This window comes from Silene latifolia, chromosome X (assembly GCF_048544455.1).
Source record: "Silene latifolia isolate original U9 population chromosome X, ASM4854445v1, whole genome shotgun sequence".
NCBI lineage: Eukaryota > Viridiplantae > Streptophyta > Magnoliopsida > Caryophyllales > Caryophyllaceae > Silene > Silene latifolia.
Window position 1 is genome coordinate 171,448,212 of NC_133537.1, and position 72,089 is coordinate 171,520,300.

Here is a 72,089-nt window from a genome sequence, read left to right on the forward strand (position 1 = left end):
TATTGCCCTTCATTTAATTAAGATCTCAGTTATATATGTTATTAGTGGCCACATATTACACCAACAACAATTTTGCAATTATGTTGTCATATTTTACCAATTTGTATCCATGTTACAAACTCAATTCCATAATGGAAAATTGGTAACATATTTTACCCAAATGTAAACATATTAAGGGCATCTAATGTGGAATGGCATATTATATGTTAGTAGATCATCAAAGATACATACCAGGAATGGAAGTCATGCATTTTATCATGATTTCAGTAATGGACGGATGGTAACATAGTAGAAAAAAAGGTAAACATCTGAACCATCTATTACATAGATCGAACATCAGATATATGTACTAGCATTTGCTTTGTTTGTCACCAAATTATCATCACTCAAACTACTTCATTTAACTGCTAACATAATAAAAAACCCTCAAAACATATTACAAATTCATGGTTACAACAACAGCATAAATAGCCATAGGAAGAGATGTTATAAATTCAAAAAAGGTGGCATGGTCACATAATCCAACAAAAACTAAACAACTAAAGGACATAATACAGAAAAATTTATCTCACAAATTTGTAGTACCATTTCATTTACTTGTGTTTTTAAACAATGCATCACATTATCAATTAAACTGGTCACATACGTGGAATTAAAGCAATTTAATTATCAACTTTATGATGGTTAACAAGTTAAAAACGGTTGACATTTTACCTTCCTTTCCCTTCGCCTTTTTCTGCACCACTTTTGGTGGTGACTCCAATTCTTCACATTCAGAATCTTCAATGTCAGATTCATTGACTTCCTCTTCAATGACCACACCCTTCCTCTTGCCCAGAATATATTTCGGCCTCCCTCTTCTCCGCACACAGTGTTTTTCCTTGTTCTTCACAACATCATCTTCTACAAGACAAAACCAAAATAACCAAACATAAATACAGAGATTGAAATATTCAATCAAATCCGGAGGTTTGCTCCTAATGCATGTACAAATCGGTCCAAAAAATTACCATATTAAAAAATATAACAAAAACCAAAAAATATGGAAACAAATATCCAAATTAATGGTAATAGTTCTCAATCATTTACCCATGTCAATCTCTTCTTCAGGTTCTTCTTCAATAACAACCTTCTTCCTACCGATGGCTCTTGCCCTCACAGGAACATCTTCGACAGTGGTAGTTGACGCATTTTTTGGAGGGGTTCTGGTTGCCATTTTTTTCTTCCCCATTTTTTTTTGGGTTAATTAAATATTTTGCATGAAGACTGAAGACGGAGAGAGAAATTATGGAAGAAATTTCTATGGTGAAGAATTGAAAGTAGGAGAAATGAAAAATATGGAGGGAGAAACGAGGTAAAAAGATGGGAGGGAGAAACGAGGTGTGTCAGTAAGTCTTGAAAAATGACAGATTTTTTTGGATTTTCACTATTCATGCATTAAATGCTAGCAAACCTACCGCCTATCCATTCCCCAGCCCATATTAGCAAATCAGTATCAAACCCACCCGTCTTATAAATAAGACGGATATATATGGTCTTATGAATTGTCATAAATCGTTCCGCGTACCAAACATGCGACCCAATCATCACCGGGTGGCTTGCGGGAGGTGCAAAAATGAGGTATCTACAGAGCCCCCACTTTGACTGAGGCTTGGACAAGGCGAAAGTCAAAGTATAGCCATCAGGTCAATCGAAGATTACAACCTGACGACTATGGCGACGCGAGGCGACTCAAGGGGTCTGAGCCAAGGACCTGTCGTCGGGAACATTTTAGAGTCTGTCGACTATTGGGGAGGGTCGTTTAAAGTCCATTAGACTACGTAAGGAGGCTCACTAGCCATAAGATGAGACCATACCTGAGACTTCCGGGTGAAACGAAACTGAGGGCGCTTCGGCAAAACTCTTTGGTCTGAAGATAACTTGATGTCTGAAGGCAGGAGGGTCATAGGTACTCTGAAGGTTACTGAAGAACTCATCTGAAGTAAAATAGAGAACAACAAGATATCGGTAGAAACTGCTGAGGGGAATCTTCTTGCATCGGTCTCGAGCGAACTCCGGCAAAACTTTGAGGTTGAGGTTGAACTCCATGTCTCGAGAGGAAAAATTGGCTGTCATGAACTCTCGCTGGGGGAACATAATTGAGGCGTGTCGAAACACCTGTTAGAGAAAATTCGCTCGTTGTTGCAAGCAAAGACTTGATAAAGTACTGCGACAATTCACAGTCTACTCGGAAGTACGGGTTCGGACAAGGAATAAATATCAAATGGACCAAATATACGATATATGGTGTTGAGGAAGAGGCGCACCAAAGATGGGCCCACAAATAACGAACTTGCAACGAATTTTTGAAAATCGAATTATAGGGAAGCTGAGGAAGAGGCGCAGCAAGAGCTGCGACTCTTGGAAGAGGCACAACACCTGCTGCGTCCTTTCCTGGGTTCGTCTATGTCCGAGTAAAAACTCGACAGAACCGTGTATTGTTTCATAATAACAAAACACAAATTCGTCAAAAACTCTTTCAAATTCCAACTATTTTCCGTCAAAATTTGATCCAAAGCTTGCATTTGCCATGACTAATCGAGGTATGTGTCTTATTCTTGCGTTAAACATTCGCATTTGCTTAATTTGAGTCGACAAATTTGGGGTTTTCAACGCTAATTGTCGAAAATTTGGGGTTTTTCCACCAAATGAATTTCTCTTGTGAAATTAACTTTAGAAATGGATAATTGGTAGCATAAGGATCATAACCATATGTTCATTTCGAATTTTCATCGAGCATTGAGCATTTGAGTAGAATTGAGATGTTTCACAGCTAAGTCGTAAATTGCTTCGAAAATAGCCTTAGGATTGCCCATTTGTGACGAAACTTGATATTTGGAATTCTTGTGTGATTTTTAAACTTCCCACCATCTCTGATTTTTTATTTGCGACGGCTTTTTCAGGACACTTTTCTAGGGCATAATCGCCGTTATAACGAAATGCTGCCGAAATTTCGACTTAAACCCAGGCTTAGGCTTGAACTTAGACTTGACTTGACCCATATTACCACATGAGCGGTCGGGTTTCGAGAGAAACGGCCAAAAATGGCGAGAAAAGAGCGATTTCAAAGCTTGAAAAGCTTGAAAATACCCTGACTAAGGCTCACCATCACTTGACGCGGCCTAATTCACTCTAATTTTGCAGGTAACGAGGCTTCTATGTCAGGGAGAGCTACCATAGACGTGGATACTGGTTTCGACCCTTCTCTTACGTTTGATGAGGCGTTAGAGGAGGCTTTTGCTGCAGTGGCTGCCGAGGAGGAGGCTGTCGAGGAGGAGGTTGCTGAGGAGGAGGCCCCGAGACGGGCCAACGTTGGACGAGGTGGTCATCAGCTGAGAGGAGCACCCAAGTGGGATGAGAGATGGGATAGCCGATATCTTATCTGGGCTGCGGAGAGTCACCTGTCTTATAGGACGGCGAAGAGCTTGGTAAATCTCGAATTCATCATTCTTTCATCATCTTTCTTTTGTCATTCATTTTTCATTTCCTTTCTCTTTCACTCGAGCTAAAGTTAGCTTTGCATTGAATCAAAATTGGAGGCCGGGAACATGAGGTCCTTTTCTGGCTACACAAGGATGATGGAGGCCTACGAAAGACTGTCGACGGAGGAGCAGGCCATCATCGAGCTTGGAGCTTTTGGAGCCTTGGTACGAGCATGGAGGGAGATCAAGGAGAGGAAGCTTCGGGCTAACCTTAGCCTGATTCAAGCATTTCTTGATCAGTTCTGGGACACGACCTCGACTTTTAACATGCCTTTCGGCGAGGTCGGGGTCACTTTGGAGGACTATGACATTATTTATGGTCTGCCGTGTGGAGCGGAGGCTGTGGTGTGGCCGTCGACGACCATGAGGGTGGACTCGGCCGAGGCCAGGAGGCTGATCGGCTGGAACCTAGCAGCGAGTGCTGCTACGGTTCCCGGGTTAGTGCCGAGCACTTACGTCAAGGATTACTTTGCTGGCCGGATCCCGACGGTAGTGATGATTGACGGGAGGGAGGAGGCTCCTCCTCCTTGCACTGCGGAGCAGAGAGCTCGTCTGTGGCTCTGGTGGTTCTTGTCTTCACTCTATCTTGGAGACAAGGGGGAGAGGCTGTCGACGAAGCTTCTTCTCTTCCTTTCTGACTTGAGTGACCTGAGTCGTTGGGACTGGGTCACTCCTGACTTTGCGGTCCTCACTCGCTACATGAGGGCCATGGTCCATCCCGAGCTACTGGAGAAGGGGACTTCTTCTGCTACTGTTGGCCCTGGACTGCTATTGGAGGTATGAACCTTCATTTTGCATCATGAAAAATCATTTTCTTTCTTCTTGTCGAATCGTGAAAGATCGTCATTGATTATCTTGTTTTGAAGGCGTGGGTGTACTCCTACTTTCCGGGCTTCTCGCCCAAGAGGACGGAGCCGGGGGCGAGAGCTTATCCCGTTGTGAGGGATTGGGTGATGTGTCGTAGGAAGAGCCAGCGCTCTTCTTACGATGTCTGTCGACGGGGTGTGAATCCTCTGAAGTTGAGTGAGGTGAGTACTTCTTGACCATTTTCTTTTAGTTACTTATTCATCACTTTTAAGAAACGATCATAGGAATGACCTCTTGTTTGCTTGTCTCAGTGGGTGCCCAGGCCTTGGGCAGACCATGCTGGCGCTCCTCCTTTCGTGGCTGAGGTCCTTCGACCTAGGAGCTCGAGTCGGTTGCTGCTGAGGACGTCGATGGGTCCAATGTGGTATCTGGGCGAGCGTTTGACTCATCAGTGCTCCCGTGATGTCTTCACGGTTCCCATCGATCCTCCTCGGACGATGTTTAGGGAGCCTTCCGAGGCTGATAGGGAGGCTGACCCGGCAGACGTCGGTGGCGACGTTCTTCTTCTTCCTGGCGAGGATTACTCTGCGTTCACTATCCGGAGGCTAGCGTACTGGCCGGTCTTGGTAAGTGTTTTATTCTTCCTTTACGAGTTGATTTGATAAAATGATGAATGATCATCGACTAAAGAAACCATTTGAATTTTGCAGGAGGTTGAGGAGGCGGGCGTCGAGCCCTCAGCGTACCCTGAGACCCTCGAGTACACCGACGCGGCGGGGATGACGACGATCTCCGAGCTTTGCGACTTTGGCGAGGCGGTGACAGATGCTGGCCTGGATGAGTGGCAGCATTTGATTCGGAGGGTGAGTTCCCAACTCAGTTAGCTTTTGTATAAGAATACATTTGTCCATTTTTGTCCATTTATTGAGAATCCTTGTTTATTGAAAATGCAGGTGGCGCCATCTCGGTTCGTGGCTTTGTGGAGGGTAGCCAACCGGCTTCGGGCTACTGCCATCGAGGCACTTGCTGGTGGTCGAGGACGACAGGTATGAACGTTTCGTTTACTTCTTTTTTTATTTTTCTAACTTTCTTTGTATTTGAAATGATTGACATGAGCCATTTATTTGTCATTCGCAGAGGGAGCGCGACCTAGAGCGTTAGCTAGCACAGTCCCAGGAGGAGACAACTCTCCTGTTCAGGGAGTTGGAGGTCCGAGATGCCGAGATTGCTGCTCTTGAGGCGAGAGTTGCCGAGCTAGGTGGCGACCAGTAGTAGTTGCTTTTGTTTTTTGTTTTTGCTTCTGTTGTCGGCTGTACCATATACATTTTGTACATTTTAGGACTTTCATTTTGGACTTTTGGATTTTGTTTCGGGCAAGAGCCCACCAGTTTGATGTACACATGACCCTTTGATTGTATATATGGCGGCCTGAGTGCCTTTGCTGCTGGGTTGTCTTGTTTGTACCTGCAGGTTAGCTTTGAACAGGTTTGGTAGATGGCGGTTTACGCCGTCATGCTGCCGAAATTTACATAGAAATTGCACATAAAATAAGTATTTGTACACACGGCCTAACTAGCGCAAAACAAAGAAAAGACCTAAAAATTTCGAAAACTTACCCCGAAATGAGAGCAAAAATTGATGAAAATGACCGGACGGTAGGGAGGGCTACCCCCTAAAAAAACGAAAAAAGAAACGTATAAGTTTGAAATGAAATATGAAACGGGAGTGAAATGATTCCACCAAAAATAAAAATAAAAAGAAATGGGTAAGTTAGAAATAAAATGTCATACGGGAGTGAAATGATTCACCCAAAAATAAAAATAAAAAGAAATGGGTAAGTGTGCTTGTTTGACGAAAATGTCGATTTCGCCTCGAAAAGCGTGCCCGTAAGATTAGGAAACACAAAAATATGGTAATTTGACGGAATTACCAAAAATAATAATCTATATGAATAGGAAATTATGTTTAAAGGAATTAGGAAAGATCCAACGCGGAAAAACCACAGAAACCCTCCGAGGAAGAGGCGCAGCACGAGTTGCGACCCTTCGAAGAGGCGCAGCAAGTGCTGCGCCATTTCCCCAGCTTGTCTGTTCTGACATGTTTTAGGAAACAACTTTTAGTATAAATATAAACGTCGATGGAGTTTTCATTCACACAATTCTTCCGTCTTTCTTCCGTCTATTACATAAACTCTCCAATTATATAGAAAAATTTATACATTATGGATGCCTTGGAAAACCGTCTCAAAGAATGGACAAACGAATTTACAAATGTCGAGAAGCATGATATGGGTGCTTTCCATTTGGGGTCAATTTTGAGCTTGAAATTGGTGAAAATTGTGAAATCGTTCTTGGATGCTTGTCTCGAATATTGGGACCCTAATTTCCACGTGTTCGCCTTCCCTGAAGGTGATATCTGTCCTTTTCCTGAGGAAATTGCTGAAATTGGTGGATGGGACCCAGAAAGTATGCCTGCCATACCTTCTAGCTTTCAAGGGTACAAAAACAAGTTTAGAAACTTTGTTGGACTGATTAAAGCTGAGGTTGACCGCCTTGTGACCTCAAAAGAAGTCCGAGTGCTTGATTTCATTGATCGATTTATAAACAGGGCAGACCCTTCGATCTCCTATGTTGCGAGGCGTAGGGCATTCGGGTTTTGCTTATTGCATGGTTATGTCCTCCAAGGGCATGTTGATGAGGAGATGAGAGGTGATCCTCGTTATCTGAGCTTGGTTGAGCAAATGGAGCTGCGCAGGAGCCCAACTTGTCTATGCTTAGGGGAGATCATGTTAGGGTTAGATAACAGGAAAGCTAACCGCGACCTTCTTTACTTAGGAAGTCCTATCATTCTACAGGTAAAAAGTGCAACTTTTTTTCTCTTTTTTTTTTGTTTCGTTTTTTTTCTCTTTTTTTTTCTATTTTTTTTGTTGGATACTAATTCCTGCCTTGGTAGGTTTGGCTCATGGAGCGTCTGCGGTTGATCTAGCCCCCAGTTAATGTTCCTACGTACCATGCTCGGTCGATTGCAATGAGGACCAGACTTTATATGGTGGACTTCACCCGGGTTTGCAACTATTGGGAGAACAAGTTGAAGAATGAGGATGGTCCCTTGATCAGATGGATTGTGCCATGGTGGCATCTCAGATCAGTTACTGGAGTATCTTCTTTGGATCCTACTCGATCGGTGCGTATTCCTGGCTTGGAATTCATGATATGCATCTTCCTGGAGAGACCGATGAGGGTTGGCTTAAAAGCGAGAAGATTCCTAAGCTCGACATCGTTCGCAGATCTGCAGTGGCGCTTACCGCCGAGAGTCGTAGAGAGTGGGCTCTCAAATTGGCTCAGAGAAACATGTGGTTCCTAAACTCTTCGGTTAGTTCATTATGGGTATCGGATTCCTACTTGCGGTGGAGGAAGGCTATTACTCCTGAGGAGCGTGAGAAGTTAAGAAAGCGCGAGCCCATTGATTACAAAATTCGTGATGTAGCAAAGGAGAAGGAGAAATATTTGACCGAGGGAGAGGAAGAAGCCGGATTCCGAGTTGTTCATCCGTCGAAGAAATCGAAGACTTCTCCTGCCGTCGAAATGGTTGTTGATCGAAATGGTAAGGCTAGACCGCGAGAGAGACCGTTGGTGATTAGGTCCGAGATAACACAGGAGCGCCCGACTCGTGGTCGAGATAAGAAATATGATAAAAATGACAAAGGCAAAGGGAAGATGGAAGAATAGCCTAAGTCGTAGTATTATTTATTAGTATTATTATTATTATTTGTAATACATGGTGGGGTTTTTAGAATCCTAGCCTATTTATTTTAGCATTTTTATATTATGTGGCGTACTATTATTATTTATGGAAGGAAATGAATAAAAGATTAATTAGTTAAACCATTGTGATTTTCTTTCATTATTCTTTGGTCGAATTCCAAATGCACATGCAAATGTCCTTCTATTTACATTTAAAATAATGGGTTGTATCCCGTGAAGGATTGCCTACGTATTCATTTTGAAAAGGAAATCAAACCTTTGCGCGTAGCTCGAATAAATGTAAAAGAATAATTGTTCTAAGCAAGAGCTTGTAATGAACTAGAAAATGAGCATGAGCTTTACTTACTCCTAAAGCACAATTCAATTTATTTGATGATATGAGGATGACGAACTGTCATAATGCAAGAGAAAAGTGACATAAGCTTTATTTCAGCGGGGCCGGGGGCCGTTTTTTTATTTCGTGCCGCATGAGCGACACGTAGTGTCACGCGAGGCGCGTTTCTAGGCATAATATCGTTTCAGTTGGTCGAGGTTAGTTGGGTTGGCAAATTCATTCCCATCTAAGTCAGTGATGCTAACCGCACTCCCAGGAGTATGGACTTGACCAAGAATAGTCCGACCCAGTTGGGTTTGAACTTTCCTCATGGATCGACAGGTAAAAGAGCTCTAATTGATTTGAGGACTAAGTCTCCTTCTTTGATGTTTCTAGGCTTAACCCTTTTGTTGAAGGCTCATTTGATACGTGCCTGATACGTTTGCACATTGTGTAATGCACGCAACCTCCATTAATCTAAGAGGATGAGCTCTTCATATCTTCCTCTCTTCTAATCAGCTTCTGGGATTTGACTTTTGAGTAGAATACGCAAGGATGGGATTTCCAGTTCAAGTGGTTGCACGGCTTCCATGTCGTAAGTTAAATAGAAAGGAGTAGCCCCGGTGGGCGTCCTAACGGATGTGCGATATCCCCATAAGGCAAATGGTATCTTACTTGGCCAATCCCGATAATTGTCAATCATTTTCTTGAGGATGGTGACAACGTTCTTGTTGGTTGCCCCTACCGCGCCATTAGTTTGTGGTCTGTATGGCGAGGAATGTTAGTGTTTAATCTTGTACTTGGCTAGCAATTGTTCAGTCTCAGCCTGGAAATATGATCCATTGTCACTGATGATCTCATGTGGGCAACCATATCGATAGATGATATTGGTTTGTATGAACTTTGCCACGTTTTTGGCTGTGAGACTAGTGTAGGACGCTGCTTCTACCCATTTGGTGAAATAATCGATTGCCACCAAAATGAAACAGTGACCTCCTGTTCCGGCTGGGGTGATCTTCCCAATGATGTCGATTCCCCAAGCTGAAAATGGCCAAGGAGTTGTCATGGTGTAGAGTAATGAAGGAGGGACATGTTGCACATTCCCGAAGATTTGACAGTTGTGGCAATGTCTGATCTATTTGATGCAATCGGATTCCATTATGGTCCAGTAATATCCTAAACGCGTGATTTTCTTTGCCATCATTGGTCCACTCATGTAAGGGCCACATTCTCCATCATGGACTTCTTCCATCAATTTCTGTGCCTGTGAACGATCAAGGCAACGCAAGATTACACCAAGAGGTGTTCTTTTATACAATTCTCCTTGCATGAGGACGTATTGTGAGGCTACTAAGCGTATAGCACGTTGTCCTCTTTTATCCATATCTGGTGGATAGGTGCCATTGAGCTTGAAGTTTAGAATTGATTGGAACCAGGGCTCCTCTGGGTTTTCTTCTTCATCTGTTATTTGGTGCACATAAGCTGGTTCTGACCGTCGTTCGATGCATAAAGGCATTTATACCATATCATCTGACATATTAATCAGAGATGCGAGTTTTGCAAGAGCATCTGCATATTGATTCTCTTCTCGAGGTAGGTGTAGAAAAGTCACTTGATCAAAGAATTTGGCAACTTGGTCTATTTTGACCTGATAGGGTGCTAGACTTTCACTTCGAATTTTCCAAGACCCCGTAATGTGGTTGATGATCAAGGATGAATCTCCATGTACTCGAAGATTCTTGATGCCTAAGCCTACTGCCGCTTGTAGCCCAATGAGGCAAGGTTCGTATTCTGCTGCGTTATTTGTCACCTCGAAGTCGAGCTTGACAGAGAGTGGTGTATGCTCACCTTCAGGAGAAATGAGCAACACTCCTATTCCAAATCTTCTTAGGTTCGACGCTCCATCAAAATAAAGGTCCTAGGAGTCTACATCGGTTTGGAGTATGTCCTTATCCGGAAACGACCATGTGTCTATCGTTTGGGTATCGTTGATGGGATTTTCCGCGAAGAATTCGGCGACGGCACGCCCTTTTATAACTTTCAGAGGCACATATTTGAGGTCGAACTCTGAGAGCATCAAGGTCCATCTTGCTAAGCATCCATTGAGGACGGGTTTTACGAAGAGGTACTTGACATGATCCATTTTTGAGTAAACCTTGACTGAATAGCTAAGCATGTAATGTCGTAGCTTGTTCGTTGCCCACACAAGAGCGAGGCATGTCTTTTCGAGTGGTGTGTACTTGCATTCATACTCCAAGAACTTCTTACTTAGGTAGTAGATAGGTCTTTCTTCTTTTCCAAAGGTTTGCGCTAGCATAGCCCCCATGTCTGTTTCGTTCACTGTGAGATATAAACCAAGAGGTTGATCTCGTTGGAGAGGCATGAGCACTGGTGGTTTGGCTAGTATCTCCTTGATTTTGTCAAACGCCTTTTGACAGTCGTCATCCCACATGGTGTGATCTGTTTTCTTTAGCTTTTTGAAGATAGGTTCACAGATCATGGTGAGTTTTGATATGAATCGACTTATATATTGCACCTTACCTAAAAATCCTCTAATCTCCTTCTCTGTCTGAGGTTGTGGCATTTCAATTAGAGCTTTGATTTTGGAAGGGTCGATTTCTATCCCTCGTTGACTGACGACATATCCCAGAAGCTTGCCTGATGTCACTCCAAATGCGCATTTCTGAGGGTTGAGCCTCATGTTGTACTTTCGTAGTCTTAAGAAGAACTTGCGAAGGTTATTAATGTGCCCCTCTCTATCGTTGGACTTGACAATCATATCGTCTACATACACCTCGACTTCTTTATGCATTATGTCATGTAGGAGTGTAGTTGCGGTGCGTTGATATGTAGCTCCAGCATTGATTAAGCCAAACGGCATAATAGTGTAGCAATAGGTGCCCTATTGAGTAATAAAGGCAGTCTTATGCATGTCTTCTATGGCCATTTTGATCTGATTATATCCTGCATATCCGTCCATGAAGGACAACAATTCGTGATCTGCTGTATTGTCTATCAATATGTGGATATGTGGTAGAGGAAAGTCATCTTTGGGACTCGCTTTGTTCAAGTCTCTGAAATCAACACAAACACGGATTCTCCAATCCTTTTTGGGCACGGGTACTATGTTGGCTACCTAGTTTGAATACTCGGAAACTTTGATGAACCCGGCTTTGAATTGTTTATCGACTTCTTCTTTGATTTTAAGATCTCATTCTGTCCTCATTCGAAGAAGCTTCTGTTTTACAGGTTTGAAACCTGGTTTGATTGGAATTCTGTGTTCGGCAATATCCATGTCGATCCCTGGCATGTCTTTGTAGGACCAAGCAAAAACGTCTTTGAACTCGTGTAGGAGGTCTATAAAATTGGCCCTTTCAGTGGGGCTCAAGGTTGTCCCTATCCTGAGTTCTTGGGGTTCTAGTTCGGTTCCTACGTTGATGGATTCAGTGTTCTCTATAACTGGTGCCCCTTCCCCCTCTTGTAGTATTTCTTTAGCTATGTAGGGAGGTAGTTCGATTGAGTCTGGGTTTGGGTCATCCTCATTATCATCGTAAACAGAATTGCATTCAAAATAACACAAAGAGTAAGCAGAATCTGATTTATTCATATTAAAATTTGAAAAGAGTTGAAACAAAGAAGCCATCTGTTCAGTAGTCAGAGGCGGCAAAGGGATAGCTGTCGGAACATTTCCCAAACTACTATTACTATTCGATGCTATGCTAGGAGAAACAAGGGGAGTGGGAATGACGATAGGAGGAGAGTCTCTAGGGACTTCTCTAGACTCCGACTCTGACTCTGACTCGAATTCGTTGTCTTCTGGTTCTCCTTTGAACATCTCGCCTTCTCCAGTAGTGAGCTTGAAGAGTCTTCCTTGGTTGTTGGTCCATTTAATCGACTTTCTCCATCCTTTTTGCTGATTCGAATTGGTTGTGGTGCCTAGCGTGGCAATGATCTCATCTATGATGCTCTCGACTTCTTTGATTAAGGGAAGATCCTGGAGGTAGACGTCTTCCTCGTTATCTGTCCATATCCCGTTGGTTACCTCCTCTTTTGGGGAGATTAGATGTGAGCAATCTAAGGTAGATTCGTCACTTGTAATCATCAGAACTCCAAGAGGATTCTGAGTATTGTTAGGCTTACCTCCAGGCGGTATTGGTAGGCGACCGTCTTCGATCATGTCTTGAAGTACATGTTTTAGATTGTAACATTTTTCTGTATCGTGTCCCTTACCTCTATGATATTCGCAGTTTGAATTTTCGTCCCAGAACTTGGACTTCTTTTCTGGATCAGGTGTAGGCCCTATGGGTTGGAGCTTACCCTGTTTCATCAACCTCTTCGAAGCATTGGAGTATGTATCGCTAATGTTCGTGAATTTCCTTTGTGGTTTATTCATCTTTGACGATTGGAGAAGGTTAACCTCATCAGTCTTGCTAGTAGAGCCGTAGGAACGACTTGCTGAGCCTTGATATCCACGACCTACCGTTTTGGACAAGAGTTCTTTACGGATGTCATCTTCAATTCTTGTCCCTAGCACAGTTAAATACTTGAAGGTCTTAATGTTTTGGTACCTCAAGTGACTTGAATAAATGGGCTTCAAGTTGTCCACGAATTTTTCCACGAGGGTTGCTTCATCTGGACGCTCGACAAGTTGGGTACTAGTATTCCTCCACATACTTAGGAAGTCGGTGAAACCTTCTTGCTCATTTTGGGTAAGAACCTCTAGAGTGCGCATATTGACTTTGATCTCGGCATTATCCACGTATTGTTTAGCGAACTCGATTGCGCCGTCATCCCAGGTGGCGATTTTCTTATGCTCTAGCGAATAGAACCATTGCTTAGGAATGGTGTTGAGAGATGAAGGAAAGATCCTTAAGAACATCTCGGGTTTGATGCCTTTGATAGACATGTAGTCTTTGAAAGCACGAATGTTGTTCAAGGGGTTTTCATGTCCCTTGAATTTCAGGATATCATTCATGTTGAAGTTGGTTGGTAACTTGGCGCTCACTGCCTCATACTTGCGATTGTTCTCTCTATAAATATCATCTCCTTTGAGGTACATCAATTGTTCCTCCAAGAATTGGAGTCGCTTCTCGGCTTCAGTAAGACCTACTGGAGGGTTGGTTTCTGGTTGTCCAACATAAGGTGGAAGGTTGTCATTCACACATTGGCTAAGAATGTCATCTTCTACAGGAGGTAGTCTAGTTTCTACCGCAACAATTCGGTTCTCGATGGCATTAAGGTGTTCATAAGCTTGTTCTTGATTTGTTTGGAGACGAGCGAGCGCAGCTAGGATCAGATCATTACCATTCGGTGGTTGTCCATTGACACTTGCGTGACTAGTTCCGGGCATCTTGGAAACTGAATAGGAGATTGACGACGAATCAAAACACGATCGACCATTCTAGCACACTTACTCAAAGAAAAGACTCGAACTGTGAAATGGACGTGTGCCACTTGTGTAAGTGAGGTTTGAAAAAAGGCAAAGTTTTGAAATGTTGGTTCAACTATAGTGTAGTTGTAGGAGTGGACTCGAAGTGAGGCTTTGAAATGGGCTTTGAGGCCCGCATTTTGCTCGATTTTTGGACAGAGTTTTGACTGGTTTTGCGCTAATTTAGGTCTTTTTCGAAAATATTTACGTTTTAAAAGAGGTTTTTGAGTTTACAAAATTCGTCGTGGTTTTGTTTAGAAAATGGTGATCACATATGATACAAGCATTTAAACAGGCATTATAACGGTATGCTGAGTGCATTTAAAGGATTTTGGCTTAAAGGGTTTTGGCTTAAAGGTTGGGTTGCCATACCGAACAATCAAACACGGGGTCTGTGGAGAGGCTCGTACCAAACAGGAGTAAGGCCGATTCCTAGTCCATTCCCTCGAGTAGTGAAGGCCCTTGATACAAACATGAGTAAGCATCATGGTATGGTTAACGTCAATCGCTATCCATCCTTAGGCCCAAATAAGAATTTGGACCGTCTAGACGGGACGATTGGTATAATGGGTTGGATTGGGCCTAAGAAGGCCGAATAAAACGATCTAAGAAGACCGAGTCATGAAAATCGACAACTGTATCATATAAACTATTCCCTAACCTTGTTCAAGTTTCACCCTTGGCAACACGTAAGTGTATTACTCCCCAGCGGAGTTGCCAAACTGTGGACACGGGGGGCCCACGGGGTTGCTTGGGAAACAAGGGTTTGCATTTGTGGAGTCGCCACCAATTTATTGTGGAAAATTGGAAACCGTTCGAATACTTCGCGTCAATGTCAAGACACAAAGTAGTGACATAGACACCAAGAACTCGTTACCCTTAGCATTCTATGTCTAGAATGACACTCGTGGATGCCATTGAACACGAATGTTCACAGAGATCTGGAGTAAGGGGCGAGGGTACGTATTAGGAAGCTCTTTTGATCGAACACCTAATCCCGTCCGCCTCGATAGCGGCCTCTACTAATGATTAGGGAAAATCATCTATACTTGATATGTTGTCGATTATATGCATGCAATGCAACAAACAATAGATTAATCCTAGCATGTGAAGATTAACTTAGTCGGTGAACACGTAATTTAGCATACAATTGGGTCGAAGTAAGGATTTAAGGTTGATTACATGTGAAAACATATAAACAAACGATAATGAAAAATACAATAAATGTATAATAATTAAAATTACAATAATTACAATGGATTAATTGATTTACGTCAAAAGTACATTTAAAACGGATAATTTGAGAAAAATAGAAGAAAATAAATTAGGTTAGAAAACGAACAGATTAATAGTGATAATACGAATAATAGTCGATTAATACGTAAACTAACGAATTAGGTCAAACCAAGAATGGAAGTTCAGAGACAGAACTCAACCCGGAACAGGCGCAGCGGAGCTGCGTCCCTTGCAAGAGGCGCATTGGTCACTGCGTCTGTTCTTGAGGTGAGTTCTGGCTGTGAAGCCGGAACTGCATATCGTTAATGTTCATTGGTGAATTTAATGATCGGTTATTGATATCCGACTCGAGTAGAAGTAATTTAACAGGTTATTTACATATGAGAGGGTCATAAAAACAATAAAGGACAGACTCAAATTAATTAGAACAAATTAAAGACTAATTAAAAATTATATACGAATTAAGTTTATTAGAACAAATTAATTAGGTTTATTAATACGATTGAATTAGGTTTATTTACAAATTATTACGTGATAAAGAACAGACGAAAATATACAAAGGTGAATTCCAGAGACTTGATATGGATGAATCGAATATCTAAAACCCGGATTTGATTTTAATGACGAAAACCCGCAAATATTAATTATAAGGGATTTAAGTCGGAAATTAAAAGTGATAAATTGTTAATGAACTATGTATTAAAATTAGTATACGAATAAAATAAAGGAAAAATAAAAAAAGACGAAAGAAAGTAGACGAGTTAATAGAGGACGAAGGAAGAAGAAGAAAAGCAGGAACTGTGGCAACCTCAGGAAGAGGCACAACAGATGCTGCGACTCTTCGAAGAGGCGCAGCAGTTGCTGCGTTTCTTCTCGACATCTGTCTCCCATTAATCCGTAAAAGGGTTTGAATAAAAGGTTTTATAAATCGGTTTTAAATATGCTTTTGACGTAAATCTTACAATAATTTGATACAAAAGAAAAATACAATAATAAAAGATGGGATTTACACCCTCAGACTTACATGTTTGATGAAATGAGATTGACTAAGTTAACGATTAGTGATTGCTCGACTCGAATGTACGACAAAAGTGCCCTCGTAAGAGGAATTAAACTAGATTAATTAAGTTGATTGAGTGGAGTTGGTCAAATTGGTCGGTCATTCAAAACGAGGCTGGTACTCAGAGGGATCTGAGCTTACGTGGTCAAAAGTTCAAGCACGTAGATTCCAATAAGCAAAGAGCACGATCTTAGAATGCAAAGGGAGAAGAGAAGGGCGGACACTCGCGTGAGAAATATGAGGAACGAAGGTTCCAATTTATACTAATCACGCGGAGAAATTAGGGTTTCGGTAAAACTTTGGAAACAAATCTCGAAAAGATCTTAAAATACGCAGAAAAGAGTTGGGGAAGAGGCGCAGCAACCAGTGCGGCTCTTGGAAGAGGCGCAGCAGGTGCTGCGTCCTTTCCCCAGGGGTTTCCTCCTGCGGAAGAAAGATTTTCCGCGTTTCTGTTATGGAATTGCGGTAGATCTCAATTTCCTTATTATTCGAAATATAATTTCGGGATATATTTTGCCAAAAGATTAAAAGAGTGAAATATGGAATAGAAATATCAAGAACATTCCAGAATATTCTGAATCGACATTTTAAACGGTTATTAGAAAATGAAGACGGTTTTTGACACGGATTCAAAATGAACTTTAATTACTGTCAAAACGACCGTAACGGCGCGTAGATGACGACCAAGGGGTAGACACAAGTATTTGAGCTATCACTTAACGATAAACTTACGAATTGTCATAAATCATTTCGCGTACCAAACATGCGGCCCAATCATCACCGGGTGGCTTGCGGGAGGTGCAGAAATGAGGTATCTATACATCCACACCAATCCCGTGATGAGGACGCAACCTTTGTAGGGCCTTGTATATTTCCCATGCCTCTTAGAGGGTTTCATCATCGAGTTGAGTGAAGCCTTGGAGCTCACTTTTGATATTTGCCGTTCTTTGAGGTGGGAAGTATGATGTGACCATAATTAGAGCATATTTAGTCCCCGAATTAGCCTTGTTCCCATGCTTTTTAGTGCATATTTGGGTCATTTATTGTCTTTAGTTCTTTGTGTAATACTCCGTATTTATAAGTCTTGGGGTACTCTATCGAGTAGGCCTTACTCTGTCGAGTAAGGGTAAGTTGCGTTTTGGAAAAGTTTCTTACCTGTTGGGTACTCGATCGAGTAGTTGGGGTACTCGATCGAGTAGGGGGGTACTCGATCGAGTAGCCGGTTTTACGGGGAATTTTCTCGGGTTTTGTTAAATATGCGATTAAGGTATATAAGCTTGGTCGTCATTATTCTAAATCACTTTTGCAAAACCTAAATTACTGTTTAAGAGAGAAAGCAAACAAGTTCTTCATCCTAATCGCATAATTAGCAATCCCCGGAGTTTGGAAGGTCAGTTCTTAGCGTTGATTATACCGTTGAGTTCCTTGCGTCGAGGGTAAGATCTATGTACCCTTTTTATTGTCTTTCCTTTGAATTGGTTAAACCCTAATTTAGAGATTTGGGGGTTTATGTGTAGTAAGTGATTTGGTAGCCTTTATGTGTTGTATGATAGGAGGAGGGTTCATAGAGGAGGCTTTTTGATTCAAAGTAGAGAGACCGTCGATTGTGTGCTTACGGGTAGGATTTCCTACTCGGTATTAGTCCCATAATGGGATATTGGTTGATGTATTGTATTTGGTTGTTTGATATAATAATTGTATTGTGATTGTGGTTGTGATCGTTGTTGATGGTTCGCGAGGCGTGGCCTCGGCTGAGTGGGGTCACTTGCGGGAGTGGCTTCACGCCCTAGTTTCGCCTATCGTGGAACCCGACACGAGAAGGGATGTGCACATTAATGGACAGGTTATCGCTCACTATGTGAAGCGGGGATTTGGTGGGGCAGTGCGGTCCCCCAGCTGGCGGCGGGTCCAGTGGATTTGTCGGTGATTGAGATGATTGGATTTGGCGTGATTGCGTGTGTGTGGCGATTAAGTCATCTGCTTGCCTTATTGTTATTATATATTGAATTGTGTGATTAATCTTCGACCGGTGTTGTTTTGTAAACTGCGGTGATCCATTCGGGGATGGTGAGCAGATATTGAGCGAGTAATGAGATGAGTATCTTGGGATAGCCGGGATGGCCACGACATGATGATAGGAGTCTTCACGTAGCTTATTAGTTATTTACATTTCGATTAGAACAGTCGGTTTGAGAACATGTATCGTACTTTGATTTGGTTTTGAGGATTGTACTTCTTCGCTAAGTATTTATAATTAAACGTTGTTTCTTCATTGTTTATTTGATTATCATACCTCGGGCAACCGAGATGGTAATGTCTTCATACCTAAGTGGTCCTGGTAAGGCACTTGGAGTATGGGGGTGTTACAAATGGTATCGAGCAACGATCCGAAACTCGTAACCAATGAACCTAATGAACATAGGGAGTCAATTAAAATAAACCCGGGGTAAAAGTTGTAGGAGCTAGTGCAAAGGCTTGGGAGACGTCCTAAAGTCGAGGGGTCGCCCTACAACTTTGAACCGGTCACATGGGGGAGTGTTTGTTTAGTCGTATGTGTGTTTGGTTAACTTGTGTAAGAATGTGATGAAATGTGTTAATTGTTGGATGTTCGAAGTTGAAGGTTGAGAATGTTAAAGGTTAATGAAATATGTGGAAACTGTTGATGGAATGATAGCATGTTGAATGTTTTACAACGTGGCATTTAATAACATGATGAAATGATCTCGTAGATAGTAGAAAAGATGCGTAGCATGTTTATTATGATATAATGTGGTTTATAAAGTTTAGCATGTTAGCATATGACGTAGCATGCGGGTAGCGTTTCTGAATTAGCATGACTCGATCGAGTGGGACTGACTTGATCGGGTGGGTTTTTGATAATTTTGAGTTCAGAATCGAGTTTTGGGGCACTCGATCGAGTAACTAGGGGTACTCGATCGAGTAGGGGGCTACTCGGTCGAGTATGTTAGAGGTCAGAAGGCCTGTTTAGGGTCTGATGTTTGGGTACTCGATCGAGTATGTCGGGTACTCGATCGAGTAGCCCGTTACTCGATCGAGTATGTTTGGGCACTCGATCGAGTAGGTTCTGGGTGGCGTGTTTTCGTGTTTTAAAGTTTAGTACGTGTGTTCATATCTACCCTTTCTTATATATGTATAGTTTCAAGATGCCGCCCAAAAAGACTGCTTTGTATGCGAGAGCTGAGCATATGACCATGGATGACATCGTTAAGATGTTAGAGCACCAGGATGCTCTTACTGAGACCCTAAAGAAAGTGAATGAGGATAAGAATAAGGATAAGGAGAAGGAGGTTGACCATTCTAAAATCAGCCTCTACATTGCGAGGTTTAACCCGAAAGAGTACAAGGGAGTTGGGGAGCCTAACCTTCTTGATAGTTGGCTGAGAGAGATGGAGAACATATTAGATTTGGTTCACTGTCCGGATGAGATGAGAGTGGAACAGGCTGCGTTCTATCTGAGGGAGGCGGTGGCAAGTGGTGGGATTGGTGAAGGTGAGTGTTAAGGAAATATATACAAACCAAGGGTTACCTGCTATACCTTGGGAGGAGTTTCGTAGGGCTGTGAGGAAGGAGTTTGTACCAGAACATGTGAGGAGTAAGTTGAGGGAAGAGTTTGACAGTTTTAAGATGACCGCTGAGATGTCTGTGGCCGAGTACTACAGGCAATTCAATGAGAAGTCTAGGTATGCTGAGGATATGGGTTTGAGTGAGGAGAACCTGGCGTTGAGGTTTGAGAGGGGGTTGACCCCTAAGATTATGGATAAGTTACCCTTGGGAGTCCCTTGCGATGTTAAGGAAGCCTTATGAGAGAGGGTGGAAGAGCCGAGAGGTTGGTGAAGATGGCTCGGAGAGGTTAGGTGGTGAGAAGAGGAAGTCGAGAGCGAGGATGGTGGCCAATCTAATCACAAGAAAGGCAACCACAATCAGCCTAAGGGGTTTTCTTCGGGTCGGGTTGATCTTTGGGCTTCTTTTGGGCGTGGCCGAGGAAGTGTGAGTAATAGTTGGGGAGTGACCTGCTATAGCTGTGGTGGTGTAGGCCACAAGAGACATGAGTGCACAAGTGCACCGGGATCTTTCCAGAGACCGCACGAGCTTCGCGAGCAAATGACCGGGTGGATCATGGCCAAACCGGGAGGTCGAGTTACAGAGTGGAGGCAACCGCAACGGCGGTAATTCTTATCCGAAACCACCAACGAACAACAACAACAATCAAGGGTCGGGTGCTAAGCCGACCACTTCACCAAGATCTTGTCCAGGAGGTGGGCGGAAGACCGATGGCAAGTTATTCATGATGGAGAAGAAAGCATTTGAGGAAGATGCGCACGTTATCACCCTGTGTACTTTTCTTGTAAATGGTGTTCATACCTTTGTTTTGTTTGATTCGGGGCTTCTCGATCGTTTGTGTCTTGAGTCATGTTAAACGGTTGGGTTTGAGAGTATATGAGTCTGTTAGTGAGCGAGTTTTTATACCTTCGGGTGAGTCTGTATCATGTGGGAGATTGTTTAGATATGTATCTATGATAGTTGGGCAAGTTGATTTCCCCGTAGACTTGCTAGAGTTTCCTTTCGACGGTTTTGAGATGATAGTTGGGATGGATTGGTTGGGAAAGTATAAAGCTAAGATAGACCGTCATCAAAAGAAAGTGTCTTTAAGAGGTCCTAAGGGCGTTAGTGTGTCTTATCGTGGGTTTCTAGTCAAACCCAAAGTTAAGTTGATTCGTTTATTACCTTGAAGTCTTATACGAGGAAGGGTGCCCTTTGATCTGTGCCATGTGAGAGATGACCGGATAGAGAGTCCAACAGTGGATGAGATACCAGTAGTGGGAGAGTTTGCCGATGTTTTTCCAGAGGAGATTCCGGGGTTGCCGCCGGAAAGAGAGATAGATTTCACAGTAGAGTTGAAACCAGGGACGGGGCCAATCTCTAAGGCACCGTACCGCATGGGTCCTAAGGAGATGGAGGAGCTTAGAAAGCAGTTGGATGATTTGATAGAGAAGGGATACATTAGACCAAGTGTATCGCCGTGGGGGAGCACCGATTCTTTTCGTGAAGAAGAAAGATGGGAGTTTGAGGTTATGTATAGATTACAGGGAGCTGAACCGAGTGACGATAAAGAACAAGTATCCTTTGCCAAGGATAGATGGCCTGTTTGATCAGTTGAGTGGTGCATAAGTCTTTTCTAAGATTGATTTGAGGTCGGGGTACCATCAGGTGAAGATTAGAGAAGTGGACATACCAAAGACAGCTTTCACGTCGAGGTATGGCCATTATGAGTATGTGGTGATGCCGTTTGGGTTGTCTAATGCACCGGCAGTGTTTATGGATTTGATGAATAGAATCTTCAGACAGTTCTTGGACCAGTTTGTAGTGGTATTTATCGATGATATCTTAGTCTACTCTAAGACTAAGGAGGAGCATGAGCAGCATCTGAGGATCGTGTTGCAAACTTTGAGGGACCATGAGTTGTATGCTAAGCTATCTAAGTGTGAGTTCTGGTTAGAGAAATTTGCTTTTCTGGGGCATGTAATCTCTAAAGATGGGGTAGCTGTGGATCCGGCGAAGATAGAGGCAGTGACAAAGTGGGAAGCACCGAAGAATGTTGCCGAGGTTAGGAGTTTCTTGGGTTTAGCTGGATACTAGAGACGGTTCGTGAAAGATTTCTCCAAGATAGCTAGACCTATGACAGCGTTGATGAGGAAAGAGAACAGGTTTCGTTGGGATGAGAGTTGTGAGACGGCGTTCCAAACATTAAAGGAGCGTTTGACCACAGCTCTAGTCTTAGCATTACTGAAGGGACCGAGAACTTTGAGGTGTATACGGATGCCTCAAAGAATGGGTTGGGATGTGTGTTGATGCGGAATGGTAAAGTGATTGCCTCTTCTTGTAGGCAATTGAAGCCTTATGAGGAGAACTACCCTACTCATGATCCGGAGTTGGGTCTTTGTGGTGTTTGCTCTCAAGATTTGGAGACATTACCTTTATGGAGCAATCTTTAAGGTATTTTTCTGATCACAAGAGTCTCAAGTACATCTTCACACGAAGGAGTTGAACATGAGACAGAGGAGGTGGATGGAGGCGATTGGCGATTACGACATGGAAATCATCTACCATGAAAGGAAGGCCAATGTTGTTGTTGATGCTTTGAGTAGGAAGAGTGTACATTCTCTGTGTACAGCTGTCCTTGATGAGGCCGAGAGGATGAGGTAGCGAGCTTTGGGATACATATGATGCGAAAGGAGATGCCATGGGTGATATGACAAGACTGACTTGAGTTTTATGATGATATTCGAGGTAAGCAGGCTTTGGATCCTAAGATAGTTGAGTGGAGAGTTGGAGTAGAGAAAGGGACGGTGTCCCGCTTTTCTATTCATACAGATGGTAGCTTGCGGTTTGATGGTAGGTGGTGTGTTCCTAATGATGAGGAGTTGAAAAAGACTATCATGGCAGAGGCACATTGTACACCATATTCGGTTCATCCGGTGGAGACAAGCTATACAAGGATTTGAAGAAAACGTTTTGGTGGCTGGGATGAAGAAAGAGACAGCTGAGTTTGTGTCCCGTTGTTTGACATGCCAGAGAGTTAAAGGGGAACAGCGACGACCACAAGGTAAGATTCAGTCTTTAGAGGTACCTGAGTGGAAGTGGGAATCCATTTCCATGGATTTCATTGTGGGTTTGCCAAAGAGTCAACAAGGTAACAACATGATTTGGGTAATAATGGATCGATCGACCAAGTCACTCACTTTGTTCCAATGAAAGATACATGGACTAAGGCACAATGGGCTATGGCCTATCGAAAGAACGTGCTGAAGTTACATGGAGTCCCTAAGGACATAGTGTCTGGCAGAGATGCGAGGTTTATATCGAGGTTTTGGAAGGAGTTGCAGGAATCGTTGGGAACAACTTTGAAGATGAGTACAAAGACATTTCATCCTCGCGACAGACGGGCATGCGAGAGAACAATCAAGACTCTTGAGGATATGTTGCGAGCTTGTGTGATGGATTTTGGTGGTAGCTGGGAGCAGAGGTTGGATTTGATAGAATTTTCTTACAATAATGACTATCACACTAGTATTGGTATGGCACCGTTTGAGGCTTTGTATGGGAGGAGATGTAGGAGTCCAATCTGTTGGGACGATAGTCCGAGGCAAAGTGGTTTTAGGACCAGAGATGGTGCATGAGATGGTGGAACAGATTAAGATGATCAGGGAACGGATGAGAGCAGCTCAGGATAGGCAAAAGAGTTATGCAGATCTACATCGCAGAGACATAGAGTTTCAAGTGGGGGACAAAGTTCTTTTGAAAGTGTCTCCTATGCGTGGGGTTATGAGATTTGGGAAGAAAGGCAAGCTAAGTCGAAGTTTATAGGACCTTATGAGATCTTAGAGCGAGTTGGGGAAGTTGCTTATCGTCTGGCTTTACCAGCTGCGTTAGAGAGAGTGCATAATGTGTTTCATGTATCGCAGCTGCGGAAGTATGTGAGTGACCCGTCACATGTGTTAGAGGCCGAGAACTTAGAGATTGATGAGTCCTTATCATATCTTGAGGTGCCTAAACAGATTCTAGACCGAAAGGTTAGAAAGACTAGGAATGGTGAGACAGATTACGCTCAAGAGCCTTTGGTCTAACCACGAGACCGAGGAAGCTAAGTGGGAGCCCGAGGAGGCTATGAAAGAGCGTTACCCTTTCCTTTTGATCAGGTATGTATGGTTACGGGGACGTAACCTTGTTTCTTTAGGGGGTAGGAGATGATCGCGAATAGTTTTTAAGAGTTTTATACCCCTTTTATATGTTGTGTCGGTATGTTTGTCGGGATGATTTGGGTTAGTATCATGTTTTATGTTGAATTTTGTTTGATTGTTGAGTCGGGAATGTTGTGGGAGTACCTTTGTTTAGTAGTGGTTTGAACTTCGGGGACGAAGTTCCTTTTAAGGAGGGAAGACTGTAATACTCCGTATTTATAAGTCTTGGGGTACTCTATCGAGTAGGCCTTACTCTGTCGAGTAAGGGTAAGTTGCGTTTTGGAAAAGTTTCGACCTGTGGGTACTCGATCGAGTAGTGGGGTACTCGATCGAGTAGGGGTACTGATCGAGTATCCTTGGGTACTCGATCGAGTAGCCGTTTTCGGGAATTTTCTCGGGTTTTGTTAAATATGCGATTAAGGTATATAAGCTTGGTCGTCATTATTCTAAATCACTTTTGCAAAACCTAAATTACTGTTTAAGAGAGAAAGCAAACAAGTTCTTCATCCTAATCGCATAATTAGCAATCCCCGGAGTTTGGAAGGTCAGTTCTTAGCGTTGATTATACCGTTGAGTTCCTTGCGTCGAGGGTAAGATCTATGTACCATTTTTATTGTCTTTCCTTTGAATTGGTTAAACCCTAATTTAGAGATTTGGGGGTTTATGTGTAGTAAGTGATTTGGTAGCCTTTATGTGTTGTATGATAGGAGGAGGGTTCATAGAGGAGGCTTTTTGATTCAAAGAAGAGAGACCGTCTCGATTGTGTGCTTACAGGCAGGATTTCCTACTCGGATTAGTCCCATAATGGGATATTGGTTGATGTATTGTATTTGGTTGTTTGATATAATAATTGTATTGTGATTGTGGTTGTGATCGTTGTTGATGGTTCGCGAGGCGTGGCCTCGGCCTACCGAGTGGGGTCACTTGGGAGTGGCTTCACGCCCTAGTTTCGCCTTCGTGGAACCCGCACGAAGGGATGTACATTAATGGACAGGGTTATCGCTCACTATGTGGAGCGGGGATTTGGTGGGTACGGCTGCGGTCCCCACATGGCGCGTGGCTGGGTCCGGTGGGCCGTCGGTGATTGAGATGATTGGATTTGGCGTGATTGTGTGTGTGTGGCGATTAAGTATCATTTGCCTTATTGTTATTATATATTGAATTGTGTGATTAGTACCCGACCGGTGTTGTTTTGTAAACTGCGGTGATCCATTCGGGGATGGTGAGCAGATATTGAGCAGGTATTGAGATGAGTCTTGGGATATTTGGGATGGCCACGACATGATGATAGGAGTCTTCATTTGTAGCTTATTAGTTATTTACATTTGATTAGAACATCAGTTTGAGAACATGTATCGTACTTTCAGTTTGGTTTTGAGGATTGTACTTCTTCGCTAAGTATTTATAATTAAATGTTGTTTCTTCATTGTTTATTTGATTATCATACCTCGGGCAACCGAGATGGTAATGTCTTCATACCTGAGTGGTCCTGGTAAGGCACTTGGAGTATGGGGGTGTTACACTTTGTTTTGCATATTCTTTGAGGTTTTTTGTCCTTGGTAGGAAAAGAGTGCAAACCTTGCATTTTCATGGCAAAATGAGGCTAAAGTGATTGAATTCAATGACCAAGCATCAAGGAGAGACAATATTAGAAGGCCTTTGTACATACTATAGTAGATGGGCAATGATGAGAAAAGATCCTTGCATCCCCGAGGAAATCCCCAAGGATTTTATGAAGAAAAATGAAGAAAAGAAGAAGAAACAAGACTGCCTAACTTAAATTAATATGATTTCATAGTTTATTTGCTTGCTTGTTGTGATCTCAACTTATGCACATGTTATGTTTGATGAAATGCGAGCCTATGAATCCTTGCATTTTTTACCCATCACCTATCTTTTCAATGAGACTTGTAAGACATAAACCAACTCGAGTCTCATTAGACCATGCATGTTGTTGAGTAGGGAAGACTAAGTCGACTTGTAGGTGTTGTACAATCTAATCGATTCGGCTCCGGGACCCAAACTTTCCTAGGATTGCAAGATATAAACCAACTCGATCCATCACAACAATAATTGCTTGCTTATAATTTGAGAACATGTTTGTATGATCAATTCCCATGAATCCTCTATGAACCCATGACACCCTAGTGCCTTTTATCAATTGTTTACATCCCTTTTAATTCATCTTGCTTGTTTACTTTCATTGCTACTTAGTTTAGTGATCTTCTACATCAAACCCCAATTGTGACACCCCTTAAGACACCACTAGTTGCATTAGAAATCTCATCTCAATCCCCGTCCCTTGGGATCCGACCTTTACTTGCCTCTTTACTAATTGTAGAGTTGTTTGTGAAGTTATAAATTGTGTTTTGGTCTAGGTGCTCCTAACAACAAGTAACCGAATAGTAAAATCACGGCCAAAAATGGCGCCGTTGCCGGGGACGGTGTTATCTTGATTTAGATTTTCTTATATTGTTATTAGTTGTGTCTTTCTTTGCCTTGGGAAGTAAAACTCCTCAAGGTTTGTTCTAATTGTTTTCAAGTTGTTTGATATTTTGCAAGATGGACCTTATAGATTGTTTTGTAGAGGACCACTTAAGTATACCTTTCTTCAAAGATCCCATACAAGCATTGGAAGCCTTGGAAGCAAGTGAGGCTAAAAACATGTATTGGGAGTTGGAGGTAGATCTTTTTGAGGCCGCTCTAGCTAACAAAGAACTTACTCATGCACAATCCGAATTGGTACATAACATCCTTGTGGAAGCATGTCAACCTATAGAAGATGAGAAATCCATCCTAGAAGACATCTTACAAGCTCAAGAGCAAGAGGAATTCGTCATGGAATTCGAAGGCGACGAGATTGATGAGAATGAAGAACAAGTTGAATATGCCATGAGAATGGAATGTCTAATGGAGATGGAGCAAATTCTCAATGAAACTCCAAAGGAGGAAAGTGAGGTACAAATCCCTACTCTAAAACGCCTTCCCCCAAATTTGAAATATGCTTACCTTGATGAATCAAAGACCAAACCCGTGATTGTTAATGATAGACTTGATGAGAACCAATTGGGAAAATTGCTTGATGTGTTGAAACAACATGAGAAGGCTATAGGTTATAGTCTAGATGACCTTAAGGGGATAAGTCCCAACTTTTGCATGCATAGAATTCATCTAGAGGAGGACCATAGACCTACCATTCAACCTCAAAGAAGATTGAACCCCCACATGCAAGAAGTTGTCAAAGGAGAGGTTATGAAATTACTTGATGCGGGAATCATATATCCCATATCGGATTCCTTGTGGGTTAGCCCCGTTCAAGTCGTACCTAAAAAAGGAGGTACCACGGTGGTGACAAACGAAAAGAATGAGCTAATACGCACAAGGAAGATCACCGGTTGGCGTATGTGTATTGACTATCGAAAATTGAATTCCGCAACAAGAAAGGATCATTTCCCCTACCATTCATTGGCCAAATGCTTGACAGGTTAGCCTCCAACAAATTCTTTTGTTACCTTGACGGGTATTCGGGATTCTTTCAAATCCCTATACACCCGGACGACCAACATAAGACAACCTTCACATGCCCTTATGGTACTTTTACATATAGGAGGATGCCTTTTGGTTTATGTAATGCCCCCGCCACTTTCCAAAGATGCATGATGAGTGTCTTCTCCGACTACCTAGAGACCATAATGGAAGTTTTTATGGATGATTTTAGCGTTTATGGAAAGGAATTTGACTCATGTTTGCATAATCTTTCTCTTGTATTGCAAAAATGTGAAGATGTTAGTCTTGTTTTAAATTGGGAAAAGTGTCACTTCATGGTCAATGAAGGAATTGTTTTGGGTCATTTAATTTCATAAAAGGGCATCGAGGTCGATAAAGCTAAAGTTGAGGTGATAGAGAAACTCCCACCTCCCGTGAATGTTAGAGGGGTGAGAAGTTTTCTCGGTCACACAGGTTTCTATCGCCGTTTCATAAAAGATTTCTCAAAAATAGCGAAACCCCTCACTCAACTCTTGCTTAAAGATGCCCAATTCCATTTCACTGATGAGTGTGTTGAAGCCTTTAATAGAATCAAGGAAGCACTAATCTCGGCACCGATCATTCAACCTCCAAATTGGGAACTACCATTCGAGATTATGTGTGATGCTAGTAACTACGCCGTTGGAGCGGTTCTTGGCCAACGGGTAGGAAGAGCTCTTCATGCCATCTATTATATAAGAAAGACTTTTGATCCCTCCCAAGTGAATTATGATACCACCGAGAAGGAGCTTCTTGCCATTGTCTATACTTTAGACAAATTCCGTTCCTACTTACTTGGATCCAAGGTGATTGTCTTTTTGGATCACCGTGCTCTCCGACATCTCTTGATAAAGAAGGAGGCAAAACCAAGGTTGTTGAGATGGATTTTGCTTCTTCAAGAATTTGACTTGGAAATAATAGACAAAAAAGGAGTCGAAAATGTAGTGGTGGATCACTTGTCGAGGATCCGGTTTCATGATGAACAAGGAGAAACACCCATCAATGACTCATTTCCCGATGATATTTTGATGGTCATCCAAACACAACTTGAAAGGCACATCACCCCATGGTTTGCGGATTATGCCAACTACATTGTTGGAAGAGTACTCCCTCCAAATTTAAACCACAACCAAAGAAAGAGGTTCCTATTCGAAGTAAGGAGGTACTTTTGGGATGACCCAAACCTCTACAAAGAGTGTAGTGATGGGCTCTACCGGAGATGCATCCCTCAATGGGAAGTCCAAGGAATCTTGGAAGGGTGTCACTCATCACCCTACGGTGGGCACCATGGAGCAAGGAGGACCATTGCAAAAATTCTTCAATCGGGCTTCTATTGGCCTACAATGTTTCAAGACACAAGGGAATTCATCATTCATTGTGATGCTTGTCAAAGAACGGGGAATATCTCTTGGAGGAACGAAATGCCACAAAGGGGCATTCTAGAGGTGGAGATCTTCGATGTTTGGGGGATCGACTACCAAGGTCCGTTTGTGACATCCAATGGGAATAAGTACATCCTTGTGGCCGTAGACTACATCTCAAAGTGGGTGGGGGCAATTGCCACTCCAAATGATGATGCAAAAACGGTCACCAAACTCTTCAAGAAAATAATCTTCCCAAGATTTGGAGTTCCTAGAGCAATCATAAGTGATGAAGGAATGCATTTTCATGAAAAGAAACTCGCATCTCTTTTGACCAAATATGGTGTTCAACATAGGACCGGCTTGGGATATCATCCTCAAACAAGCGGTCAAGTTGAAGTTTCGAATAGAGAGATCAAGCAAATCCTTGAGAAAGTTGTGAACAAGACCCGAAAAGATTGGAGCATAAAGCTTGATGACGCTCTTTGGGCTTATAGGACGGCCTATAAGACTCCCATAGGGGCCTCCCCTTACAAGCTTGTCTATGGAAAAGCGTGTCAATGGCCAATCGAATTGGAGTACAAAGCTTTTTGGGCAATCCGAGCACTTAACCTTGATCTCAAATTGAGTGGTCAAAAGAGGATGATTCAAATTCAAGAGTTGGACGAATTCCGACTACAATCCTATGAGAATGCCAAGATTTACAAGGAAAGGACGAAATTGCTCCATGACAAGAGGATTAAACAAAAAGCCTTGCACAAAGGGGATAAAGTCCTTCTATTCAATTCCCTCTACCGACTCTTTCCGGGAAAGTTGAACTCTAGATGGATGGGTCCCTATGTGATAACCGAAGTTGGAAAATATGGGGATTTTGAAATCAAGGCGGAAGATGGAAGCAAGTTCAAAGTCAATGGTCAAAGGTTGAAGCCATACTATGAGGGAGCGTTTATTGGAGAGGTTGAGATCACCTACCTCGGGCCTTCTCATCCTTGAAAGAACCATAAAAAGGGAGAGTTTGGTGGAGTCCTCCCTAAACCACCACTTGTAAATATACTAACCCTCTAACTTGTATATATAATTTTATTGCATTCCTTTAACTACAAACATAAACTCTTTCCATGACAGTAAGTGAGGGAGGGTCACTAACGAATTTTGAATGAAGGAAGGAACCAATCTTCAAGTGTGTGGAAGCATTTGTCAAAATCAAGGAAAACAAAGAAAAACCCGCAACAAAGAACCCGAGCGTCTTCCCTGGAATCCGCCCGTCCTGCTGCAATCCGGGCGTTTTAGGTAGAATCCGTCCATCCTTTTTAAGCTGTGAAATTGAAATTTTAGGACTGCCAAAGAATTCGAGCGTCCTGGCACAGAAGACGCTCGTCCTGAGGAATCCGCCCGTCTTTGCAGAAAGACGCCCGTCTCCTTTCAGAAGAATCCGAGCGGCTTGGGCTCGAGACGCCCATCTTGGTGGCGTCATATTTTTTGGAAAGTTAACTGTGACAGAATCCGGGTGTCTTCACTTAATTCCGCTCGTCCCGAGATGCTTGAATCCGAGCATCTTATGCTCGAATCCGCTCGTCTTCCTGCGGTGAATCAACCACGATTTTTCCTATTTTTATTACACCCCACCACACAATTTGTGACACATCACCCTTCCTTCCACTTGTATTATAAAAACCCACCTCCTTATGACTCCAAAGCATATCCCAATCACTCTTTTACCCCATAAAATCAAAAAGCCCCAATTTTCTAGGGTTTCAAAAGCAACATTCAATCCACAAAGAGCATCTTTATACTTTAACAAATCCAAAAATTCCAGTTCAACAATCAAGAATGCCACCAAGGGGATCTTCCTTTAGGGAAAGAAGAAGACCAAGGGTAAGAGGAAGTTCTTCTATCTCCCACATCAACACCTTAAGAAGAGAGCATGAAGAAATTGTGGATCTTACAAGGCTTGATGACTTCTCAAATGTTGAATTCGTCAATGATGTGCAAAGACTAGTTTTCCACCGGCTTCTTAGTAAGAACATTCTCCCTACTAAGTTTTTATGTCATAATACTTTAAGGAAACTTGGGATTTATCACCAAGTGGAAGCTCTCTTTGAAGTATTTGGTCTCTCTACCCTTTTCCACATGTATGAGCAAACTTACCGACCCCTTGTGCTCGAATTTTTGAGCTTTTTGAGAATCACAACCTTGAATAGAACGATATGCATATAGTTTAGGTTGGAGAATGTTTCAAGAATGATGACTCTAGTGGAATTTGCAAATGTGCTTGGTCTTGATGTCTCGCCTACCCGGACATCGAAACCAAAGAAATATAGTGTTGAACCCCTATGGAGAGCCATGACCGGCCGAGATTTCATGCACACCAAGGAGTGTCTCGCTTTCCACATTCAAAATCCTATTTTGAGACTCACTTACCGGTTCCTTTCCGGCACCCTCCTTGCTCGCCGAGACCCGGCAATTGTGAATCAACTCGATCTTGTGTTCATGGAGTCTTACCTCAATATCCAAGGAAGGGGTGTGTACCACTTCAATGCGCCTCTTGTGCTACTCGAAAAATGGGCAAAGTTTAGGAACGGTGATGATGATGGGATGAAACACATTGTAAATGGAGGGCTCATTACAAAGCTTGCGAAGCATTTCAATCCGAAATTCAATGAGAATAATGGGTATGCTCCTCTTTCCGGAAATACAAGGATAAACGAAGATCTTCTTCTTATTCATCATCATTGGATAACCCTTGAGGGGGTTGATAAAAGGGTCAAGTGGATTACAAAAGGAAGCGACCCAATCTACCTACCAATGACCGAACTACCAAGAATCTCTCCAAGAAGAGGACCTTTGTCACCAATCCCATCCTACCTTATCCCGAACCAAGCAAGACAAGCACCACCACCACAAAATCCACAAGCACCACCACCTCCAAATCCCCAACAACAAGAGCAACAACCACAAGACGAGAAAATCAAAGTGCCTCCCTACCCATTCCTTTATCAACCGTACAACCATCCCAACCCCTTTATCCATCCCCGTGATGACTTTGTAACGGGAATTCTACAAGATTTGCACTTCCGACAATATGAAGCTACCGTGGACAATTATTATGCACTCTATCCTCAATACCACGATATGATTCAAAGGGGAAATATTAGTGAAGAGGGAGCATTTCCCCCTTGGGCAAAAATGGATCTACTCTTCCCCAATTCGGAGAAGGCAAATGAAGGAGCAAACGGGCGACAAGAGGAAGGGAGCAACAATTCTTGCGGAGGGGATACAGTGGAGCTTGATAGTGAAGAGGACGAGCTCATGGACCCGAATACAAGTGATGCATCAAAAGAAATATGGGTTAGTGATCAAGAGGGAGGTGATGGCGATCTCTAGAGGATCTCTTCATAGCTAGATGGAGCTGGCGCGAGGCACCCATCTCAAGTTTAAGTGAAGTTTCCTCATCTCTTCTCTTTAATTTTCAAGTTTCATGGAAGAGTTTAATGTTTTGTTAACTTATACATTATTTGACTTTGCTATGGTTGGTTGAGTCCTAGCAACATAGAGGACTAACACCTCGGCCCCATTGAGGTGTTCTTATTTCATTGTTTCCACTTTTGAAAATCCAAAATGACAAATTTAGTTTCATGTATTGCATCTTGTGTGCATGAACTACCCCAACTTTAGGACATTAGAAATAATGTCTAACTCGGTTTGGGGAAGTACATGCATACGCAACGGGAGGTAATCTAAATTACGCTCTCCGTCATAAACAAAAACCCATGCATCATGTAGTGTAGATTAGTGTAGCTTGCATTTAGAGTAGAATTCATGCATCATGCTTGCATGATTTCTCATCATTTTGGCCATTGAGGACAATGCCCATATTAGTGTGGGGATGGGGAATTCTAACTTAACTTTTATTCAAAACCCCAAAAAAAAAATCATAAAATTCGAAAAACCATAAAAATTTGAAAAATTTGAAAAACCAAAAACAAGTTCATTTCCTTTATAGTGTAGTCATGTATATATTGTTGTATATATTTTGTTTGTTTTATCCTTGTTCACATTGATCGACTACGCCACATCCGAGACATTAGGATATTGAAGACCGCATGGTATGATCTTTCCAATCTCCTTTTTCCTCTTTATGTTAATGACTATGTGGCTTTATTTTGATTGATGCGGTATAACAATGTGAACTTAGGACTTGCATTTAGTTTATATGACATATTAGTTGGTAGAATCATTTGCATTAGGATGTTTATATGCTCGTTGCATCATGGCATGTAGTTTGCATGTTAGAAAAATTGTGCGAAACCGTCTACTTGGGAAGCTTGACAAGTGTATATAGGCCCTAGTAGATGCTTTTTCTTCTTAAGACTTTGCTTGTTAGAATACTTTTAAAACACCCTAGGATGTGTCATGCTAGTATCCTTTGACCCATGGATTAAGGCCTAGTCAAGAGTACCTTGTGGTGTGATAACTCCTTGGCTACCGTTTATTCCAAGGTGACCCTTGAAACCATGAATGCATCCATCATCCATGTTCTACCACATTTTTGTCATCAAAGGGAATGGGCACAAAAAGAAATCAATTTAAGTTCAATGAAATGAAAAGTGAAAGAAAGTTTGCAAAAAAAATGCATCAAATGAAAAGAGGAGCAAAAATAGACTCCTAAAGCTTCAAATATAATGCACCCTCACTACATATGGGGTGACTTTAAAAATGTTCAAAGAGAAAATGCAAAAAGTTAAAAAGTTGTCAAGTATTGAAATGCCAAAAATCAAAAAGAAATGGCAAGGAAGTGTCAAATGCCACAAGAAATTGAGGGGAAAAACAAAAACAAAAGCAAACTCCCAAAGTGAAACTCAAATATCTATCGATCCCTTTATCCATCGTATCCATTTTTGTGCATGGTAGAGAGGGGACGACCCTTCTTCTTGTCTAGGCAAGAGGGAGAATTCCGCGATCCTCCAGTGTTTCTAACACCATAGGGAGTCTACTCTTGACAAAAGCATTTAACGATTGAGGACAAAGGTACCCTAGCTTGACACAACTTGGAGGTGATTTATTGGTATCCTTCTAGGCTTAGTAGTTTGAAGAAATTGCATCTATGAAGGAGTGTGTACCCTCGAATTGCTTCCCTTGTAGATAATTTCCGCCACTTAGATGAGGAAAGTGGCTATTCGTTTGTAGATGCATCCATTATTTTATTTTGTGTGCTTAATGTTTGGATGTGTCGCCATTTTGGAAAGACCCACCTTGCCTTGCAAGAAGGCATCCTACCTCATGGTTGTCTTGTTGTGAGTTGAAGGGGCGGAGTGAGACCCGCTAATTGTCTCATATCGGCTATGTTATTAGGTTAGTTTAAATAATGGTCCTAGTCTTTGTCACCTCTTTACTCGGGACGAGCAAAGGTTCGGTTTTGGGATATTTGATGTGACCATAATTAGAGCATATTTAGTCCCCGAATTAGCGTTGTTCCCATGCTTTTTAGTGCATATTTGGGTCATTTATTGTCTTTAGTTCTTTGTTTTGCATATTCTTTGAGGTTTTGTGTCCTTGGTAGGAAAGGAGTGCAAACCTTGCATTTTCATGGCAAAATGAGGCTAAATTGATTGAATTCAATGACCAAGCATCCAGGAGAGACAAGATTAGAAGGCCTTTGTACATACTATAGTAGATGGGCAATGATGAGAAAAGATCCTTGCATCCCCGAGGAAATCCCCTAGGATTTTATGAAGAAAAAGGAAGAAAAGAAGAAGAAACAAGACTGCCTAACAATCCGTGCGTCTTCCCCTGAAGCCGCCCGTCCACAACCCACAATACGTGCGTATTCACCACCAAGACGCACGGGCAAAATCTCCAGAAGACGCCTGTCTTCACCCCCAAGACGCCCGGGCAGAGACCGCCAAATCCGCCCGTCCCGTGCTAAAGATGCCCGGATTCCCAGACAGACCCATTTCGTCTTCTTCAAGCTTCAAGGAAGGATACACATCTTTTTCTAGAGACCGAAGTCTCCCTAGAGACCGGAGTCTTTCCAAAAAGACCGGCGTTTCCTCAACAAGGGACTTAATCGTCATTTAAGCCCTTAGTTAACCCAAATTCATACACCTAATCCCCACTATAAATACTCCATTAGTCTAATTAGAAGAGCATGTTCTTCTTAGCAATCTTTAGTGTAGTTAATATCAATCAAATCTCTCTTTAATCTTGTAATCAACATTTAATACAAGTTTTATTTCTTTAATCTCTCTCTTGTTCATCCTTTATTTTGGGTAATTGAAGATTATTTGAGTTATTATTGAGAGATTGACAACCTTCCAATCAAGCATCAAGTACTTCTTTTATTCTTTGGTTTATTATTGGAATCATTAGTAGGTATAATTCTCTTAATCCCTCTTTAATTATTGTTAATCACTTTCATTTATTCATCATATTTCACATTGTTGGTATGATTGACAACCTTGCTAACATGTTCAACATGATAATGAGTGAGTAGTTACTTAGCTAGGGTTAATGGGTAATTAGGGGAAACCAACATGGGGAATGATTCATGCTTAAATTAATATGCTTTCATAGTTTATTTGCTTGCTTGTTGTGATCTCAACTTATGCACATGTTATGTTTGATGAAATGCGAGCCTATGAATCCTTGCATTTTTTACCCATCACCTATCTTTTCAATGAGACTTGTAAGACATAACCCAACTCGAGTCTCATTAGACCATGCATGTTGTTGAGTAGGGAAGACTAAGTCGACTTGTAGGTGTTGTACAATCTAATCGATTCGGCTCCCGGACCCAAACTTTCCTAGGATTGTAAGATATAAACCAACTCGATCCATCATAACAATAATTACTTGCTTATAATTTGAGAACATGTTTATATGATCAATTCCCATAAATCCCCTATGAACCCATGACACCCTAGTGCCTTTTATCAATTGTTTACATCCCTTTTAATTCATCTTGCTTGTTTACTTTCATTGCTATTTAGTTTAGTGATCTTCTACATCAAACCCCAATTGTGACACCCCTTAAGACACCACTAGTTGCATTAGAAATCTCATCTCAATTCCTGTCCCTTGGGATCCGACCTTTACTTGCCTCTTTACTAATTGTAGAGTTGTTTGTGAAGTTATAAATTGTGTTTTGGTCTAGGTGCTCCTAACGACAAGTAACCGAATAGTAAAATCACGACCAAAGTATTTGTTCAAGAAAGCTTTTGAGACATCATTCCATGTCCTTAGAGATTCGGGTTCTAAACTCTTGAGCCACTCCTTAGCACTTCCCCTTAAAGAGTAAGGGACTAGCCTAAGGCGGATGACATCATCCGTGACTCCATTGGCTTTGTACATCTCACAACTATCCAAAAAGTCATTAATATGTTCATTTGATTTTTGGTTGGACCTCCGCCAAATTGAGTCCCTTGGACTAGTTGAAGTAATGTAACCTTCACTTCAAAGTTGTTTGCTTGAATTGGTGGCTTCACAATACTCGGGTTGACTATTGTTTTTGGAGCGAAGTTGCCTCTCATAGGAACCGCGACCATATATACTTCTTCGGGAGTCCCAAAAGGATTCTCAAAGAATTCTTGATTACCCGGTTCTTCTAATTTACCTTCCACTACTAAAGGTTCTTCAACACTTGAATTTGATGCTTTTATCAAACACCTTTTTCACAATGCGTTAAGTCTCCTAGCGGTGGCTTCAATTACGAGGTCAATCTCGAGTGGTGGACCTCTTCGATTCCGCCTAACCATGCAAAGAAGAACCTACACACTCAAGAAATGGATTTGAAACAAAGAAAGACTTAGTCTAAACTAGAATAAAACGATTAATATCTAGCCTTTGCTCCCCGGCAACGGCGCCAAAAGCTTGATGGTTCAAAGTTTAACCTCGCAAGTGCACGGTTGTCATTGCACAATATGAGGGCCGAATCAACAAGGAGCATGGGAGATTACCAATCATTTTTAGTCTTGTGTTTAGCTAAGTCGGCAATAAAGGATATGAAAATAAAGCAAGTGAATGAAAATGATGTAATCAATATTAAGGAAGGCCTAGGACCTGACTTCTCCTCCGACTATTGCTCCTACAAGCTTAATTTCCCGTTAAGTGGTCGATTACGTATTGTTAAAGAGGATGACAGCTTTAGGTCGCCAAACACCTCCCTTTCTGTCTCGTGCGTGGACACTAGTAAGCCCTTCCAACCCGCCTGTCGGGTTCGAAGGTCGGGTACCTAATTCTGAGTTTCAACTCCCCCAAAATCATGTATTATCTCAAGGGTGGTTCAAACTAGACTTAGGTTCATTAAGCTCGCGTCTCAAATCCGGGTCATCCCACTCCCTCTATCAAGGGTCGATTTCAAACACAAAATTAGGGGTGTTCTCCCAAGGTTCTCCCTTTCGGTCTTAACTAAGGTTAACGAAAGACAAGTTAAAATCATACCATTTCCACCTCATTGATTATCACCAACGGTCAAGGGTCAAGGACAAGAAGAAAATTCCAACAAGTCAATAACATAAATCATTCCCCTTAATTCTCCTTTACCACCACCTAAAATGACCAATTAAATGGGTCTTAACCGAGTAGGAAACTGATATCGAGGATAATCGAGTCCTAGTTAAAGAACTACTCACTAATCATGGTTATTAAGAGAAAATAATTAATAAAGATGGATTGTTTAACCATAGCCATGATATGAAATTGAATACTACAATTAAACAAGCAATAAACCAACAAAACTATGAGAAGAAACAAATTAAGCTAGGATGGAAAAGGATCAATGCAAAAAGTGTCAAGCTTTGACACAACAACTCAAAAGATTCAAACTTTTATGAGAAATATCAACTACAAACATGAAGAAGATGAACAAGATGAGAAAATTATAATCTAACAACTAATAAGAGAGATTCAAGTTGTAGATACCTCATTTCTGCACCTCCCGCAAACCACCCGGTGATGATTGGGCCGCGTGTTTGGTACGGGGAACGATTTGTGACAGTTCGTAAGTTTATCGTCAAGTGATCGCTCAAACATTTATGTCTACCTCTTAAATACCATCTACGTGTCGATACAGTCGTTTTGGCAGTAATTATAGTACATTTGGAGTCCGGGCCTAAAACCGTCTTCATTTTCTGACAACCATTAAAATACCGAGTCGGAATGTTCTGGAATGTTCCGGATATTTCTATTCCATATTTTATAAATATTTTAATCTTTGGTAAAAAAGTTCCCGTAATATTCACACAAGATATTAAGGAAAACAAAATTATTCCGTTATTCCATAAACTAAACACGGAAATATTTCTTCCGCAGGAGGAAACCACTTGGGAATAGACGCAGCAAGTGCTGCGCCTCTTCCAAGATACGCAGTGCCTGCTGCGCCTCTTCCCAACTCCTTTTCTACGTATTTTTCGTATCTTTTCATATCTTTTCGAGATTCACTTCCAAAGTTTCTCCGAAAAATCCTAGTTCCTCCACGTGATTAGTATAAATAGAGACCTTCGGTCTCACATATTTCTCACGCGAGTGTCCGCCCTTCTCTTCTCCCTTTGCATTCTAGGCCACGTTCTTACTTTTTGGCGTCTATGTGCTTGAACTTTCGACCACGTAAGCTCGGATCCTTCTGAGTACCAGCCTCATTTTGCATGACCGACCAATTTGACCAACTACACCATAATCAACTTTAATCAATCTGTTTTAATTCCTCTTACGGGGGCACTTTCGTCTACATTCGAGTCGAGCATCACTAATCGTTAGCTTACTTCATCTCGTTTCGTCAAACATGTAAATCTGTGGGTGTAAATCTCTCTTTTATTTATTGTTCATTATTTTTGCAATCATATTGTAAGATTTATGTCGAAAATACAATTAAAACCGATTTCTAAAACCCTTTGTTTAAAACCCTTTTTACGGATTATCAGAGGACAACCGTCGAGAAAGGACGCAGCAATCGCTGCGCCTCTTCAAGGGACGCGATGCTTGCCGCGCCTCTTCGTGAGGCGCCAGATTCTCGCTTTCTTTCTTCTTCCTTCGTCTTTCGTTGATTCGTTTGTTTTTCTTTTGTTTTCATTTGTTCCTTGTCTTAATATAACAATCTGAACATAATAATTTGAGGTATAAATTGTTCATCATTATTAACATATAATTCATTTTATTAATTCCCGACTTAAATCCCAAGTAATTAATATTTACGGGTTTTCGTCACTAAAGTCAAACCGGGTTGTAGAAATTCGATTCATTCATATTGGGTTTCTGGAATTCACTCTTTGATATATTCTCACCTGTTTATTATCATATTTATCATTAGTCCGTCATTAATTCATCGTATTTAACCTAATTAATTTGTTTAGTTATTAATTTGTTAATTAATCCTCTTTAATCTTGTAATGATTCGTCTAATTAGTTTCATCCATGTTTATTGCTTTCATGACCATGAATCGCATGTAAATAATTTGATAATCACTTTCATCCGAGTCAAATAATATAATAAATCATTAAATTCAACCAACGAACATTAACGACTTGCAATTCCTGTTTCACACCTAAAAGCGAGCCAAAGGAGCAGACGCGGCATGATCGCTGCGCCCCTTCCCAGGGCGCATCTCGCTCCTTTGTTCCTGGTTGACTTCTGTCTCTGAACTCCCGTTTTGCCTTGACCTAGTTTATTAGTTTGTGTATTTAATCTACTATTATTCGTATTATCACCCTTAATTCCTGTTCGTTAATTCCTTTATTCTTTCTTTTCCCAAATTATCCGTTTTAGATGTATTTTCGACATAAATCATTAAACCCGATGTAATTATTGTAATTTTCATTATTGTAATTTTCCCTTATTGTATTTATAATTGTACTTTTTATTGCTTGTATGCTTTCACATGTAATTGAACTGAAATCCCGATTCGACCCAAATGTATGCTAAATTAATTGTTTACCGACTTAGTATTAATTCTTACATGTTAGGATTAAAACGTTGGATGTTGCATTGCATGCATATAATCGACAATATATCGAGTATAGAAGATTTTCCCTAATCATTAGTAGAGGCCGCTATCGAGGCGGGCGGGACTAGGTGTTCGATCAAAAGAGCTTCCTAATACGTACCCTCACCCCTTACTCCAGATCTCTGTGAACATCCGTGTTCATTGGCATCCACGAGAGTCATTCTAGACATAGAATGCTAAGGGTAACGAGTTCTTGGTGTTCATGTCACTACTTTGTGTCTTGATATGACACGAGGTATTCGAACGATTTCCAATTTTCCACAATAAGTTGGTGGCGACTCCACAAATGCAAACACTTGTTTCCCAAGCGCCCCCGTGGCCCGTGTCCACAGTTTGGCGACTCCGCTGGGGATAATACACTTATGTGTAGCCAAAATGGTGAAACTTGAACAAGGTTAGGGAATAATTTGTACAAGACAATTGTCGGTTTTCATACTCGTTCTTCCTAGATCGCTGTAGATACCCAGTATCTGCTGAGAATCCAACAAACACCCGATGATTATCGGACTACAACATGTTTTGGAATCGCGGCGTTTGATCGACAGTTTGTGTACAACTTTACATCGGAAAACTTAAAACGATTTCGAAAATAAAACATTTCAAAACACTTCAAAAATACCTGGAGTGTTTAATGCACGACGACGGGGTCGCAATGACACCAACTAGAGTCAAAACCGACACCCGACCAAAAACCGACTCAAAAATTCAAATCCCGACTCCAACAACAAGTCAAACCGAGTCAACCACCAAAAACAAAACATTTCAAACCTACTACCTTAAGTTTTCCCGGATTCATGTTAGTCAAGTACCAAACATGTGACTACAAAACCTAGGATAGAACAAATCATGATTGCGTTTGTTGTGAAAGTGACAACACAACTCGAAGAACCGCGACATGGCTCGCGCCTCTTTGAGCAGCCCATGTGGCCACTTCGCTCAAAAGTCACACAACCACTCATTCTCCTATAAATACCCCTCAAATGCCCCTCATTTGCGACTTACGCGAGTGTCCGCCCCCTCTTTTCTCCCTTAAAATTCTCGACTCGACTTCTTAAGTCACAACCCGACTTACGACCTACCGATCGTAAACACGAGCCTTACACATTGTTTGGTACCGTCATCGTGCATTAAATCACTTGACCGACCAGTTCGACCATTACACCATCACTAACATTAAAAACACTCTTTTTACTTACCAAAACGGTTTTAAACCGAGTTTTTTCCGATCAAACGAATTGTTACTAATGTGAACATTATTTGCGCACATTTAGTCCCCTAATTGAGCCTATTTTGCATACTATTATAACATTCTATGGCCATTTTATCTGTCAAAACCTTCCTATTTGCTTTTCTATCGCATTTCATATGTTTTGTAGGAAAGAAGATAATAAGGCGGAAATTCCCGTCTTTCGTGCATATTCGGAAGCTATTTGACGATATTTGATGGACTAGTATGAAGAGGAAGCAAGAACTAAAGGCCAATCCCACAAAAATAAAGTGGAAATGAAGGAAAGGGAAGAATAGAAGAGAAAACGAGATAGCCCTCCAACCCGTGCGGATTCTCTAGAATCCGGCCGTCCCCAAACCACAGAAGACGTGCGTCTTCTCCCAAATCCGCCCGTCTTCCCCTTTTAAAATCCGCCAGTCTTCCCCTTCTACAATCCGCCCGTCCCGACAACAATCCGCCCGGATTCCTTCACAGCACAATTTCGTCTTCTTCAAGCTTCAAAGAAAGAAGCCCTTCCTTCGAAAAATATCGGCGTCTCCCTGCTCAATCTAAAAAGTGTAATTACTAGTTTAGCCCTTAGTTAACCCTAATGCATCCACCTAATTTCTACTATAAATACCCCACTTGTAAATAATCAAAGGGGGATCTTTTTTAACAAGTCTTTAGAGTAGAAAATCCTTCTTTAGATTAGATTAGGAGTAGATTAGAATAGATTACTCTTTAATCTTTCCACAAATTACACATTAATCTCTCCTTAATTATTGTTCAAGTTTATTATTCAAGTTTATTATTGGGTAATTGAAGATTATTGGGTTATTATTGGGAAATTGACAACCTTCCATCAATCATCAAGTTCTTCTATTATTCTTTGCATTATTATTTGGATCACCTCAAGTTTGGTATAATTCCTTTACTCTTTAATCTTTATTGTTCATTTCTTCATTCTATTATCATGTTTATACTTGTTGTGATGATTGACACCATTAATGACATGTTTCCCATGATGATGAGTTAGTAGTTACTTAGCTAGGATTAGTGGGTAATTAAGGGAAACCAACATGGGATTGATTAATGCTTAATCTAATATGTTCACATGATTAAATTGCTTGCTTGTTGTGATGTCAACTTTATGCACATGTTATGTTTGATGAAATGCTAAGCCTATGAATCCTTGCATTTTTACCATCTCTTATCTACTCAACTCGACTTGTAAGATATAAACCAACTCGAGTCTTGTTAGACCATGCATAGAAGTTGAATAGGAGGAAAGTAAGTCGACTTGTAGGTGTTGTACAATCTAATCGATTCGGCTCCGGGACCCAACCCTTCCTATGAACCGTAAGATATAACCCAACTCGGTTCCTCCACAACATTAATTGCTTGCAACCTTGTAAACATGTTTGTATGATCAACACCATGAATCCCCTATGACCACATGATATCCTAGCACTTTTAATCATTTGTTTACATCCTTTATTTCATTGCTTGTTTTACTTTATTGCTTTTATTAGCCTAGAACACAACTACAAACCCAACCAAATCGTGACACTAGCATAAATTGAGATAGATAGACTTAGAACCAAAGCACACCGTCCCATGGATCGACCTCGACTTACCGCTAACTAGTAGTTTATTGAGTCTTATAAATGGTTTGATTGGATGTGACCCGACGTCATCACCTTCATCAAAATGGCGTCGTTGCCGAGGATGGTGCTATGTGATTAAGTTCTTACTTGTTTGTCTATTTTAATTGTGGTTTCACCTTGAGGAACTTGTTCCTCAAGGATTGTTTTTACCGTTTTATTGTAGTTTCCGTGCTTGTAGTTGTTTCTTTGTCTTAACCATGATGATGACTCAAGACTTGACATATGGAGTATGTGGTGGATCTTTTGAGTATGACTATGGGTATGGGGAGTTTGAGGAGCAAGTCAACACAAACCTACCTTACTATTTGTACAATAAAAATCCTAACCACTACTCCAATTTTTCCCACCAAAATCACCACACCCAATATCCACAACATCCACCCACCTTATACCCACTTCACAATGAGTTTCAATTGCCACAATACAATCACTTTCACACTTACCCACAACAAGAAGATGAACCCATTCAAAATGTGATTCTCCAAATGATGGGAGTTCAACAAAACTTCTTCAAACAAATGTTAGAGGAGAGCCAAAAGAGGGATAATGTCCTTCAAGGCATTATTGCCCAAGGTGAGAAATTGGAGATTCAATTTACCCAATTAAAAGAATCCCAAGCAATCATTTCCCACCATTCTTTGGACATTGAGCATGAATGCGAATTTGAAGTAGTAACATTTGATATGGAAAATGAGAAATGGGAAGAGCCAACCTCCTTGAGCTCTTGTGACTATGAAAGTGTTGTTTTCAATGAGGAAGACATGAGGTTGAGTAAGCCAAATACTCTCAACCTTTGTGAGTATGAGGGTGTGTCTTTTGAAATAGATGTTGAGACATTGGAGAAAGAGTTAAATGTAGCCCCCATCTATGATTCGTATGAAGATAACAACAATGATGATGAGCCTAACGGATGGACTCATAATATCACCTTGCTTGAGGAGCATATCCTTGAGACATTTGAGATACCCTATCATGAAGAAGAACGTCCTTCCTTTCTTCCTCATGAAGACCACTTGACACCTATCATGGAGCCAATGATCATTGAAGAGGATATGTTAGATCTTCTTCAAAAGGCCAAAATTTCATACAAGAGCTACTTGGTGAAAAAGCTCAAAGAGAAAATTGCTCGTGAAGCCACTTGTGAAGATTTGGCGCTCACAATGACAACTTCTAGAGAACCCGATCATCAATGTTATGAAAATTCTCCTTCTACTCATGAAGGAATGATAAATTCAAATGCTATCATTATCACCGAAAGTGAAAGAGAAGGAGGTAAGTGGAAGTCTCCAGACGAATATGAACCATACTTCATACCTAGTGTTGATAAGAATCATGGGCTTATTGGTTTGAAACATCGAGAAAGCTCTAATGCCAAGGACAAGGTGAAAGAAAGAACTTATGGCAAGCTTCATTGGCCAAATTTCATATTCAAGATGAGCAACCCATATTTATGCTTATTTGGAGCTTGTTCACAAGCTTTTGATCTTCTTTTAAGAGCCTTGAGCTCTATGGATAAGAACTTCTACGATTTTAACTAGTTTGGTGGAGTCCTATCTCAAACCACCATTTGTAAGATATTTCTTGGACCTTTTACTTTGTATAATATTGTACATTATTGCATTTGCATTTAATTTCTTGCATGAGAGTGGTGTGAGAGAGAGTCATCTTACATTTTTAATGAGCAAATTTCAGGAAAAGATAAGGAGGAATGGAAAATCGGTGAAAGGGTATGTTATTGCAAGGAAAAGAGAAGAAAAAGAAGAAAAGGGAGCTAAAGACGCCCGTCCCGAGGCCTGGACGCCCGTCCAGGACCCACGTCAGAAGAATGGTTGACACTGTAGCCGAAGACGGACGGATTCTTCACAAACCGCCCGTCCTGGAAAAAGACGTCCGTATTCTTTGCGGGACGCCCGTCTCGTATGTCACCTAAAAACAAGATTTTGCGCTGCACCAGAAAACGGGCGGATTTAATCCAAGACGCCCGTCCTAAGTCCCAAGACGCCCGTCTACTTCCTTCTCTCAACTGGGAAAAATCCCTGCATCAGAATCCGCCCGGATTCAGGCCAAGACGCCCGTCTTCTATTCTCTCGAGACGCCCATCCCGAAAAGAATCCGCTCGGATTGTCCTGTTTGGATTAACCGGATATGACCCACCCTTATCCGCTCGGATCCCCCCTTTCTTCTATATAATCACCCCCTTTCTCCCTTATTTCTTCACCTTATCAAACCCTAAAACACTCATCCCCATCCTCAAAATCACACCCCTCCTCAAAAACACTCCCATCACCCACATCAAAATGGCACCATTGATGAACCTCAAGGGAAAGGCCAAGAAATTGGTTGAATCCACCGGAAAGAAGCGCAAGGGATCGACCTCTTCAATGCCACGGGAGGTAGTGCTACCAAGGACCTCCCAACCCCTAATGAGGGGAGGAATTGAACAACTTGACTACTTCCAAGAGGTGCTATTTGAATCCGATGACCACCGCATGAACTTTGTCAAATTACTAGGTAAGAACTACGAACCCACTCAATTCGTAGATACTAGAGTGTTGGAAATCCTTATGATAAGGTACCCTACCGAGATGTTCTTTAATGGTCTTGGCATTGGGAAAATTTTCCATGCCCATGAGGAGACGTACCTTAGTCTCATCCTTGAATTCTTGAGTAGCCTTCGCATTGTAACGAATACCCACACCGATGTGGGCATGGAGTTTAGGTTGTGCAACCTAGACCATCATCTTTCACTTGAGGAATTCGCCTACGTTTTCGGTCTTGTAGTGCCCACCAACTATACCGAAAAACCCGATAATTTCGGTGTGGACCTTCTTTGGAAGGCTATCTCCGGGAGGGATTTTATCCATCCAAATCATTGCTATACCTTCGCCATCCAACATCCGGTGATTCGATTCACCGAGCGCTTTGTAACCGGTACCATCAATGGGAGGTACGAACAAGATAGGTGTACTCTCATCGATTTAACCTTTCTTGAATCCTATTTGAATGTCCGAACGGTGAGGCGTTATAACTTCAATACGCCACTTGAGATACTTACTAGGTTCAATGATTTTGCTCAAGGAACCAATCAACTCAAGACCTTCGTGATGGGAGGTCTAATTACTATTTTGGCCCACCACCTTTGTCCCGGGTTCAATGCCCGAGAGACCTATACTCCTCTTGAGGGGAGGACTTTGATTGATGAGCACACCATCTTCAACCATCACCGATGGTGTAACTACACTCGAGACGGGAGTGTAGAGTGGCACACCAAAGGATGCACTTCAATGATCCTTGAAGGTTGGAAGATACCGGGCATTGACCCAAGATTGAGCCCATATTCGCCCCCACAAAGCTACCTCCTTGATATCCAAATTCTTGACAATCTCCCTCAAAGGGAAGAGCCGCACCGCCAAATACCTCGTGGAGCACCGGGAAGGCCTATTCGCCCACCCTCCTATGTGCCTATCCCATCGTACCCTACCCCATATACCCAATTTAGGCCGGAAATCCCCAATACCCCGGGTATTAATGATTTGATGAAACTCATGAATAGAGGGGACCTCGGGGTACATGAAGGGAGGGTCGACAACTACTTGGCCCTTTACCCCCAATAATATAACATGGCTCAACAAGGGTATATTGACCCCAATGGTCCTAAGCCCTCTTGGGCATAACCGGAGCTCTTGTTCCCTAATCAAGGGAACCAAGCTTGGGATCGCGACGGCGGAGGGCATTCTAGCCAAGGTGGAGGGTACTCGGGTCAAGGGAGAGAATTTGACCAAGGAGGATATTGGGGTCAAGCAAGCGGGTATGAACAAGCCGGGAGTTCTCATCGCTATGGCTATGATCAAGATGAGGATGACGAGTGAAAGAGGCCTACCTCACCACCTCCAATTGTATGATACCCATCTCTCCCTCTCTCTTTTGTACATACATTGCATTTAGTGTAGTTTTCGCATGCATTTGTATCATATTTCATTTGCATTAGCTAGTTCATATAGTATAATTGCATTGTAATATATCTCACATGATTCATGTAGATAGTTGCATATAGACTAGAATTCATGCATAGTCACTAATGACCATTCCTATTCTTTTCTACACTAGAAATAGTGTTTAAATCGGTTTGGGGAGGTTTGATCATAGGTGACCATAGTCTACTAGAAATCATGCATCATTTAGTGTAATGTAGATTGCATTCATTTGTTATATATGCCATATAGAATTGCATTTAGTTAGAGCATGCATTCATTCATATCATATTGCATTTGTACTTTATTTCAAAAAAATCAAAAATCCAAAAAAATGTATTTCCTTTTTATTCCTACTCTTACATGTACATTGAGGACAATGTCCAAAATAAAGTGGGGGATGGGAATTTATATTCCAAAATACAAAAAAATTGAAAAATTTCGAAAAACCATAAAAATTTGAAAATTGAAAAACCCAAAAACATGTTTATTTCTTTTGTAGTGTAGTTATGTATATATTTTGTATATATTGTTTGTTCTATCCTTGTTCACATTGAATGACTACGCCACATCCGAGACATGAGGATCATGAAGACCGCATGGTATGATCTTTCCAATCTCCTTTTTCCTCTTTATGTTAATGACTATGTGGCTTTATTTTGATTGATGCGGTATAACAATGTGAACTTAGGACTTGCATTTAATTTATATGTCATATTAGTTGATAGAATCACTTGCATTAGGATGTATATAATAGTTGCATCATGGCATGTAGTTGCATTTAGATAAAACATTTTGAAAAGTGCCTAATTGAGAACTTTGACAAGAGCAACTAAGCCAATACAAATACTTTTTCAACTTAAGACTTTGCCTACTAGAATGGTTGTAAAACACCCTAGATAGTGTCATACTAGTGTCTTTTGACCCATGACCCAAAGCCTAGTCAAGGGTTTGCATGTGAGTCACCTATCCAACCCCGTGATGCGATGTGGACTTGGTTAACTTGTCTAGGTGACCTTGATTGACCTTGTGGTAAGGCAACCCAAAAATACTTTCTATCAATAAGTTTGAAGTGCTCATTTCGAAAATTTTGTTATGTGGAAGTAATTTATTGCTAAGGAAACCTCAAATGTTATGAAATGTTGAAATGTTGAGAAATTTAGTTGTTTTGATGGAGGCGTACCACTTCGATGTGCTTTGGAGAGGGATCCATTGAATTGGGCCCCCACACGGTTGTGAATTCGACCGCCCAGAGACAGAGTGACTATCACCCCGAAAAGCTATTGTCTAGAGGTTAACCGGTTGCCTAATAAGCGATTGGCGAAAGAAAAGGACATTAGCACGGAAGGGACAAACCCCATCTTAAATTTTTGAAATGTGAAAGTTAAATGAGGACAATTTTGAATGCTAGTCATATCCACCCTTTGTTTATAAAGATTTGAGCATTTCATTCCCAAAAAGCCTTTTTTTCAAGCCACTTTGTCGAGCTTGGGACGATCCATGAACTTTACTTTTGTAGAGAATTCGAGGCTTGTCATGTCATATGCTACTAGCATCATAGGGATCATCATTCCACCACCATCCGATCGCTCTTGACGAAAGCATTTGGAAATTGAGGACGAAAGTAGTCTAGTTTAACACCATTTGGAGGTGATTTAGTGCCATCCTCTTAGCCTTAGTAATTTGTTGAACTAGTATTTGTGAAGGATTATATGCTCTTAAATTTGTTCTCTATTAGTTGCCTCCGCCACTTGATGAGGAAGTGGCTATTCCTTTTGTAGATGCATCCATTATTTGATTTTGTGTGCTTAGTGTTTGGATGTGTCGCCATTTTGGCAAGACCCACCTTGCCTTGCAAGAAGGCATCCTACCTCATGGTTGTCTTGTTGTGAGTTGAAGGGGCGGAGTGAGACCCGCTAATTGTCTCACATCGGTTATATTATTAGGATAGTTTAAATAAAGGTCTAGTTTTTGTCACCTCTTTACTCGGGGCGAGTAAAGGTTCGGTTTGGGGATATTTTATGTGAACAATATTTGCGCACATTTAGTCCCCTAATTGAGCCTATTTTGCATACTATTATAACATTCTATGGCCATTTTATCCGTCAAAACCTTCCTATTTGCTTTTCTATCGCATTTCATATGTTTTGTAGGAAAGAAGATAATAAGGCGGAAATTCCCGTCTTTCGTGCTTATTCGGAAGCTATTTGACGATATTTGATGGACTAGTATGAAGAGGAAGCAAGAACTAAAGGCCAATCCCACAAAAATAAAGTGGAAATGAAGGAAAGGGAAGAATAGAAGAGAAAACGAGATAGCCCTCCAACCCGTGCGGATTCTCTAGAATTCGGCCGTCCCCAAACCACAGAAGACGTGCGTCTTCTCCCAAATCCGCCCGTCTTCCCCTTCTACAATCCGCCCGTCCCGACAACAATCCGCCCGGATTCCTTCACAGCACAATTTCGCCTTCTTCAAGCTTCAAAGAAAGAAGCCCTTCCTTCGAAAAATACCGGCGTCTCCCTGCTCAATCTAAAAAGTGTAATTACTAGTTTAGCCTTAGTTAACCCTAATGCATCCACCTAATTTCTACTATAAATACCCCACTTGTAAATTATCAAAGGGGGATCTTTTTTAACAAGTCTTTAGAGTAGAAAATCCTTCTTTAGATTAGATTAGGAGTAGATTATAATAGATTACTCTTTAATCTTTCCACAAATTACACATTAATCTCTCCTTAATTATTGTTCAAGTTTATTATTCAAGTTTATTATTGGGTAATTGAAGATTATTGGGTTATTACTGGGAAATTGACAACCTTCCATCAATCATCAAGTTCTTCTATTATTCTTTGCATTATTATTTGGATCACCTCAAGTTTGGTATAATTCCTTTACTCTTTAATCTTTATTGTTCATTTCTTCATTCTATTATCATGTTTAAACTTGTTGTGATGATTGACACCATTAATGACATGTTTCCCATGATGATGAGTGAGTAGTTACTTAGCTAGGATTAGTGGGTAATTAAGGGAAACCAACATGGGATTGATTAATGCTTAATCTAATATGTTCACATGATTAAATTGCTTGGTTTTTGTGATGTCAACTTTATGCACATGTTATGTTTGATGAAATGCTAAGCCTATGAATCCTTGCATTTTTACCATCTCTTATCTACTCAACTCGACTTGTAAGATATAAACCAACTCGAGTCTTGTTAGACCATGCATAGAAGTTGAATAGGAGGAAAGTAAGTCGACTTGTAGGTGTTGTACAATCTAATCGATTTGGCTCCGGGACCCAACCCTTCCTATGAACTGTAAGACATAACCCAACTCGGTTCCTCCACAACATTAATTGCTTGCAACCTTGTAAACATGTTTGTATGATCAACACCATGAATCCCCTATGACCCCATGATATCCTAGAACTTTTAATCATTTGTTTACATCCTTTATTTCATTGCTTGTTTTACTTTATTGCTTTTATTAGCCTAGAACACAACTACAAACCCAACCAAATCGTGACACTAGCATAAATTGAGATAGATAGACTCAGAACCCAAAGCACACCGTCCCATGGATCGACCTCGACTTACCGCTAACTAGTAGTTTGTTGAGTCTTATAAATGTGTTTGATTGGATGTGACCCGACGACATCACCTTGATCAGTTACACTTACGTCGGTCACTCGCCATTACCAAACATGTAAGTATGAGGGTATAAAAATCCTCTTTTATTATGTTTTCATTTGTTTCATGACTATAACATGCTAAAACGTGCATAACATGAACCAAAACATGGAATAAACGTGCCAAAACTGATTTTTGGTCTGAGGCAGAAGCCCCTTAGGTCGCCAACTTACCCGCGCCTAAATGGGGTGTTCAGACCAGAGATCAACCGTGTTTGTTCTCGTCATTTCGCTTTAATTCATTTTCATATTTGTAATCGGTTTTTACCATCCCAAATACTTTCAAACCCTTTTTATTTTATGTTATTTGCTTTAACCATAAAACATTTTTCACCCTTGGTTCCTCATACCATGACGGTTAAATCCGTGTTTCGGTGATAATATTTGGTTAATGACATCTAAAAGGTATTTTAAAACCTTTTATTTCATTTCTTTACATTTTTCAAACAAACATATTAGTCCCCAACACAAAGTCATCCTTGGTTCTACATACCATGCCGGATTTTAACCCGGGTACGATGATGAGTATCGACTAATAACATTCAAATGGACTTAAAACAATTAGTCCATAATTACTTTCAAAACTATTCATGTCAAGTTTGTCAAATCGAACCCGACACCGAATATTATCCAAATAATGATGATTATTCGAGTCTAGTTCTTCAAATCAAGAAATGCGGTCTAAACGACCCCTTCAAATCAAACCGGGTTCAAACACCCAATTTCAACGCGTTTTATAACGTTTTCTAAAAGGTCAGAACACGGCACATAAACCGTGGGCTAACTCGCGCCTAAACAGGCCCTCCATTTCTCATTTTCAAAACCAGAGGGAGGCCCTTTGTATCGCCGGCTGGCTCGCGCCTCATATAGCCACCTGATATAGAGTCTGTTCCCTTCCTGCATTAGTTTATAACGATCCCGACTCCGGTTAGCCCGGATATAGGACGGATCCGATGACTATTCAAAATCATATTTGGAAAATGCCTTACTAAGACAAATGGATCATGTTATGCACCCTAAACCTAATACGGTAAATGGATGTTTAATTTCCGTCTTGCATGCAAATCAATCATTAATCCAACTCGACATCTTATACTTGATACTTGGATTAAATCAACCGACTTAGAAAGCTCTCACATGTTAGGTTTAAATTATTGGATGCGCATTCATGCATTTAAACCGTTTTATCAACTTTTGCATTCAACCAACCAAGATCGATCAGTAGAGGCCGCTAACGCGGGCGGGATTGGGTGTCTGATTAAAGGGCTTCCCAATACGTACCTTCACCTCTTACTCAGAAACTTTGGATAGTGGACGACCTTATCCAGGGCGTACGAGAGTCATTCTAGAGATAGGATGCTAAAGAGGGACGATTCCTTATCTTTAGTACCTATGTCAAACGCTGCTTTGTGCTTCGATTTGACCGAGGTATAAAGTGGATTTCGAACGGGTTCCAGGCATCCCACAAATGCTTGGTTGCGACTCCGAACATCTCTAATCGTTTCGAGACCCTTACCGAGACGAAACCGACCGATCTAAAACGATCCGGTCGAAAGCATTTTTACGCCGCCGAGCGTGGCTTTTAAAAGACCGCTGTACGTCCACGGATCGAAGTGGGCTCGCAGGTGGGCCATGTCCACAGATTGACGACTCCGCTGTGTATAACTAGGACACTTACGTCTTTGTGATCCCTAGATGGTGAGACTCGAACGAGGTCTTGGTTGGAATGCATTAATTAATATTACGGTCACGGTCGGGTTCCTTGTCTGGGCCCACAACCTAACCCTTTTCGACCAATTGGCTCGTCTCGTCGGCGTGAGTTATCTCATCTCCGCGTTTCGAATCCCGATTGAGTCAAGCATACCATTGACGATACACATCTCTGTTTCGTCAAAGAGCTTTCATCACTTTCGAGCACGAGGCTAGGGCACCCTCCTTACACATTTTGTTTGGATTGGTATCCCTCTCGCAAATCGGAGTTTGATCGCTTGGTGTGTAACCCACCCTTTTAAGCCAAAACCCGTGTCAGCATGATGCATAATATAATGAAACTTTGAATGCTTATGTGCTACTTGATCATAAGTTCTTCCGTGTCATTTTCAAACTTTTAAATCACCTTTTTGCGCCGTTATAATGGCCGTTTCAAAACTCGGTCTTTCGCCGACCGATGCACGCCTTTCTAGGCCGTCATAATGACGATTTTCAAACCCGGTTTTTATAACTATTTCAACACGCCTTTCTAGGCCGTCGTAATGACGATTTTCAAACCCGGTTTTTATAACCGTTTCAACACGCCTTTCTAGGCCGTCGTAATGACGATTTTCAAACCCGGTTTTTATAACCATTTCAACACGCCTTTTTAGGCCGTCATAATGATGATTTTCAAACCCGATTTTTCATAACCATTTCAACACGCCTTTCTAGGCCGTCGTAATGATGATTTTCAAACCCGGTTTTCTACAACCATTTCAAATCACCTTTTTGCGCCGTTATAATCGCCGCGTCTTGACACGGATTTTAACCCGTTTCGCGCCGACAATGGCTCTTTCAAAACCCGAGAAAAGCACACACCCTTTTCTTGAGACACTTTCAAGATCCCGAGGACCATACAACATCCCCGAGACCTCTTCAAACATTTCAAACTCGATTTTCAAAACATACAATTTTGAATTTTAAAACCGTCTTGGGAAACAATGCACTGTTTTCCGAGCCGATTCAAACTCAAACCGTCTTTTACAAATAAACTTAAGACGACCCCTTTCAACTGATCGACTTGCAGAGATCTCTATCTTCGGAAGCCGTCTATTAAAGCGACAAATAAATCTTTTTGAAAATTTCTATTTTCGAAAACTTCAGTCCACCATTCCAATTCTGCCTCGTGTCTATCGAGTCGAAGCAAACGTACTTATGGGTATTTACTTATGAGTCGTCTCACCACGAGATTCGTCCAATGGCGTCGCGTCGTTATGTTGGACTCGTGTCAAAAGTTCGGTCAACACCGTCACGTCATAAATCGACTCAGCACCGAGGGACCACGCACGGTCACCCCCGTTTTGTTGGGTCTGATCTTTGTCTCGTCCTTTGTGTTGTCTGCTTTCAGTCTTGGAACCGTGTCAGATTGAGTTGTAATGTGAGCCGTTTTTCTGCCTCAGAGCCGTGGCCCTGTCTTCAGCTTCGTCCAACAAAAATGATAACAACAGAGATGTCACGACTCATCAGCTAACCAGCCTGCTTACCGCTCTTAAGGTCATTCTGGATCGCGTCGAGACACGTATCGACTCCCTGGAGAACAAGGAAACTGGGGAACATGACACCCCACCTTTGACTGAAACTGAGAAGAGGCTGAAGCTCTTGGAAGAACAACTCCTAGCCCGGGGTAACAATATCCATCTTGAGAACAACCGAAGGTTCGAACTTGTTGGGGATCAATTACCTGACAACTTCACCCTAACTGATGTGCCTAAGTTCAAAGGAGTGGAGGACCCGCTCAATCATATCCGTGCTTTCAAGGACTACATGGCCATTAAAGGGGTCAAACAGGAACTTTTTACCCGGATCTTCCCATCCTCCTTGGAACCGATCCCTCGCCAATGGCACTACTCCCTTGATCCAAAAAACCTTACTACTTGGGATGAGATCGCAGTTGAGTTTGCCAAACAGTATGCCGACAATATCGAAATCCAGGCCAATACCCATACTCTCGAGGTGCTAACCCAGAACGATAAGGAAGGGTTCACCGAGTTCTTGACCCGTTGGAGGAGGGTGAGTACTCAACTGGTCAGTAAGCCCAGCGAATCAACCTTGGTGGAAAAGTTCGTCAACAACCTCCGCCCAATTTATGCCAACCTGCTGAGGTATCAGAATATTAAGACCTTCCTAGATCTGCAGATTCTGGGGACACGTATTGAAGATGACCTCCGAAAGGGTGTCTTGGCCAAAACCACTGGCAGAGGCTACCAAGGATCCACCTCAACTGGATCTCGCCCTTACGGCCAGACGAACAAGATTGATGAGGTTAACCTCGTCGAACCATCTGCTAAGAGAACTGAGCGCCCCCAGATAGTGTTCACCAACATAGGGTCAACTTATGCAAGTGCCTTGAAGAGGCTCATGGACCAGGGGAAGTTACGACCGATCAGACCCACCCCGGATCCGACCGATGCCAAGAAGTCCCGGTTCTAGAACCCCAGTGCCTACTGTCAGTACCATCAGGGAAAAGGGCATGATACCGAAACCTGCTTCAAACTCAAGCACATCATCCAAGATATGATTGAGAAAGGAGATTTGCCTTTACCCCCACCAACTAAACCGAACAACAAGACGAACCCTCTGGGAATCCAGGCCATCTCTGACGATGAGCCGACTTTAGACTCCTCTCACCTCATCCTGCCAATTGATGATGAGGTGAATGCTTTGGAAAAAGATCCTTCAGACAGAGTGTTTGTATTTAGTGCTGCCACTATGCTCACTATGTTTCAACAAGTTGAGAAGGCCATAGCCAGCCTCTCTGAGAGAATCACCCGACTCGACGACGCTTACCGTTGACTCATTTTCAATCCTCCACCACCGCGCCCGAGGGAGAATTCCCCAAGCATTCAAAACTACCCACTCCATGATGGATTGCTCCCGCGACCATTCTGGCATAGACCTCACGAAAATCACCCTCAAAATAACTACCCTCAAAATAACTACCCCCATAAAAATCACCCTCACAAAAACTATCCTCACAAAAATATCCCTCACAAGAACTGCCCACTGAGGAATACCCCTCCATGGCACCCTCGAGACTCCGAAATTAACGGCATCTGGAGAGATGATGTTGAGGATGTCTATATCATCCCAGGGAAAGAGAAACGGGCGAAAGAAATCGCACATCTCACCCGGTCCGGACGTCCCTATCAGAACCCGAACAATCCAACGGTCATTCCAACAACGAATAAACAAGTCATCCCAGAGGTGGACACTCAACCAAGGGCTCCTGAAAATTCAATCCTTAAACAGCTTTAGAAGGCGAAAGCTGAAATCTCAATTTGGCAACTAATCGCAACGTCTTTTGAGCATCGGCAGGCTCTGCTGCAGGCTTTGGGAAAGTTAACAGTGGCCTCCGCTTCTTCCCCAGAAAAAATAGTGGTGCACATGATGAGGGACGCCCCTGATCTGAACAACCCAATCGTCTTCTCCGACGAGGATATCCCTCCGTTCGGAGCCAATCATAACCTGGCCCTGTATATCACCGTACAATGCCTCCAGAAAAATTTACCCATGGTCCTCATGGATGACAAATCCGCGGTGAATGTCATTCCCCTAAAGACTGCTCGCAAGCTGGGTATTAGGGAAGCCGATTTGGTCCTAAAAAATCAAGGAGTACGCGCCTACGATGACACTCGTCGCAAGGTCGCGCGGCTTATCACTCTGGCTGTCGCGACCGGACCACTGGAAAGACAAACCAGTTTTCAGGTGGTCGACATCGAAGCCTCCTTCAATATGCTCCTGGGACGTCCATGGATTCACGCCGTCATGGTAGTCACCTCGACTCTCCACCAGAAGATCAGGGTCCCCTTCAACGGGAAATAAATCACAATTCCTGCTTCCCCGATCAAGGCAGTCATGAGAAAGGGGATAGCCTCGCAAGCCATTGAGGAGGACGATAACGAAATGTGGGGTTTCCAAGCCGTAAACGCCATAACTGAGGAGTCAACACCCTCTGATTGTGACCCGTTCGCCAACCTCACGGTCAAACGTATCATAATGCGTCAAGGCTATTTCCCGGGTTTGCCGCTCAATCCACTGAAAGACCCATTGCCTCCCTTGAAACAGGCTAAGGTCCCCAACATTCCCTTTGGGCTAGGATACGAACCTACCGACGAAGATATCCATGAGATGAACCTCCTAGTCCGAAAACGCAAGAAGCACGGAGTTATCCTCCATCCCTATCATCTGTCTCTCAATGGATACTTTGTCCCCGAGGGAGAGTCCGAGCTCTACCATGGCTTTCCGGAAATAATCTATGACTCTGTGGCCAGGGCTAGGTACCCGGAAGTGGAAGTCTTCCAGGGCTGCTACTTTATCCCCGACAACGCCGAAACTGCATCAACTGAGTCTAAGCCGTCACCATGCCTCGACGGATAAGCTGTTACTCTCCTCTTTGGAGAGGATAACATCAAGCACCTCGACTATGAGGACATTATCAACATCGCCCTGAAGGACAACCAATTTGATCCCACCGTCTTGATCTCCGACACTGACCCGGAGAAAGTTACCCAAGGTTGGAGGAAGACCGTCAAGTGGACCGATCGCCGAGGCTGCATTCTCAAGATCACAACTGGAGAAGGCCCTATGTTCAAGGAGGGAAGTGAAGAAGGATCTGAGTCTGAGTCTGAGTCGGAGTCAGAGTCTGTCATAGCTCCTAACACTCCTGATGTCCCAGTCAAGGTCCCTTTCCCACTATTTTATCACATAGTCGTGGTTGATTCAGAGGCTGAGTCTACTAGGGTCACTCCCACTCCCATGAAAGGTGACAACCTGGAGCCTGTTCCAGGGGCTACCTCCTCCGTTGTGTTGCCTCTGACTGGCCATGAAATGTATGTCCTCTCCGAGCTTTTCGCTCGCGTCAACTTAATGAACGCTAAGTTTGCTTATGACTCGTCTCATTTTAACTGCAATGCAATTCTGAATAACTATGAGGAATTTGACTTGAGTGACTACCCACCTCACCTAGCCAAAGAACTTGACAAACGGGAAACAGAACCCCCATCATTGAGGAGACCGAGCCGGTTAACGTAGGAACCGATAACACACCTCAAGAACTTAGGATAGGGACAACCCTGGACCCCTCGGAAAGACAACAATTCATTAACCTCATCCACGAATACAAGGACGTGTTCGCCTGGACTTACAGAGACATGCCTGGGATTGACAGAGAAATTGCAGAGCACCGGATACCCATTAAACCCGGGGCTAAACCTGTGAAGCAGAAGCTACGCCGGATGCGCCCTGAATGGGCCCTGAAAATCAAGGAAGAAGTGGATAAACAGTTCAAGGCTGGCTTCATCAAAATGTCTAAATACTCTGACTGGGTGGCCAACATTGTGCCCGTACCAAAGAAAGACGGAAGAATTTGGGTTTGCGTCGACTTCAGGGATCTGAACAAGGCGAGTCCTAAGGACGACTTCCCTTTGCCACATGTTGACATTTTGGTGGACAATACTGCCGAGCATGCTCTCCTATCATTCATGGACGGGTATGCTAGGTACAACCAGATTAAGATGGCTGAGGAAGACATGCACAAGACAGCGTTCACTACACAGTGGGGTACATATTGCTTCACGGTTATGCCTTTCGGCCTCATCAACGCCGGGGCAACCTATCAAAGAACCGCTACCACTCTCCTACATGATATGATGCTTAAGGAGGTAGAGGTATATGTCGATGACATGATTGTCAAATCAAAAGAACGGGACGACCACATCAATGCCCTCCGGAAATTCTTCGCTCGTCTGCGGAAATATAACATGAGACTAAATCCTCAAAAGTGTGCATTCAGGGTCACCTCCGGAAAACTCTTGGGACATGTCGTCAGCAAAAGAGGCATTTAGATTGATCCAACCAAAATTGAAGCCCTTCAACAAATGCCTCGGCCTAGGAACGAGAAGGAAATTCGGGGATTTCTCGGTCAGGTCCAATACATCAGCCGCTCTATTGCCAAGCTCACTATGATTTGTGAACCAATATTCAAAAAGCTTCGTGCCTCCGATCACACCGATTGGGACGACGACTGTCAGAAGGCCTTCGACAGGATAAAGGAAATCCTATCCAAACCTCCTGTCCTCATGCCACCTCAACCAGGGATTCCTCTATCCCTATACCTGACTGTTACCAACACAGCAATGGGAGAAATGTTAGCACAAACAGTTGACAACGAAGAACGTGCCATCTACTACATCAGCAAAAAGTTCATTGAGTACGAGACGAGGTATACCCAACTGGAAAAGACATGCCTTGCCCTAGTATGGTCAACAAAGAAGGTGTGGCATTACATGCTCAAGTTTGATCTCAAGTTTATACCCCTCAAGGTTATCAAGGGAAGAGAAGTTGCCGATTTCCTAACAGAAAAGCCCGTCAACGAGGATCCAACGACCGACACATGGTCACTTCCTGACGAAGACATCCTTTGTGCCGACTCCGACGCATGGGACCTATACTTCGATGGTGCATCTAACCTGAGAGGCTTCGGGGTAGGAATCCTTCTAATTTCACCTGAGGGAGAACATGTTCCGATCTCGGTCAAGCTGGACTTTGCCGTCACCAACAATGCCGCTGATTACGAAGCATGCCTCATCGGCCTACAAGCAGCCATCACACTTGGCATCAAGAGGCTGAGGGTCCACGACGATTCCTCGCTCATCATCAATCAGGTGTCCGGATCATGGAAAAACCGATCCGACAGCTTAGCTCCTTACCAAGCGAAGATAAATCAGGAGGCCTAATTTTTCGACCAAATTGACTATTTCCACTTGCCGCGAGAGGAAAATCAATTTGCTGATGCCTTAGCAAAACTTGCCGCGCTCGTCAACATACCTGACGACATGACATCAATGCCCCTATGTGTCGAGATAAGGAGGGAGCCAGCCCACATTTGTGCCATTATCGACGACGAGGAAAGCCATGATGAACCTTGGTACCAAGCCATCCTCAATTACAAAACCAAAAACGAATTCCCTCCCAACTCTGATCAAAGGGGACAAAGAGCCATCCGTTTACTTGCATCACAATTCGTGATAAACCAAAACCAACTATACAAAAGAACACCCTCGGGAATTCTCCTCCTTTGCATTGACCATCACAATGCCAAAAAAGTAATGGGAGAGGTTCACGACGGAGAATGTGGCCCTCACATGAGCGCAATGATGCTAACCCGGAAAATCATGCGGCAAGGTTACTACTGGACAACCATGGAAGCTGATTGCCGTAACTACGTCAAACATTACCACAATTGCCAAATCTTCGCCAACATACAACACATACCACCATCCCTTTTATACACCATGACGTCACCCTGGCCTTTCTCGACCCGGGGCATCGACATCATCGGGAAAGTCAACCCGATAGGCACCAAGGGGCATTGCTTCGTCTTCTTCGCCATCGAATACTTCACCAAATGGGTGGAAGCAGAGTCATATGCAGTCTTGACCACCAAACCAGTGGCCAAGTTCATTCAAAACAACATCATATGCCGATATGGGGTACCCCATGAAATCATCAGCGATCAAGGCTCTCACTTCCGGGCGGAAACTCAAGCCTTGCTGGACAAGTACAAAATCAAGCAACATCGATCATCCCCCTACCGTCCCCAAACCAACGGAGCGGTGTAGGCAGCTAACAAGACTCTTGTCACCATTATCAAGAAAATGCAAGACAAATACCGCGATTGGCCGACCAAACTCCCATTCGCACTCTGGGGATACCGAACCTCCATTCGAATACCGACAGGCGCCACACCCTTCTACCTAGCATATGGTATGGAGGCGGTTCAACCGGTAGAGTTAGAGGTCCCTTTTCTACGCATTCTACTGGAGAGTCAAGTCCCTGAAGCGGAATGGACCCGTCGAAGGTACGAACAACTCACCCTTCTAGACGAACGGCGACTCAACGCCTTGCACAACGTCCAGCTATACCAACGACGTATACAACGGCATTCAACAAGAAGGTCAAACCGAGAAACATCCAGGAGGGCGACTTGGTCCTCAAGTCAGTTCGAGCACCATTACCCGTCGATCCGAGGGGAAAATTCAAACCCAACTGGGCCGGGCCATACCTGGTCAAGAAAATACTTTCGGGGGGCGCAGTGAGACTGAGTGACCTAGATGAGGAGGATTTTACAAACCCAACCAACCTAAACCAGCTCAAGAAATACTACCCTTGAACCATAGAAACCAACGACCTAGCCTAGTTTTACAACTAGCAACGACCTCAACCCTTTTCAAGTCAAGTTCCTCAATGTGTTCTGAGTTGAAATCGCATGTTTTATCGAGTCTAAGATGCGGCACCTTGCCCGTTTCAAATGTCCTTTGATCTGTCAAAGGCAACATCCATTTGCACTAAAACAAAAACCCCCTGAACTACGAGCATGGTTTGATTTCACCTCTTCAGGTGGATACGTAGGCAGTCCCTCTTGTGCCTGAGGGATACAACCACAAAAACCAATCAAAATTTACAAAACATTTCGAACTACGATCATGGTTTGATTTCACCTCTCCAGGTGAATACATAGGCAGTCCTTTGTTACACAAGAAGGATACAACCATCCCCGCAATAAAAAAAACCATCCCCATACAAAAAATCCCAACGTACAAAAAACATCCCCATCAAAAAAGGAGAAAAGGGAAAACCATTCCCTTTCCCACAAAAATACGAAAATGAGCCTTTCTCCCTTCCCACAAAACTCCACTTTGCCAAGTGCAAATGTTTAGGACAATTCAAATTGAATTTCCTTCACCAAATGGATGGAAGAAACAAGCGTTCACAATTTTCGACACAAGCAATCTTCTTATTTAATTAATAATGGGAGGGATTACAATTTCAACAAATAGAGCTCGACGAGTCTACAACTTGTCAAAGCTAAGGTGTCAACTAAAACACCTCACATAATAAAACTAGCACAAAACACACAATAACTAGCTAGTACAACATAATAAAAACTCACAACAATAATGCAACATAATAATAAAACGGGTAATGGAGGTCTTCACTCTTCCATTCTACCCTTGCCTTTTCCTTCGGGGTACATCTTCCCCTTGTTCTTCTTGTTGGCCCTCCTAGCATGGATTTCCTCCTCAGAATGGATCCTCAACGGATCTAAGACGGCGACGGCATCCGGTCTAGCACAAGACCCCATATTCGACCCAAGACGAGCCAATGCACGGCCCACCATATTCTTGGGGCCGGAACTCCTCCTCTTCGGTGGTCTTATCACATCTGGGGTAGCTCCATCAACATACTCCTCAAAGAAGGCACGGTTGGCCTTTCCAACCTCTCGATACTTCAAGTCGACAACCTCGTCCTTACGGAATTTGGATCTCTCTTCCAAGGACGGAGCACGTGACCACTTGACATAAGCGGGAGTCACCCATGTCGTGGCAACGGGGTTTGGCACCTCCCAAAGCGGCCGAGTGGCCCACCACCTTTCGAAGACCTCCACAAGCTCGGAGTTCCGGAAAATATTCTCTTGGACAAGAGTATCTTGGGCGGGCACCTTTTGTTGATGCCCCATTTGCGTCATGAGCCTTTCGGGATAAATGAAACAAACAACCTTCAAACCCACCACCATCAAAGAACGAGGACTAGCACCCGAAGTGGGCAACCCCGTGAAGGACCTCAAGTGCCACCACTACACCACCGAACGGATATGAGGACCACCCTCCTCCGCCAATCTGGCGACCCAATAGGCCTCGGTGGAAGCAAAACTATCCGGGTACAACTTCTTCCTCATGGTAAGGTGACGGAAGGAATAAGAAGAAGAATCAACCGGCGGCTCTACATACCTTAGCCTCTCTAATAGCCACACTTGGAGGATCCTTGGGGATCCGAAAGAGGGAGCTTCTCCACAAGAGCCTTCCTTGTCCAAAGCTTGGATAATCTCTCCAAGCACCAACCATGATGGATCTCTACCATGCTCCATTTGCTCAATCACATGAATAAGGGTCATGCTACCATGGCATCTTGGCCCCTCCTTCTTCAAGACATCAAAAAAGAGGTACACATGGACAAGGCAAAATGCAAGAGCCCTTCTCCTAACCACCTCTGAGACATTAGCATCCAATCGGTTTGAAAAGATGTTGATAAGAGCCAACATATCCACACCATGTGGAGCAAGAAGAAAGTTGATTTGGCTTGTTGATAAGCCCAACATGGAACGGAATTTCTCCTTGTAGCACAATCGAGTCGGAGGAAGCACCGGAACACAACCCGGCCACCCACCAATGGCTCCAACTTCTTCGGCAAGCGGACAAAGCTCACCTTTCGGGAAAACGAAAACATGGTGTTTCGAATCCCAAAACCGAGAACATGCTTCAAGAAATGAAGGTTGCACCTTGACTTGACGAAGCACCAACAATTGACCAACTCCCATGCAAACGAGTTGATACTTTTCGGGAGGCGACAAATCCCGGCACCATTGTCGTAATGCGTTCTCAAAAGTATCCATGAAATATTTTTATGGAAGAAGAAGAGGTTTTGTAGAGATGTTTTTGTGTTTCGGATGATGAAACAATGAAGCGCAAACGTCCCTATTTATACAAAATGATCAGCGCGTTTTTCAGAAAAAGGGGAGAGCGGCTTCCATCGCCAGGCTGCTCGCGCCTCTTTAGGCCTTCCTCAGGATTCCCACTGTTGACTTGTCTCTTTCAACTTGTGCTTTCTCCTGACACCTCAAACCTCTCGCCAGGAAGCTCGCGCCTCTTCGGGATGATCCAAGGACATTTTGTGTTTCCTCACACTCACATTTCCTTGTTTTCGCGTTTTACGAAATCCGACACGATTTCCATGACGCAGCTTTAAACATACGGATTTATCTTTCTTTCTTTTTTTTAAGGGGGGAAGGGCTAGTCGCCCCGATCCGCGATGGATTGTTTCCATGTCAGTCGAAATTCCGAAATTTTTTCGCTTTTTCGCAATTTTCCATCAAAAATCAAAATTGAAAATTGATAACGCGACATCAATTTTCATTAAAATTGAAGCACTCACAAATTCGAGTCTTGACCTCAAAAATCAAAAATAAAATATACTCGCAAAAATCCTTTTCTAAAATTCTTTCCTGACGGTTTGACTTTGAATTTTTCGAGTCAATTTCAATAATTTCGACGCAATTTAATTCACGACACGAGTTAATTGCTCAAATTTTCAAATCAATTCCTTTTGAATTCCGAACGTGACGATTTGTCACGGAATTTTCAAAATTCATTTCAAAACGCAATTTTAACTTCAAGTCATAGGTCCCGAAATGCCGTCTCTCCCCCTCCAGGATCGTATTCCTCCTCCAAAACCTCAACAACAGACCCCATAGGTCCCAAACGATACCCTGTGATCAAAAGAATGAACAAAAAAAGTTAGCCGAAATTTCGGCATTACGACGGCATGAAATGGATAAATCCAAAAAACACAACCTGCAATACAAAACAAGGGCAATCCCGCCCAAAATCCAACCAAACAAAACAATTCAAAACCACAAAAAACCGAACGACTCGCCCATTTTTTCAAGCAAAAGACGAGTCAAAACCACAAAAATGACATTTCGAGACCCCTACAAGGTCCGCCAACAACCCAAAATACATTCCCGACACAATGGGGTATTTTTCTACGGCTCAAAAAGGCAATTCATACGCTAATTTGAGCCCAAACCGGTCAAAAATTCAAGAACGACCGCAAAAGGCAGACGTGATTTTATCACACCTCAAGGTGACCTAAATTACCAATAAGATCCATTTCAAGGCAAACTGACTCGATTCAAGCCCAAACAGACGCTTATTTTGTCAGACATAAGACCGTCACAAAAGGCAAAAATCCAATTTTGCCCACAATACCCAACGAAGGTCCATAATGGCGAATACGGGTTCTCCCCAACTACAATGCAACCTAGTGGGACCCACTACCCAAGCAAATAAACTTGGCATTGCAAAATGAGGCGGTGTCTCACCTCACTCACGTTTTTCGAGCATAGGGAGCAGGAACGGGAACCAAAATGCAAACTAAAAGCACCCCTATACTCCTAAACAGGTTTCTAACCTAATGCAAGCATCAATTTCACTCGAAATGGGCTCAATAAAAAAACGCCCAATTCGATTTTTCTAGGGTAAAATTCCGCCCTAATTCAATCAAGCTAAAGATCAAAAAATTTAAATGGATTCAAGAGGAAATACATACCTTGAGATGACATTGTTGATGATGGCACAAATTCAAGCGAGCTAGAAGGTCCAACAATGGCGATTTTGGCTTGTTTTGTCGAAAAATGAAGAAGACGAAATGGTGATTGAGATGCAGTCCAACCTCGCGTCTTTTTACAGAAAAAAGGGAAGCCCCTTTGGTTCGCCAGGTGGCTCGCGCCTCAATCAGGCGTCCCTTACTCTTTCAGCGAATTTTTGGCTTTGGCCCAATTTCCACATAACAAAATTCGGATTTTCATTAACGATATTAAAGGTCGTCATTTTCTCAAAAACAAAAACAAATAGTGAAATTTTAAATTCGCTATTTTCTAAAATTTCAAGCAAACGGCGATCAAAATCGCCAATTTCAAAAATAATGGTAAAATCGAAATTCACTATTTTCCTTCAAAAATTTCAAAAATAATAGCGAAAATTCAAAATTCGCTATTTCTTCAAATTTTCAAGCAACGGCAATTAAAACCGTCATTTTCAAAATAATAACTGGAAATTGAATTCCACTATTTTCACCACACATGTCAACGGCGTCATATAAACTGTCACTTCAATCAATAGTGAAGATTCCAAATTCACTATTTCCATCAAATGTCAACGGCGGCACATAAACCGTCACTTCAATCAATAGTGAAGATTCCAAATTCACTATTTCCATCAAATGTCAACGACGGCACATAAACCGTCACTTCAATCAATAGTGAAGATTTCAAATTCACTATTTCCATCAAATGTCAACGGCGGCACATAAACCGTCACTTCAATCAATAGTGAATATTCCAAATTCACTATTTCTATCAAATGTCAATGACGGCACATAAGCCGTCACTTCAAACATAATAGCAGACTTAAAATTTGCTATTTTCCTTCAAAATTCAAACGAACGGCGATCGAAACCGCTACTCCAAATTCGAAGAAGAACGACGAATGGTGAAGATTCCCAATTCACTATTCCTTCAAATACCAGCAGGGGGCTTCCTCGTGGAACCCCCTCATTTCAAAAACAGTGATAGTGAAAATTCAAATTCGCTATTTCCACATTGGCATCATGAGTTCGCTACTTTCAAAACAAGCCCACTTGACACGGCTATTCTCATGGTCCATTAATCGACCGCCTCATGGCTGGCGAGCCTTTGTCCGCAATTATTTCAAGGGCAGATCCCGAAGATGCCTCGGGTACATTTCCTTGCCATGGCTGGCGAGCCTTTGTCCGCAACCATTTCAAGGGCAGATCCCGAAGATGCCTCGGGTACATTTCCTTACCATGGCTGGCGAGCCTTTGTCCGGAACCATTTCAAGGGCAGATCCCAAAGATGCCTCGGGTATATTTCCTTGTCGTGGCTGGCGAGCCTTTGTCCGCAAACATTCAAGGACAGATCCCGAAGATGACTCGGGTACATTTCCTTATCACAACTGGCGAGCCTTTGTCCGCAACCTTTCAAGGACACATCCCGAAGATGCCTCGGGTACATTTCCTTACCATGGCTGGCGAGCCTTGGTCCGCAACCTTTCAAGGACACATCCCGAAGATGCCTCGGGTACATTTCCTTACCATGTCTGGCGAGCCTTTGTCCGCAACCCTTCAAGGACATATCCCGAAGATGCCTCGGGTACATTTCCATACCATGGCTGGCGAGCCTTTGTCCGCAAACACTCAAGGACACATCCCGAAGATGTCTCGGGTACATTTCCTTATCACAGCTGGCGAGCCTTTGTCCGCAAACGTGCAAAGACATATCCGAAGATGCCTCAGGTATAACTCCTTCCTATGGCTGGCGAGCCTTTGTACGCAGTCTAATGGCCTTTAAACGACCCGCACGGACAGTCGACAGACTCTAAACTGTTCCCGACGACAGGTCCTTGGCTCGTACCCTCGAGTCACCTTGATGTCGCCCTTCCCGACGGCAGGTCCTTGGCCCGAATCCTTTCGAGCCGCCTCGACGTCGCTTGGGCCTCCAGGTTGTAATCTTCGATTGACCTGGGGGCTCTACTTTGACTTTCGCCCTGTCCAAGCCTCGTCAAAGTGGGGGCTCAGAGATACCCAAGATTCGCCGAGACTCCAAAAAACACCCGATGATTATCGGACTACAACATGTTTTGGAATAGCGGCCTTTGATCGACAGTTTGTGTACAACTTTACGTCGGAAAACTTAAAAGGATTTTGAAAATAAAACATTTCAAAACACTTCAAAAATAACTGGAGTGTTTAATGCATGACGACGGGGTCGCAATGACACTAACTAGAGTCAAAACCGACACCGGACCAAAAACCGACTCAAAAATTTAAATCCCGACTCCAACAACGAGTCAAACCGAGTCAACCACCAAAAACAAAACATTTCAAACCTTCTACCTTAAGTTTTCCCGGATTCATGTTGGTCAAGTACCAAACATGTGACTACGAAACCTAGGATAGAACAAATCATGATTGCGTTTGTTTTGAAAGTGACAACACAACTCGAAGAACCGCGACATGGCACGCGCCTCTTTGAGCAGCCCAGGTGGCCACGTCGCTCAAAACTCACACAACCACTCATTCTCCTATAAATACCCCTAAAATGCTCCCCATTTGAGACTTACACGAGTGTCCGCCCCCTCTTTTCTCCCTTAAAATTCTCGACTCGACTTCTTAAGTCACAACCCGACGCGTATTTACGACCTACCGATCGTAAACACGAGCCTTACACATTGTTTGGTACCGTCATCGTGCATTAAATCACTTGACCGACCACTTCGACCATTACACCATCACTAACATTAAAAACACTCTTTTTACTTACCAAAACGGTTTTAAACCGAGTTTTTTCCGATCAAGCGAGTTGTTACACTTACGTCGGTCACTCGCTATAACTAAACATGTAAGTATGAGGTTGTAAAAATCCTCTTTTATTATGTTTTCAATTGTTTCATGACTATAACATGCTAAAACGTGCATCACATGAACCAAAACATGGAATAAACGAGCCAAAACTTATTTTTGGTCTGAGGCAGAAGCCCCTTAGGTCGCTAACTTACCCGCGCCTAAATGGGGTGTTCAGACCAGAGATCAACCGTGTTTGTTCTCGTCATTTCCCTTTAATTCATTTTCATATTTGTAATCGGTTTTTACCATTCAAAATACTTTCGAACCCTTTTTATTTTATGTTATTTGCTTTAACCATAAAACGTTTTTCACCCTTTGTTCCTCATACCATGACGGTTAAATCCGTGTTTCAGTGATAATATTTGGTTAATGACATCTAAAAGGTATGTTAAAACCTTTTATTTCATTTCTTTACATTTTTTCAAACAAACATATTAGTCCCCAACACAAAGTCATCCTTGGTTCTACATACCATGCCGGATTTTAACCCGGGTACGATGATGAGTATCGACTAATAACATTCAAATGGACTTAAAACAATTAGTCCATAATTACTTTCAAAACTATTCATGTCAAGTTTTTCAAATCGAACCCGACACCGAATATTATCCAAATAATGATGATTATTCGAGTCTAGTTCTTCAAATCAACAAATGCGGTCTAAACGACCCCTTTAAATCAAACCGGGTTCAAACACCTAATTTCAACGCGTTTTATAACGTTTTCTAAAAGGTCAGAACACGGCACATAAACCGTGGGCTAACCCACGCCTAAACAGGCCCTCCATTTCTCATTTTCAAAACCAGAGGGAGGCCCTTTGTATCGCCAGCTGGCTCGCGCCTCATATAGCCACCGATACAGTAGTCCTTCCCTTCCAAAGATTAGTCTAGGACGATCCCGACTCCGGTTAGCCCGGATATAGGACGGATCAGATGACTATTCAAAATCATATTTGCGAAATGCCTTACTAAGACAAATGGACCATGTTATGCACCCTAAACCTAATACGGTAAATGGATGTTTAATTTCCGTCTTGCATGCAAATCAATCATTACTCCAACTCGACATATTCTACTTGATACTTGGATTAAATCAACCGACTTAGAAAGCTCTCATATGTTAGGTTTAAATTATTGGATGCGCATTCATGCATTTAAACCGTTTTATCAACTTTTGCATTCAACCAACCAAGATCGATCAGTAGAGGCCGCTAACGCGGGCGGGATTGGGTGTCTGATTAAAGGGCTTCCCAATACATACCTTCACCTCTTACTCAGAAACTTTGGATAGTGGACGACCTTATCCAGGGCGTACGAGAGTCATTCTAGAGATAGGATGCAAAAGAGGGACGATTTCCTTATCTTTAGTACCTCTGTCAAACGCTGCTTTGTGCTTCGATTTGACCGAGGTATAAAGTGGATTTCGAACGGGTTCCAGGCATCCCACAAATGCTTGGTGGCGACTCCGAACATCTCTAATCGTTTCGAGACCCTTACCGAGATGAAACCGACCGATCTAAAACGATCCGGTCGAAAGCATTTTTACGCCGCCGAGCGTGGCTTTCAAAAGACCGCTGTACGTCACGGATCGAAGTGGGCTCGCAGGTGGGCCATGTCCATTGTTTCATTCGGCCTTCCTAGGCCCAACCCAACCCATTCGACCAATCTTCCCGTCTAAACGGTCCTAATTCTTATTTGGACCTAAGGATGGATAGCGATTGACGTCATCCATACCATGGTACTTACTCTTGTTTGTATCAAGGACTTTCACTACTTGAGGAAATGGACTAGGAATCGGCCTTACTCTTGTTTGGTATGAGCCTCTCCACAGACTTCGGGTTTAATTGTTCGGTATGGCAACCCACCCTTTAAACCAAAACCCGTTTAAATGCACTCAACATCCCGTTATAATGCTTGTATATTGTTTGTACCATACGTGATCTCCCTTTTCTAAACAAAACCATGACGATTTTTGTAAAGTTCAAAATCCTTCTTTAACATGTAAAATTTTGAACTTGGGCCTAATGTTAGTGTAAAACAAGCCGAAACTCTATCCAATCGTCGAGTCAAAATTCGGGCCTCAAAACCCATTTCTAAACTTCACTTCGAGTCCACTTCTATAACTACACTAAAGTTGACTAGGACCAACATTTTTCAAACTTTGTCATATCCTCAAAACTCATTGACACAAGTGGCACACTCCCACGAGTCAAAACATTTCTTTTCAAGTAAGTGTGCTAGAGTGGTCGATCGTGTTTTGATTCATCGTCGATCTCTTATTCAGTTTCCAAGATGCCTGGAACAAGCGACGTAAACTTCAATCAACTCCAGGATAGTAATGATCAAATCCTAACCGCGCTAGCTCGTCTCCAAGTTACTCAAGACCAAGTGTATGATCGCCTTGACACCATTGAGGGCCGAATATATGCCGTGGAAACAAGGATGCCTCCTCGAGAAAGTGAAATCGCTGATGACTTCGTGAATGACTTCGGGGACGAAAACCCTCCCATGGGTATGACTGTAGCTGAGAAACGACTCCAATACATAGAGGAGCAATTGATGTATCTTAAAGGGGATGACATTTGTAACACCCCGTAATTTCGGACCGTTATGATATTGCGGAAGTAATTTATTAGTCAAGTTGAAATTAATATTAATGTATTTGAAGTAAAAATAATTCAAAGAAATATAATTCTATTATATTTTGAAGTAAAGTATTTATTTTGATAGTTTCGAAATGTTTAAAAATAGTTTAAACCGTGTAAAAACCTTTTATTTCGAAATAAGGGCATATCGGGAAAAATGGCAACTCTGTGAAAATTGGGTAAACGGTTTTGGAAATGGGTCATATGAGTACTCAATCTTCTTGTAATCTCGTATTTAAGAACTTTGGCCTTGTCGGAATTTGTATTTGACAAACGGTTCTAATTATCGTCGAATCGAGCCAAAACCGACTAATGAAATTCCGCCAAATCCCGCTCCTCTTTCTCCTTTCTCGGCACACCTCCTCTTCCTCCTTCCCATTCCTTCCTAGGACTTCCTTTGTTCTTCTTTTGTGCCTCTTGACCGAAATCCACACAAAAAAAAATAATAAGATAATCTTACAATCGTAATTTCATCATAATTTCTTCGTTTCTAGTCCGATTTTCGCAAAATTTATATTTTCGGAATCCTCTCTTCAAGATCTACATCCTAGTATGTTTTAATTTCAGTTTTCATTATGTTGATTTAAGATGATTTTGGGGCATAATTTCGGTTTTAGTGATTATTGTTGTGTTTTTGTTGTTTTTAATAGGTGAAGATTATGAGGATGATATAGGGGACTCCTATGTAGTAGAGGATGATGGGTAGCTACTGTTTTTAGGGTTTTCTCAAGGGTTATTTGCCTTTTTCTAGCTTAAGGTAACATATTTCGAGTTACTCGACGATTAAATATCATATTCTTTGCTTTTTGTATGATTTTGTGATTGTTAATTGAGTGGTTTATTTCACATGATAATATGGGTTAAATTCATGTCTAATTCATGTCTTTTGTATGTTTAAGTTCACATATTAGTATGGGAATGAATTGGGAATGACTAATTGATGCTTCAGACGATGTTAAACTGAACAAAAATGGAGAAATGGAGGGTTTGGGGTGGCGGCCCACTAGGCCCAAAGAGGCCCGGCAGGCCAGTGCAGGCCCACGGCTGCCTTGGGGTTGGCCCGGGTCGGCCCGTTGCTTGATTCGCGGTTTTTCATGCGTTGTTCGTCGTTTCGGGTTAATTAATGTTATATTTAGTATAAGTAGTAAATGGGTAATCATATGAAATGAATAATGTTAGTAGTGGATATAATGATGTTGGTAAAATTATGCTTATATTAGTAGTTTGCACATGTTAGGATAGGTTATAATATGAAATTGTAATGAATAGGCTTAAAATGAATTTTATAGCGATAATTGTAATGTTTGGATGATTATGCCAAAACGAGCCTTAGTCCCTTTGATCAATCGATGTCGTCAATTGTGTGATTGGTCACGCGATTGAACCCGCACTGCCGCAGGTGGGGTTGCGGGTAAAAATTCGGTTGGATGAAATTATTGTGTAAATTGGATAATTGGCCTTACTCTTGTTTTAGGCCATTTATTATGTTTTTATTTCACATATGTTGTTGGTTGATTTGATTGGTTTCTTATGTTGTAGAAACGGCCCAAGATTCCCTGAAACCTTTAATATTGTCAAGTTTGAACTCTTTGCCTCTCTTTTGGTTAATTGGGTGTCCTACTTGTCTTGTGTGGTGTGGGCTAAAGTATTCAATCTGGGACCTAGATTGGTTTTATTTAGGTCCTAGGTGAGTATTTCGGCCTTCATCATAGATAGGCCATTATAGTCCTTGACGAGTGTATGTTCACCGCTTGATAGCCTCTCGTGTTCCCGACTTGGTGGGTTTATATCCAAGTTGGGGCATGACCTCGTTACTTATTTTGATAGTAAGTGGTCAGCTTAAGTACTAGCCAACCCTTTGGTGGACTCCTTAGGGTACTCACTTTGTTTTAGAAAAATTGTGGGTCTTGGGTGCGGTGGTGTGTATCCGCATGTCTAGGTCTGCGCAGATTTTAGGCTAGGGTTGTGTTGTGTCTTGGCCATGTTTTGATAGAACCTCTGAGCCATGATACCGGTTCGATTACCTTCCCTACCTCGTGGTATAGACTCGAGTTACAGAGTGACCATTGACCGTACTAAGAACTTATGCCTGTCTTTGATATATTGTCCTTTCTTGTTTGGTGATTTTATGAATTGTAATAGGTGAGATGCAAGCCGGTTACAATTGATAAAGTTTGATTATCGCTTGTTATATGTTTCACATGATAGTTTAATTTGGTCAGTTTAGAGTTCACTTGTTAGAATATTTGATATCTAGATTATTTGTGATGTGGTTTACATGTTACGTTACATGTTACATTAAATATGACATTTCGTGGCCGGGAGGACTCAAGTTACTCCCCACCGAA